At 41.2% G+C, this 72,089-nt stretch overlaps 1 protein-coding gene across 1 annotated transcript; it reads left to right on the top strand.

The window, feature by feature from the left end:
• Positions 1 to 25,974: 25,974 nt before the first annotated feature.
• slitrk2 (SLIT and NTRK-like family, member 2) lies at positions 25,975 to 30,691 on the top strand. The gene has a single exon (XM_082501609.1). The coding sequence runs from the start codon at positions 27,155 to 27,157 to the stop codon at positions 29,846 to 29,848; it is 2,694 nt and encodes an 897-aa protein (XP_082357735.1). The 5' UTR covers positions 25,975 to 27,154; the 3' UTR covers positions 29,849 to 30,691.
• Positions 30,692 to 72,089: the final 41,398 nt, after the last annotated feature.

The raw sequence follows: 72,089 nt of genomic DNA, 5'->3' as shown, positions 1-72,089 counted from the left end.
AGTGGACTCATCTCTGTGCTTGTCCTGCTAGACCTCAGTGCAGCATTCGATACTGTTGACCATAATATCCTATTAGAGCGATTAGAACATGCTGTAGGTATTACAGGTACTGTGCTGCAGTGGTTTGTATCATATCTATCTAATAGACTCCAATTTGTCCATGTAAATGGAGAGTCCTTTTCACACACTGAGGTTAATTACGGAGTTCCACAGGGTTCAGTGCTAGGACCAATTCTGTTTACATTATACATGCTTCCCCCAGGCAGCATCATTAGAAGACATAGCATACATTTTCACTGCTATGCAGATGACACCCAGCTCTATCTGTCCATGAAGCCAGATAACACACACCAATTAGTTAAACTGCAGGAATGTCTTAAAGACATAAAGACCTGGATGGCCGCTAACCTTCTGCTTCTTAATTCAGATAAAACTGAGGTTATTGTACTCGGCCCTGAAAAGCGTAGAAATATGGTATCTAACCAGATTCTTACTCTGGATGGCATTACCTTGGCCTCCAGTAACGCTGTGAGGAACCTTGGTGTGATTTTTGACCAGGATATGTCCTTCAACGCACATATTAAACAAATATGTAAGACTGCTTTCTTCCATTTGCGCAACATCTCTAAAGTTAGAAATATCCTGTCTCAGAGTGACACTGATGCTAGTTCATGCATTTATTACTTCCAGGCTGGACTACTGCAATTCATTATTATCAGGATGTCCAAAAAAACTCGCTGAAAAGCCTTCCGCTAATCCAAAATGCTGCAGCAAGAGTCCTGACAGGGACTAGAAAGAGAGAGCATATTTCTCCTGTTTTGGCTTCCCTTCATTGGCTTCCTGTAAAATCCAGAATTGAATTCAAAATCCTGCTCCTCACATACAAGGTCGTAAATAATCAGGCCCCATCTTATCTTAATGACCTTGTAGTACCATATCACCCTATTAGAGCACTTCGCTCTCGCACTGCAGGCTTAGTTGTTGTTCCTAGAGTATTTAAAAGTAGAATGGGAGGGAGAGCCTTCAGTTTTCAGGCCCCTCTTCTGTGGAACCAGCTTCCAGTTTGGATTCAGGATACAGATACTATCTCTACTTTCAAGATTAGGCATAAAACTTTCCTTTTTGCTAAAGCATATAGTAAGAGCTGGACCAGGTGACCCTGAATCCTCCCTTAGTTATGCTGCAATAGACGTAGGCTAGTGGGGATTCCCATGATGCATTGAGTTTTTCCTTTCCAGTCACCTTTCTCACTCACTATGTGTTAATAGACATCTCTGCATTGAATCATATCTGTTATTAACCTCTGTCTCTCTTCCACAGCATGTCTTTTATCCTGTCTTCCTTGTCTCACCCCAACCGGTCGCAGCAGATGGCCGCACCTCCCTGAGCCTGGTTCTGCCAGATGTTTCTTCCTGTTAAAAGGGAGTTTTTCCTTCCCACTGTCGCCAAAGTGCTTGCTCATAGGGTCATATGCACAGTGTTGGGAAGGTTACTTTTAAAATGTATTCCATTACAGAATACAGAATACATGCCCCAAAATGTATTCTGTAACGTATTCCGTTACGTTACTCAATGACAGTAACGTATTCTGAATACTTTGGATTACTTAATATATTATCATGCTTTTTACAACAACGTGAATGTACTATTGCTGTGATTTATTACTGTTACTGAAGGTCCGCGACTCCGAAATGTAGTAAAGGGACCTCTGACTAATACGGCGGGGTCCCTGTCGGCTCATAGCCGAAAAATAGCTTTACTTTGTTGTCTGGGTCAACTTTTCTTGCGAGACACAGACAGAGGCGTTGAAAGACTGCTCCAACGGAACTTATTGTTTTCGGAGGAAAACACGAACACGGTGTACAGTCGAGTCTTAATAGCTTACTTACAACTGGGCTCTCAGGCACTCTTCTTGGCTGAAGTGGTTATTATTATATTTACATGCTTCCAGCTCCCGTTTTTTCTCGATGACAACTCGTACCTTTCCACTCCCCTTTTTCTCCCTCCTCGCGCTCACAGACCCATAACGTGTATGGCAGTCCATTCTCCCTGCAGCACGAACTACACTGCCCATGATGCTACATTCTTTAGAGCTATGCTTGTAGCATTCTGCCTGTTAGCTTAGCACAACAACAACAACAACGAAAAGCCGCTCTCTCACCCAGGAAACACACAGTCGCAGAGAGAGAGAGCGAGCGTCGCCCTGTAACCATGGCAACCGTAACGCTGCCGCCTGGAACAACAGAACATAGCTGTCAAACAAAACCCAAACAGTCCTGACCCACGACAAAATGAAACAGGAAAGTACCGCAGTGTAATCCATTTATTTCAACAAAGTAACTGTATTCTGAATACCACCTTTTTAAACGGTAACTGTAACGGAATACAGTTACTCATATTTTGTATTTTAAATACGTAACGGCGGTACATGTATTCCGTTACTCCCCAACACTGCATATGCATAGCTGGACTGGCCATCGGGCATACTGGGCATTTTCCCGGTGGGCTGATGGTGATTTTTTGTTTTTATGGGCCGATGGGTTTTTCTTTTTTTTTTCTTTTTTATCCCATAACGGTATAAACACTGAGAGGTGGTGGATTGGCCAGATGCTGGGAGATGTGTAAAAATAACTCAGTTGTTTGGTGGTGGCTATTGCGGAGCTTCCACAGATTCAGTAACATTAGCAAGTGGTGGAGGCCAGCAGATGCAACACGCTGGCAGGTGGATGACGGAAAGGCAGGAGGAGCAGAGACCCGAGGCGGTGAGCTGAACTTCAGGTAAGAAGTTATGACCTGCAGTCTATCTGGGTCAGATATAAACCAAGTTTAGGTGGAGTTTATTTTCGTTGTGCTGACTTTTTACAGTCAGTTACAATAACTCGTACTGCGTACTAGCTAGCATGATGGAGTTTATATACTGCTGGGTGGGTGTAGGGTTGCCAACCGTCCCTTAAAATACGGAATCGTCCCGTATTTCGAAACAAAAGTACACGTCCCGTATTGAGCTAATAAGGGACGCACTTTGTCCCGTAATACAGTGAGAATCAAAAGTAGTCTATAAATGTTAATGGATTTAATGCTTTGTTTGAAAACATAATTCCCAGCCCCTCTCCTGCTTTGTGACCAATGAGCTGACAGCACCTTATGACAATTCGAGTATGACAATTCAGATTACCGCTCATCTCATTGGTCGAGGAAAGGTCGCTTGCGGAGAAAATACCGGAAGACAACAGATGACCACAACAAGAAGTATGGCCAACAGGGAAACAAACGCCGACACTGCGGTGCAAGTCTCGGATGACAGTAAACCTAATGCTGGGCAGACACTGTGCGATTTTTTCAGTCAGGTTATTCAGCTCCTGCTCAAACTGCACGATTGACTCACAGGGGTTAGAAGTTCGTAGGTCACGATGCAGGGTCTCACACTATACCGCCCGATGCTCTGATGCGACCTGAGTGCTCACACTGTGCCTCCATAAAATGAAGGTTATAACAGAAATTCTGTCGCTCGCTCTCTCTGTCTTTCACTCACACAGACACACCACCACCATCAACTTTGCTAAATTGCTAATGAAAAACACTGATCAGGCAGCTGTGATTGAGCAGCAATGTAAATCCAACTATTTTCACGGTTGTTGTGGTCATGATAATTTTGTGATGCCACATGGAAAAGGCTCGGATGAGCTTTCCAAAGTTCTACAAGTTGTGCCTCCATCGCTTGTGTCCAGATCACACGCTGCTCCGTCTTTTTCACCGACGTTTACGTGTTTGCGCGTGAGCAGTGTGAGCGCCTGTGGTGACACCCTCACGAGCGATTGATGATCGGGAGCTGGTCATGAGGTGTTAATCACTTCTCGTTACCCCACGTATACTACACGACGCACGATGAAGACCAAAATCGGTCCGATCACTCAAAAATCGGCTCAAAATGGGCCTAAAACCGCACAGTGTAAGCCCAGCATTAGAGCAGCAATGTTTGTTCCCCTCAGAGAAAGGGAAGAATGGGAAAAGGAAAACACCTGGCTGGAAAAAGTTAATATGGGCATGTGCAGTGAATATCAGTGCTATGTGGCCAGAAGTGTGATAATATAACTTATTTTGTGTAATAAACAACTGCAAGGATAGATGATTACAACAAATTGATGACTAATACATAAAAGTAATACATAGATGAATAATGATGATGAGTTATGATGCGTAATCATGGGAACAAGCGGGTTTTCAAACAGGAGCAGCTGATTAGCATTAGAAAAGCTGAAATAATACCTCAACTGAAGCCAATTGTACTAAATGCACTAAATGTGCACTGTTACAAGAATATTTTTCTTTCTATTGTTTTCTATTATTTTAAGTTAAGCAGGACAGAGTTCTTTTAAAGAAAGATTTACTTATATTCTCAAAAGTTAAGCATGACAGGCTTCTGTTTAAGAAAGAGACCTGTTTTACTGTGTTAATGTTGTCATTTTGAGCTAAAAATAAATGGCTAAATGATCATTTTTTTCACATGTGTTCATATCACAAAGAATAGAATATGCATCTACTTAAATCAACTTCAAGTCAAATGGTTAAAAAAATAATTTCACACACAAAAAAAGAGCTAGAAAATTCACCACACTGGGAAGGGTGAAGACAACTGGGTCGCTCGGCCCTGGCCACGAGGTGTCCCTTATTTATTTTTCAGGGAGTTGGCAACCCTAGGTGGGTGCCATGATATTATTGATGTTGAACTTGTTTTATCTTATTTTATTTGTGAGGTTAGTTATTAGAGTTTCCAACCGTCCCGTAAAAAAAGGAATCGTCTGGTATTCAGAGAAAATATTGCGCGTTTCGTATTGAAGTGAAAAGGAACACAGTTTGTCCCGTACTTCAGCTAGAATGAAAAAGACACAAAGCTGGAGTTATTCTGTGTCTTTGCTGCACAGCTGCCTCTTCTTCTCTCATTCTCCCCCCTCCCTCTCCTGTTTCTTACTTCAATCATGAAACTGATCAATGATCAGCTGATTGGCTTTTCTCTATTGTTTGTTTATCGCCCACTTTGCGCCAGAAAGAAGAAACCGCCGGATGTCGCGTTAAACAACAGCAGCACGTTTAAGCTTGATCAGCTCTTGTTAGAAGATTATTTAATATTAATTTCTAGTATCAGCTGATGTTTGCTGGAGCCACAGCTGTAAAGCTGCTGGTCATGATATCGGTTTGGTTATCTGGTGAGAGGGAAACATGAAGATGAAATCAGGAGATGTCCTTACTGAATCATCAGAGCTGAACAGGTGATGGAGAAACAGGTTTACCTTTTAGGTGACATGAATGAGGTGAAGGGAAGTTATGAACTGTTTCTGAGAGACAAATAACACCAGGATCCTTTTCTAAATAGCTGACAGCTGGTAACTGTGCAAAGTTTTGCCAGGGGGCCAGGTTGGGCATTAACACGGAAAGGGGGGCACAAAGAAATACTTTTCTTTCTTATTCTCATTTAAAATGTCTAGCTTTTAACAAATAATTATCTGAATCTTACAACAAATGTTTTCATCTGATGTAAAATGTATAGAAATCCATTATTGTACATAGTAATTTTTTCGAGGGTCCCAACATAATTTCTTCAGAAGTAAGTACTGTATAAGATGCCAGTATTTTCCCACATTTTCTAGATAATTGACTTTTTGATGGCATTTTACACACAGTACTGGTACAGTGTGTAAAATGCCATCAAAAAGTCAATTAAGTTTTATTCTTTCTCACCTTTCTTTCTCTCCTTTCACTTTTTAAAGGTTGCCATGTTAGAAAAAAATATTTTGCCCTGCCGTGCTGTTTATTGATGTGGCAAATGAATGGTTTATGAAAATATATCTAAATCTGTCATCAGTAATCAGTAATGATCATGTCTGACCTCTAGTCTTCTCCGTCTTAATTTCAGGTTTTCACCATGTGTTCTAGATAGTTCAGGAGGTTAACTCGACCAAGCAGTCTACTTTCGGGTACTGTTTAGAATACCAGAATAGGGAGGATGGTGTAGGTTTAAGTTTATTAGATTGATACATATATACCAACAAGACAGTGTACATCACTGTGACAACAGCGTTTGTTTTCATTCAAAGGCTTTATGGTTTTTCCTATAATACCTGGTGGGCTGATCTCTAGTCAAAATGCCCAGGCTGATTTTTTGTCCCAGTCCAGCCCCGGTCATCTGATTGTTGGGTTTTTCTCTGTATCTATGAAGCGCTTTGAGGTGACTTTTGTTGTGATTTGGCGCTATATAAATAAAATTGAATTGAATTGAAAGAGAAAAAAGAGCAATTGATTCAAATATAGGACAAAAAAGAGGAAGTGAAATCCACTCAGACCCAGAATGCGCAGTGTGAGTGCAGGCTTTTACAGCATTGATGTAAAGTATTATTTGGTGCTCAGACTCTGACCTCATCTCTCCAACCTCACTACAGCAGGGAATGGTGGATGGGGCCTCTTCCTACCCACTGTTTATGTCACGGTTCTGGGTCCGTTGGACCCAGTATTTTGAGTTCATTATGTTTTGGTACTTTTGCATCATGGATTTTCCTTTATGTTTCTCTGGTACTTGGTGTTTCAGTTATCTTGGTGTTTTTCTATATTATGATTTATGATCTGATACTGTTGTGATTATGATTATCATTTAGTAGCCTTTGGTCAGTGTCAAGTCTGTCTCTGTCTAGTCTGTGTCTTAGTAAAGTGTGTTTTGTTTCCTGTTTTACTTTGAAGGTTCTTGTTCCTGTCTGATGTTAGTATGTGCAGCTTTGTTCCCCCTGTCTCGTTAGCCCTGATCTCTCCCAGCTGTATCTCCCTCCTGTTGCCGATTTCCCCGTTACTACCCTGTGTATATAAGCCCTGTGTTTTCCCATGCTCAGTGTCGCATCGTACCATCAGTTTATGCCTGTGTGTTCTTGGTCTCAGTGTTCCGTCCTCACTTTATGTTTGTTTTCCTGCCAGCAATAAAGCTGAGGTTTTTTGAGTTACATTCCATTTTCCGAGTCCTGCATTTGGATCCTCATCTTTGCCTGCCTGCACACAGAGCCTTGACAGTTTATAATGTACATTTTCAAGTGCTCACCAACAGCATGTTCACCTGGGGTCATTGCATGCTATTTTACATTTTTTTCAGTTTTCCATAGCATTCATTTTTCAATCGCATTGTGTTTCAATTTAAAGTGTATGTCTATATATATTAAGTCAAAAATGAGAATAAGTTGAAAATGAACCTATTATTCCGTCCTATATACGTTTGAGTACATATTTTAATATGGCCAAAGTTTCTAATAATCAGGTCAGCATTTGTGCAAGCAATGTATGTGAGCCAAAAGCTCAGGCATCTCATTTCCACATTTTGCTCTGTATGTAATAGTGGGTATCATTAAGATCAGCTAAAGATACAGGAGAGGTGGAGGAAGATCTCAGCCTGGGCGTTTACTGTCTTATGTAGTCTGGAAGATGAGTGAATGGTGGGGTGGGTGCAGTTTTCTCTGTGGTGGGGTTGGGTGGACTGTCCCGGGCTGTGTGGGGCTGGGAGGCGCTGCTGCACTGGGCCCCGGTCTGGATGGGCCTGGGCCCCCTTTCCCTGGCGGGTCGCGGAGTGTGGGAGTGCCTACTGGGGTCAGCGGGGGAGCTGGCCCCAGGGAGGGGTTACCTGCCCCTCCCTTCCTTCCCTCCCCATCTCCAGCTGCCTCTCTCTTCCCGCTCCACCACAACCACCCACACATGCAGGGCCTTGGAGTAGGGGTATGTCACCAGGGTGCAGAGGAGGCTACCCCCCCCTCTGTCCCCTTCTGGCTGCCTCTGCCTCAATTTTATCCCACAACTTAGACATTCACATTATTCACACTCTCATTACACATACATATAGGATCTTGGGGGTGGGCACAATCACGGAGTCCAAATTACCATCAGGGTGTACACCTCACCCCTGGCGTCGTTGCCCACCTCTCAATTTTAAATACACTTAGACATTGAGGGCTATCAGGAGGGACTATGCGCTTACCTGCTGCTCCTTGGCAGGTAGCTCCATGCCCTCCTGGGTTTTAATTGCACCTTAGAACACACATGCATCAACACTACAATGAGCGGGTGGAGGGAGGTTTGGAGTCTTCTCCCACCCCCATTCTCTGCGGCCTGCTGGAGCGGGAGGGCTAGGTGGAGTTGGCCGTCCGACTGCGGTCTGGAGTGTGGGGCCTCCCTGCTGCTACGGAGTCGGGGTGGTCTGCCTCTCCCCACCGCAGGGAAAAGGGTAACACCACCTGGGTCTGGGTGCAGTTCCCCCCTCCAGGGGCAAGGATACCTAGACCCGGTTTGTAGAGTACGCTTGGGGAGTGTGATCGTGTGTACAGCGTCTCTTTATGTCTGTCTCCACGTTGGTTGAGTGTGGAGTGAGTGCATATGAGAGCATGAGGGGGGGAATGGATGTTTGTGTCTGTGTGTGCCTGTATGTCTGTGTCTATATGTCAGGTTGGGTATCAGACGCCACCTCTCTGGGGACACCTCAGGCCCTCCAAGGTTTGGAGGCCTATCTCCACCTACCACCACTTCCCCTGCCGGTGGCGGACTCCCTCAGGTGTCGGTGCGTTGGTGGTTCTTTGTGTCTGGGGGTGGGCGTCCAGGTACACACCGGCTCACTCCTTGGCGGCTGCTTATCGGGGCCTGGAGCCTGGGGCTCGCTCGGGCCCCTTCGGGGGTGGGGTGCCCCCGGCCTCTCGGCCTGGGGCTCGGTCACTCAGGCACAGCTGGCGGCCGGCGGAGCTCACGGGCGCGTCACTGCAACTCCCCCTGGCTTCTGCTCCGCGGCTGCTGAGTGAACCCTCATCTGGGACTCTCCTCAGCTCTTACTGGAACAGTGGCGCGGCTGCCCCTCTGTTGGTCTTCCATGGTTTCTTGTGTTCTGGGGGCCTCTGGATGTCTGGAGTTTTGATCTCCTCCATACCTGCTTCACACCCTGGAGGACGGGGCTGTGGCCCCCCCACACTCCCTAGCAGATTGTTACATTTAGAAACCTTTGGAATACAAGTGCGCTGATCCACACAGGTATGCACACGGGTGTTCACTGCTCGTAGACCCAAATTACACCTTTCTTGGCTGCTACTTCGAAGCACATCTGTCCTGCGTGCTGCACAACAACATTGAATATTTAGTATTTACTGCTGTTTACACTTAGCTAGATTAATGCGATGGTGTTGTGTTTAGTATGTTGCTTTGTTTCTTTTTTTTTTTGTCTTTTTTTGCTTGTTTTCTATTCTTCTCTCAACAGGTGATCCAGGAGATTTTTATTTTTTTTCTCCCCCCCTTTCTCACTGTCCCTCTCCCCTTCTGTTTTTCCTTTCCTTCCTCTTTCTTTCTCCCTTTCCTATCTCTCACTCATGTCTGTCCCGTCTGTAACATCTGGAAATAAAATATAATAAATAATGAAAAACAAAGATCGACCAAATGGACCAATACGGCAATGCCACGATGATCCATTTGGCAAAGTAAATCCATCGGGTATCCTTGTTGGTCTTCAGACAACAATTCTGATGGCTAAAGAACCAAATGGGACAGGCGCAAAAAAAAAAAAAAAAAGATCAGCTAAACCATTTTGGCTCGTTGCGCAGAAGTCCCATCCACCTGCTGACCAAAGCTTCTGTTTTTAGAGACCAGCCAATGATAAGAGAGTGGAAAAGGGAGAAGGGGCCTAAAGCAGCTTATTTTAAACTCTAGCTACTCTAGAGTCCAGGAACAAAAATACAGAGCTGAAAATTAACATAACAGGTCCACTTTATAACTAGGGCTGGGTATCGATTTTGATTTCTGTAACCGATTCAGTTATGATTGACAAGGTCCCGATTCGATTCAATTGTGACTCCAACAATCAAAAATATCATATTCTGATCATTTATCAGTACGTATCCATATTTCTATATATCTATGTATAACAACAAAGCTGACACTCGTGAGACTTCATCAGAGGTGTAAGTATTACAGCAGATGCCTTTGTGTCAAAGTAACTATGGATAAAATCTCTGGCCTGGCTTTTTATAGCAGATAACTGCCTTAAAAATATTCTGCAGTATCAAACCATGAACCAACATATGAACATTACCTGATGCTGCTGAAGTGAAGCAGAGCAAAGTTACAGAGGTTTGATTAGAGACACGGTGTTTTGCAATTTGGCGTCATTTAAAAAGTTTAAAATTTCTTGAAGAATGAGACTTTCTCATCGGAGGTCATTAAAAAGAGATGGGAAACTCTTCTTGAAGTACACTGAGAGTGAGAGCTGCGCAGGAAGTGTGATTTTATCGTGGTGGAAGCAAAATGGCAAACCTGTCCATGTACGTGCCGACGAGTGAACGATTTGCGCTTTGTGTTTACATCTTTGCGCAGAATCCATTTACCTGCTCTCATTTACTGTTTTAACTGTTTGGTGGTTGTTGAAATAGCTTTGTGAGCTTTAACCTGACACTCTGACTTTTCGGGCAAAATATATTGTATCAGGATATAATGAATCGATATCGCTTTATTCAAGCTAAAATCCATTTTAATTGGAAAATTGATTTTTTAAGTTGACCCCATTTATTTATTTACCCCTATTTATTTACCCCTATTTATTTATTACCAATATTCTGCATCAGCGGTCCATCAAAACTAAAATTTCCCAAGTAAAGTCAAGAATGTGTAACTATTTCAATTGGACAACGTTCTTAACGCTTTAGACGTTAGTTGCATGTTGTCTTACTTTATAGCTTTATAGGCTCGACAGCCTACTACCAATTAAGCATATTAGGTGATGTGCATCTCTGTAATGAGAAGGGGTGTGGTCTAATGACATCAACACCCTATATCAGGTGTGCATAATTATTAGGCAACGTTCTTTCCTTTGGCAAAATGGGTCAAAAGAAGGACTTGACAGGCTCAGAAAAGTCAAAAATAGTGAGATATCTTGCAGAGGGATGCAGCAGTCTCAAAATTGCAAAGTTTCTGAAGCGTGATCATCGAACAATCAAGCGTTTCATTCAAAATAGTCAACAGGGTCGCAAGAAGCATGTGGAAAAACCAAGGCACCAAATAACTGCCAATGAACTGAGAAAAGTCAAGCGTTCAGACCACCACTGAACAAGACACACAAGCTGAAACGTCAAGACTGGGCCAAGAAATATCTCAAGACTGGCTTTTCTAAGGTTTTATGGACTGATGAAATGAGTGTGAGTCTTGATGGGCCAGATGGATGGGCCCGTGGCTGGATTGGTAAAGGGCAGAGAGCTCCAGTCCGACTCAGAAGCCAGCAAGGTGGAGGTGGAGTACTGGTTTGGGCTGGTATCATCAAAGATGAGCTTGTGGGGCCTTTTCGGGTTGAGGATGGAGTCAAGCTCAACTCCCAGTCCTACTGCCAGTTTCTGGAAGACACCTTCAAGCAGTGGTACAGGAAGAAGTCTGCATCCTTCAAGAAAAACATGATTTTCATGCAGGACAATGCTCCATCACATGCGTCCAAGTACTCCACAGCATGGCTGGCAAGAAAGGGTATAAAAGAAGAAAAACTAATGACATGGCCACCTTGTTCACCTGATCTGAACCCCATTGAGAACCTGTGGTCCATCATCAAATGTGAGATTTACAAGGAGGGAAAATAGTACACCTCTCTGAACAGTGTCTGGGAGGCTGTGGTTGCTGCTGCACGCAATGTTGATGGTGAACAGATCAAAACACTAACAGAATCCATGGATGGCAGGCTTTTGAGTGTCCTTGCAAAGAAAGGTGGCTATATTGGTCGCTGATTTGTTTTTGTTTTGTTTTTGAATGTCAGAAATATATATTTGTGAATGTGGAGATGTTATATTGGTGTCACTGGTAAAAATAAATAATTGAAATGGGTATATATTTGTTTCTTGTTAAGTTGCCTAATAATTATGCACAGTAATAGTCACCTTCACACAGAGATATCCCCCTAAAATAGCTAAAACTAAAAACAAACTAAAAACTACTTCCAAAAACATTCAGCTTTGATATTAATGAGTTTTTTGGGTTCATTGAGAACATGGTTGTTGTTCAATAATAAAATTATTCCTCAAAAATACAACTTGCCTAATAATTCTAGCACTCCCTGTAGGTATGTTTACTCATAGGCAAACAGCAAAAACATGAAAACTCTCTACCTAGACTAAGGCAATGACGATTTAGGTATTTTTGTAGCCCTGTTGCACATAATCTGCATTAATCTTAAGGCCTGGCAGCAACACAAACTGTTCATGTTCATCTACGCAATCTATTTGGAACAGCAGCTATACAGACCGTGAATTAGCTCTGGTTTGAGTATCTCAGTGACCAGAAATCTGTTTTTGCCAGGTATGGAGAGAAATACGAGTGCATTCACTTAACCTGTGCTAAGATTTTATGAATTTAAAGTACAACACACTGCCTGGTTGAGAAAACTAAAATGAAACTATTGCTGCACAGTAGTTGCAGAAAAATAGACAGACAGGCATTGTGAGGTTGTTTATTTATTACCATTATGGAGGTACTTTATTTTCTCTGAAATGAGTGTAAATGTTATTTCAATAAAGAGAGACTGATAAATATGTAGTGTTATAGAGCTTAAGTAATATATTATTTCGTTTGTTAGTTTCCCCAATAATGGTCAGAGATTGGACCATTCTGGAGTAGATGGTAAACAAAGACTGTGAAAAGACTTTATGTGGATGAAATGGTCCTGGAAAGGTTATAAGAATTAGATACTAAAGGGGAGAAAGCCAAAAAAGCATTAAGTATTGAGGAACTAGTATCAGAGAGTATCAGATAAGGTGGCCAAGAAGAGAACTGAATCAAAATGATGATGGCAGAATGAGTGGCATCATGGGAAAGTAGAAGTGACAAAAAGATTGGAACAGAAGGAATAGCCTAAACATCCAGAACTGCAGGTCGATGAACACTGGTTCTCCTTACAAGTGCAAAGGGTCATTTTAATATCCTTTTGACCACCCACATACATGCAAGCAAAGCAGATTAGACCATCTTAGATATATGTCTGGAACCATGACTGCAATGTGCCTTAGAACGTTACAAAGCTTGCAGTCTGTTGAGTATGATCAGATGAATCTAAATGTTTCAGAAGTGGCAATTCAGCCTGATAAAACACCACTGATTGAAAGAATCCTGGAAAGCGTTCCCTTCCAATTACAGTGTGGTATAGAACATTTAATATTAGGGTTCAGTTGGAAATGGTCACTGTATACAGGATAATCCTTTAATTATAGTCTGCCTACCCCTCAGTTTTGACAGTCTCAGCTTTAAAGCAGCTATCTTGAGATGCTGACAGCTGTCATTCCTCAATCAGACAGTTGCTTTGTTAATAGTCCATTAAATGGGTATTGTCAGATGACATCAATCAAGTATGCTTCAGATTATGAAAAGTGACCCTACCAGTAGGGTCCTAATTGATAATGGGCAATAAGTAACCCGCATAGGTGTAGGTGTGTTTTGCAGTTTTTTAAATAAATTTATGTAGTATTACAAAAAAATAACATGATCCTTTTATAAGTATAGTAATAAAGTGCCTATAACTACGGTGGCTGGGCAGTGCAAATCGCAACAAATTAAAAAACCGCAACAAATTACAAAAACCCCACAACAAAATACAAAAACCCCACAACAAAATATAAAACCCCACAACAAATTACAAAAACCCCACAACAAAATACAAAAAGCCCACAACAAATTACAAAAAAAACACAACAAAATACAAAGACCCCACAACAAAATACAAAACCCCCACAACAAATTACAAAAACCCCACAACAAAATACAAAAACCCCACAACAAATTAAAAATCCTTGAAGGAAAGGGATTGTCTGAAATACCGGAAGTGACACAACGATTAGCCTAATAGGGCTTTGGAGTGTGATGTCACGAGAGGGGGCGTGGCCAGGATTTTTGGTTGAGGCACCATGTTTCTGGGCCGAACAAAGCGCTAGCGAAAGAGGGAAAGTACACGGATAACACCAGCTATGGTTTGTACTTGCTGTGCGGTCGGTTGTAAAGTTAGATCGCACGACCGGCAAGGGAATAAGGTTAAAAAGGGTTTATCTTTTCATTCTTTCCCCACCTGGAAGCAACATGAGGAAGCTCATGTATCGGATGTTACCAAAAGAATGCGTCTAGTCTGGATAGCAGCTGTGAGACGAGCTGATATCCAGTTCTCTTCCATCTCCAAATATCTGTTGGTGTGCTCCAGACATTTTCATTCCCGTAAGTTATAGATATGTTCATATCAATCTTTATCTGGTCTTTAAGTCTGACGTCACTAGCCGTGTCTGGGCTCAAATTCCGCTGCACATCCATAAATCACAGGATCACTGTGGCATCACTGAGAGTTGAAAAAACTATCTAAAGTCTTTCATCTGTAATAAAATGATCAGCGTTCTGCTCTACCATGTGTAACAATTGAGTTTATCATTCAGGCAACCATGAAAACGAAACGGAATACATGACATTTAATAGAGTCAGAAAGCAGGAAGTTAGCTCGCTAGCTTCCATCTAAATGAGGGATTTTGGAAACAAATTCAAACCTACAGCTCTGCTATCACTTCCAACATAAATGAAGACAGAAAACTAAACAGCAGTGACGTTTGTAGGGTACTGTGAGTAAAATGCGTTTGATTTTCTCCCGAACATTCAAATTAGTGCAATCATAAATTCATTCATGAGGTGCAAATTAGAGTGAGAACATGTGGAGGCTCTGGCTACGTTCACACTGCACGCGAAAGCGCATCAAATCCGACTTTTTTGACCGTATGCAACCCATATCCAATCATGGTATGACGGTGTAAAAACAGCACAAATCCGATATTTTCAAATCCGATCTGGGTCACTTTCGTATGTGGTACTTAATCCGATACATATCTGATGTTTTAGAAAGCGACTGCTGTTTGAACGGTCATGTCGCATTAAATCCGTCTTTTATTTCACTGACACAAAACATACGCCAATTATCAAGGTTCAAGGTTCAAGGTTCTTTATTTGTCACATGCATAGTTATACAAGTATAACATACAGTGAAATGTAGCCTGACACGCTCCTCGACATGTGCAAAAATGGGGGGGGCTGTAGAGGAAGAACATTATATATATATATATATATACACACATTGGGTGAATGTGCAGTAGTAGCAGCAAGCAGGTGAATTCTGTACATTAATAAGAATAGACATTTGACTATTTTACAGGATGGACAATATAAACATATTTAAAATTAAAGGAATTTGAAATGTACATTGTTCCTTGGTTTAGTGTCTCCCAAACCACGATGTCATGTTCTGTGTGAGGATGCTCTCCACAGCGCCTGTATAGAAAATCCTGAGGATCTTTGGCGAGACCCTGAACTTCCTCAGTTGTCGTAGGTGATACAGGCACTGCCTAGCCTTTTTGGTCTGGGCCTGAATGTGGGCAGCGCATGTCAGGTCTGAGGACATGTGAACACCAAGATACTTGAAGCACTGCACCCTCTCCACTGGAGCTCCATTGATGATAATGGGCTTGTAGTCTCTGTGCTGACTCCTTCTGAAGTCCACCACCAGCTCCTTGGTCTTGCCGACATTCAGCTGGAGATGGTTGTCCTGACACCATGATGCCAGATTCTTCACTTCATCCATGTAGGCCGCCTCATCGTTGTTGGAGATGGCACCCAACACCACTGTGTCGTCAGCACACTTCACAATGGTGTTGGAGCCATGGGTGGCCACACAGTCTGAAGTGTAGAGGGAGTAGAGCAGTGGCGAGAGGACACATCCCTGAGGTGCTCCTGTGTTGATGGTGATGCTGTTGGAGAAGCACCTGCCCACCCTCACCACCTGAGTTCTGCCAATGAGGAAGTCCAACACCCATGCACACAGACGGCTGTTAAGTCCCAGATCCCTGAGCTTTGTGAACAGTCTGCAGGGCACTATTGTGTTAAACGCTGAACTGTAATCAACAAACAGCATTCGCACATAGTTACCCTGTTTCTTGTCCACGTGGCTGAGAGTGGTGTGTTTGACTTGGGCGATGGCATCCTCTGTGGATCTGTAGGCTAGAGAAGACATTGAGAACACATGAGTGCTTCGTGTGCATCCCGTGCAGATGTTAGTGAAACTGTTGGGAAGACAACGTGAACATTTTATTTATACTGTATAATAGGGCTGCTCGATCACGATTATTTTCACTGAAATTGAGATCGCGATTATTTGACGATATTTATTTAACCCTTTAAGACCTACTATAGAACCAAGTCCGCCAGAGCTTATATTATTTTTTTACATGTTGTAGTGCCATTTGTGGGAGCATTTCAAGTTGCTAAATAACTGTTATAGCCCATATTTTAATAATATGTATGCATTAAGTCCATAGTAACTACATTAATTGCAAAAAGTGCAATAAACTACAAAAGAATTTATATCGTTTTTGTTTTGTTTTTTTACATATATTTCTACTTGGAGAAATTTAAGAAGTTTATCCCTCAAAACTTTAAATACAAAAAAGTTGCAAAAAATAGTTTACAACAACAGGAAATTTATTTTGAGTGTCTTCATAGTTTTATTTTGGAGATACACCAATTTTTATATACTGCAGGAAAAACAAAAAAACAATCCTATGATGCAAATTTGCAAAGAAAACAGCAGGTGCATCAAAATAAACTATTTCCAGCAGTGCAATTTGAGTTCTAAGCATCCCAGAAACTATTCAGAAAAGTCAAACATGACCAGTAGAGGTTTTTAAGGCCTACAAGTAAAAAACTACATTTCCGCGAAAATGATGTCACTTCCGGTTTCGGCCAGGAAATGGCGGACATGCGACAGTTCGCGCTGACATCTGTTTCACTGTGGGAAGTGTTACGAACAGCTGATCGGATCGGCAAAGCGTGTTTCTGGAATATTATGTTTTTGTTCCTGCAAGCGCTTTTTATGCAATTTTTGCAAAGCTATATGTGGAAGGAAACCGTGACCGAGGACAAGCTGACGGCATAAGATGTAAGTACAACTCCTCCGGTTTCATATGCAAAACAAATTATTGCGCTAGCTTACGTGGTTCAGGTTCTACAGGGATTTAAAAATAGTTACACAAAACGGAGCATGCTGCTCTGACTGGATTTAAAGGGTTAACAAGGACTTTAAAAAATAATATAAAATAGTGTGCAACACCACTGAAGTTTTTTTTTTTTTTTTTAACCTCTCTTTTCAACCAACAGCAGTCACTCTCCTCTCCAAATAACTTCTGCTTAGCTTTCCGAGCTTCCCTCGGGTCCTCTTAATCAGCGGTCTCCAACCTTTTTTGCGCCACGGACCGGTTTATGCCCGACAATATTTTCACGGACCGGCCTTTAAGGTGTCGCGGATAAATGAGGGAGGGGCTAATAATTGGCTCAGTCATTTTTAATGATCGTTGAAAGCCCAGATCGTAATCGTGATTAAAATTATATATCTTGCTTCCATGTTTGTGTTCTGTGTCACAAAAATTTTTTTTTTTACTATAATACATTGATTAATGACCTGCAGAATCTCCTTATCATATTACGTGTCCATAATTGTCACCTAAAGTCAAACTTTATGCTTTCTCCATCTTGAAAGTGATCACATCCTTGCATTACATACTTTAGGTTCATTTTCTGAAGGCAGGTTTCTGAAAGAGAACAGGCAGATTTGGAATATAACATGCAGCGTTCTATAGATGGATACATAAAAAAATGAAAAATTACATGTATGTGCTAACTTTCTAAATACTTTGTTACATTTATGATAAAATGGATTTGAAAGTAGATAAAACACATTTATGTCGGCCTTGGCTCATTAGAGTCCTTGTCTTTAAATTAACTTTGTATGTTTCAGGTACTGCACTCTCAAAGACTGAATGAAGCAGCATTGCAGCCATGGGTCATTGTGAGCATCACAGGGAAGGTTGAAGCCGCCCACTGCACCTGTATGGCCGGAGTCGCAGAGACCTGCACCCGTGTCGCTGCTCTTCTGTTTAATGTAGAAGCAACAGTGCAGATCTGTGGCACAAGGACTGTTACAGATGCATACTGGGTTTTGCTGGGTAATATGACCAAGCTACAGCCAGAGGTTGGCCATAAGATAGACTTCTCCTCTTCAACTGCCCAAAAACGGCTCTGGATCAAAACATAAACAGACCATCCGTATTGAAAGGTAAAAGGAGCCGTCCCCAAAAACGAAAAATCCCAGCTGCTAATGTGGAGGAGTTGTCACTGCTATTGGAATCTTTGCTGGAGCACAGTAAACCTGTGGGTTGTGGGAATGACCCATAATGTTTTATCTAGGGGTCTAGATTTATGCCTGAAGTGCACTGCCATGTAAATAATTTGCATTTACTGAATATGTACTGACTGAGTACCACTGTTCAAAAGTTGAATAAAGAAACAAACTAAATTTTGCTCTTTTTTAATTTTTTTATTAAAACCACTTTATAGACAAAATGTTTACACAAAATCATGACAGCATTTACACGATATCACCCACTACTAACCTTACTTTATTTACTATCAATTACTTCAATTTATCTTTTGAAAAATTACCACTATTTATACAGCACAAGACTTAAGAATATTTAACAGGAGCAGGTTTCATTTTTCCCTGGTTTTATTATCACACTGTTCACCAAAACGGCAGCAAACCTTCACTATCTTATCCAGAAGGGTCACCTCTTCACCCTCACATGGAAGAAGTAATCTGATTGGCATGGTGGTATGTTTGAAGCAGGTCCCTTGTGTAGCGCTGGAACCCAGTCACGATGTCATCCTTGTCATAGGCTGGTTTGCCAGCAATAATGCCAAATAATTAGCAAGTCTATAAATAGAAGGTAGTTCTGCAAAATCACTCAGTAGGATGTTTTTTTCTAATTTGCTATGACCTCAGAGTGCATCGAAAATAAAACTAATAGGCTATAAAGAGTGATATGAACATATTTAGAACTTACCGGAATGAAAATGTCTGGAGCACCAACAGATATTTGGAGATGGAAGAGAACAGGATATCAGCTCGTCTCACAGCTGTTATCCAGGCTAGACGCCTTCATTTGGTAACATCGATACACAAGCTGCCTCATGTCGCTTCCAGGTTGGGAAAGAATGAAAAGACAAACCCTTTTCAAGCTTATTCTCTTGCCGGTCGTGCGATCGAACATTGCAGCGGACCACACAGCAAGAACGAACTATGACTATGCTTTCGCTCCTTTTTAACTTAGACCCCCAAAATGGTGGATCGGGCCAAAATCCTTTCCACGCCCACCCCCGTGACATCACACTCCAAAGCCCTATTAGGCTAATCGTTGTGTCACTTCCAGGATTTCAGACAATCCCTTTCCGTCAAGGATTTTTAATTTGTTGTGGGGGTTTTGTATTTTGTTGTGGGGGTTTTGTAATTTGTTGTGGGGTTTTTGTAATTGGTTGTGGGCTTTTTGTATTTTGTTGTGGGGGTTTTGTAATTTGTTGTGGGCTTTTTGTATTTTGTTGTGGGGTTTTTGTAATTGGTTGTGGGCTTTTTGTATTTTGTTGTGGGGGTTTTGTAATTTGTTGTGGGCTTTTTGTATTTTGTTGTGGGCTTTTTGTATTTTGTTGTGGGCTTTTTGTAATTGGTTGTGGGCTTTTTGTATTTTGTTGTGGGCTTTTTGTATTTTGTTGTGGGCTTTTTGTAATTTGTTGTGGGGTTTTGTTATTTGTTGTGGGTTTTTTTTAATTTGTTGCGATTTGCACTTCCCAGCCACCGTATATAACTAACCACACACCAACTGAAAATAAAACTCAAAAAAACTCCAAAGTTCCACACCGTGCATCAGCCCTAGACTCCTGGGTAAATGTTCAGAAGATGATTTATGGAACCAGTCATCCCAATGTCCAGTGCTAACTATTGTTTCTCTTTTTTTTATGGAGAGCACACAAATATGAATGCTTTTTTTCACAACCACTATTTAATAAAGTGATTGTTGTCTACTGAGTTGCTACTGGAGGAGTCCCCTATTTTACATGTGGGGTTCCTGACCCCCTATTGACAACATTTTGGGTGGTGCATCACATCCATGCAACCTTACTGAACTTCATTCACCTTCAGCTTCATTGTGACCAATGTGCAAGGGGATACAAGTATACCCAATGCCTTTCCTCCAGGTCAGCTCCAGTTTTTGCCCCTCACCAGAAGATTGGTTTCAGATCTCAAGCTCTGCATTGCGATTTCGACTATATTTAGCCAGGATCTCTCAAACTCGCACCCTAAAGGCAACCTTGACAGTTAGCAATTGGATCACCAGGGTCTGTGTCTACTGGCACCCAACCCCTATAGCACTGGGTGGTGGGCCCAAGTTATTAATTCAAGCTGCTGGGGCCCATGTACTAATGTCTGGCCGCCTGGTTTTCCCCTTGAGTCCCCCTCTCAGCAGGATAACTTTATCCCTTGTTTGCTTTCTGTTCATGGGTGCTTTCCAAAATGCTATCTGTCTGACATCTCAAACAGGTCAGACAAATAGCAGGGAGACCCTATCAAGTCCAAATTGCCCCTGATAATACAGCTCCTTGGATCATAAGGGCACACAAACCCCGCCATCATGGTAAGGTGGCGATTAAGGCAGAAGAAATTACATCCTGATGTAAGAACTGCTTCGATATTGTTTAGCTTTTTATTGATGGGCATACTGGGTTAAAAACAATTTAATTGCTCTTTAAGTCTCACCTGATTAAATTAATTGCAGTGATTTCATCAAATTAATTCTACAATTTGAAATGCTGATGAAATTAGACCCATAATATTCCTATTTAGGTTTATTATTTGCCCATTCACAAAGATTTCTGCAGGCTCTCTAGTGTTACCATAGTTTACCCTGCTTTGCCCTTTGCTTTCGTTTTCTCTCTCCAACACACCCACACATTCACGCTTCGGGTACAGTTGTCTTCAGTGGCCTGTGATTGAGTTGACAAATGTGCTGTGGAGAAGCACTGACAATATATACCCACCTGGTCTCATGGTGAAACCTGCAGGCTTTTCTACCCAGCACTCCCTTCACCCCATCAATCATAGCCAAAATGTGAGGTGGCTATCATTCTCAGTAAAAAAATAAACAAAGAAAAGGCTGGCTCACAGTCATCATTATGTGCATCACTCTCTATCATCATTTTCCTCACTGATGCTATTAGGTGATATATTTAGATTGCAGGTGGGTCTCAGTGAGGATTAACTTTAAAAATATACTTGTGAAATAGCCTACCGCTTCTACAGCAGCTGTCTTTACAGCCGATGCTCTTTTTTTTTCCAATTCATGGAACATAACCAGAGCTGGACCAGTCCTGTCAGACTCAGACATGGAGAAAATCATCCTCACCTTTGTGTCTTCACGCCTGGCCTGCTGTCACAGTCCTCAGGCAGGCTGCAGTAAGGCCACTGCACCAGCTGAGAATGCTGCCTGCAGGCTTCACCACAGCTCCCACATCACTCCCTTCCTGACTCTACTTTCACAGGAATGAGTTAGATAACCCTTCACAAATCGCATATCAGTCATGCCATGGTGTTGCTCCAAGTTCTATACAGGAGTACCAATTATGCACCTTTAACCTGAGGTCATCTAAAGATGGCCTTCTCTATTTAGGTTCAAATCAAAAGAAGATTTAATTTCTTTGTGTGAAAGAAAGAAAATTTTAAGCAAAAAAAAAAAAAACTGACTGGGTTTGATCTAATGTTAACTATCCTGTCCACCTAATATTTTCAATCTTTCAGATGAACTGCATATGAAAGATGGACATAGCTTCAAAGTCTACCTTGTGACTGACATATTGCTATTCTATGATGGTGACATGTTTGTCGGGTTCTTAGACAGATCCACCCTTTGGTTTCAAAACACAAAGACAATGACATCAAAAGCCATCAGCTCGAGCTGCTTGGACCTCAGGTTGACTAGTGCTAAAAAAGTATATTTGCATAAAATCCATAACTTGTACCTAATTTTGCATCTTTCTTTAAAAGGCAAATTATTTTCTCAGTGGTGGACTGTTGCCCGATAGCAAAAATCTCAGCTGGGCCTTTGTGTGTAGAGTTTGCATGTTCTTCTTGTGCGTGCCAAACATATGCATGTTAGCTTAACTGATCATTCTACTTTAACCACAGATGTGAAGTAAATAAAGTGCTCTATGAATGTATGCTAAGAATATGTCTTGTAGTCTGAAGCGCTGTATAAATGAAAGTACATAACACTGAAGTAAAGATTTCTCACCAGAAGTTCCAGACTGATCTCCATTAAGGAACAAACCACAGGAGTACAAATAAGTACACTCTGCAAACGGTACAATGCTGGTACGTCAGAGCGTAAAGCTCCAGTGAAAAGCCATTTTAGCCTGAAAGGCATAAGCTAGTTTTTCTAACATGAAAGTGCTTGAAGGATTTGGGGAAGCAAGTTTTATGTTACTGTACTTCACAACTACTTGATGAATGAAAAGAATAGAGCAACATATGGGTGCATATAATGTACTATTACACTGTTTAGCATAATTAAAGGAACACTTTGAAAACACATCAGATCTCAATGGGGAAAAATCCTACTGGAATCTATACTGATGTGACTTTGTAATGTGTTAGGAACAAAAGGATGTCACATCATTATGTAGAAATAAAACTAAGTAGTTTGTATGGCCCCAACATGCTTCTGTGCATGCCTGACAACAGTGCATGATCCGAATAAGCCAACAGATGGTGAGATTTCCTTCCAGATCTGGAACAAGGCATCACAGTCTGGACAGTCTGAGGTACAACCTGGCGACATTGGATAGACGGAAACATAATGTCCCAGGGGTGTTCTGATGGATTTAAGTCAGTTGAGCATGGGTGCCAATTAGTTCTATCAACTCCTACATCCTCCAGGAATTGTCTGAATACTCTTGTCACATGAATCCCGAAATTGGTGCGCGTCAGCAAGAACCCAGAACTCACTGCACCAGCAATGGTCTGACAGTGAGTCCAAGGATTTCATCCTGATACCTATTAACAATCAGGATGCTGTTACCTACACTGTCCCAAAAAATAGTAATGTCAAATGATTTTACTGTGTATTTTACAGATGTGTACTGTTTTTCTGGAATAGCATTACATTTACATAAGTAGACTGTGATCTGACACGTCAAATGTAAAATAACATAACATCACTGTAAATGTAATAAAACACAATTTACTTGTTTGTTAAATATATTTTGTTGTACATATGCATATTTAGATCGTAAAAATACATCCAGAAATGTCTCCCATCATGCCTTGGGGCATGTGTTGCTGTTTAGATGTTCTTGTTTTATTGTTTATGGTTACGTTACGTTTAACTGTTATCTTGAATGTTGTGTTTACGCCGTGGTGCAGCGTCACTGACAGTTGTTGTTTTGTAGAGAGAGTGCTGTACCATGAGTGACTTCTGTTGTGCTGTTGTTGAACCTTGAGGCATATTGTAGCACCACAAGTGTTTTAATAAAGAGCTCCCCCTACCAGCTTGGGGTTAAATAACAAGCTCAATCTCTCTCTGTGAGCTTCTTTGTTAAGATTTCTCTGCATGCCACAATGTAAAACATTGCTCGGACACGCTGTGCTAATTACATAATTTGAAAAAGAAATGTAGAGGTAGGAATTGCAATTAATATAAATAACATGACGCTACGCATCGGCCAATGAATGTGAACTAACAACAAGGTCGCGGGTATGGCTGCGACCGTAGGAAAAAACCCTAATATGAAGGTATTTTACTGTGCATTTCACAGTAATGTTCTGTTCTTCTAGAATATCATTAAAGTTACGTAAATAGACTTTGACTTCACATTTTGAATGTAAATTAACGTTAAATCACTGTAATGTAATCAATGTAATACAACATAATTGTCATGATTATTAAATGTATCTGTCTGTACATATGCATATTTAGATTGTTAAAATACATTCACAAATGTATCATGATTTCACAAATATCTGTCCGTTATTTGAAAGATTGAACTGTTGAATTCAAATGTAATGCTATGGAAAAGTATATAACATGATCCCTATAAGCTTGTGTTACATCACATAAGTATTATTGTCGCTGCTAGTTAGGCCGTTCGTGGCTCATGAGTTGGCATTTTGCCTTGTGATCAGAAGATTGCCGGTTCGCGCCCTGGCTCCGACACTCTCCGTCGTTGTGTCCATGGTCAAGACTCTTCACCTACCGCCTACTAGTGATAGCCAAAGGGGCCGATGGTGCGATATGGCAGCCTCGTCTCTGTCAGTCTGTCCCAGGGCATGCAATCAATTATTACGTAAACCAACTGTTAACTGTATATTCTGTACATTTACGTATTATGATTCATATTTCCACATTCAGTGACCTTGTTTATAGGTAATTTCATTGTTTGATCGCGTAAAAATGTTCCTAATTTAATGTCTAAAAGCACTTGGAAAAGGCAGAATCCCATGTCAAATTAGCGCAACAAACTCTGTTTTCATTACTGAAAATACCGTATTTTTATGGGACAGTTATTTTCTGTTATTTTACAGTCGTATTTTTGGCGCCCCAGCTGGCGGAATATTACCGTTTTTTTAAGATGTTTTTTTTTCCTATTTATAGGTGGTTTCATTGTTTAATCACATTAACATGTTCCCGATTTAATGTTTAGCGGCACTTGAAAAAGGCGAGATCCCATGTCAAATTAGTGCAACTAATTGTATTTTCATTACTGGAAATAACCGTATTTTTATGGGACAGTTATTTTCTGTTATTTCACGGTCGTATTTTGGCGCCCCAGTTGCCGGAATATTACCGTTGTTTTAAGATGGTTTTTTTTAACAGTGTACAGAGGTCTGTGCATCCCTTCATGGATATGCCTCCCCAGACCATCCCTGACCAACCACGAAACCAGACATGGTGCATGATATTAAAGGCAGCATAACCTTCTCCATGGCTTTTCGAAAACATTTCACATCTATCACATGTGCTCAGGGTAAACCTGCTCTCATGTATGAAAAGCACAGGACTCCAGTGGTGGACTTGCCAATTCAGGTATTCTATGGCAAATGCCAGTCAGACTCCACAATGCCAGGCAGTGAGTACAGGGCCCACTGGGAGACCTAGGGCTCTTGGGAAGTCTGTGCCAACAGGAACAGGATGAATAAAAATGAAACAAAGGAGCAGACAAAGGTCCTGCTGATGGGTTAAGGACATTCTATGGCCATGTTCAGCACTCCCAGAGTTAAAAAAAAAACTGTCAGAAAAGAAGGGGAATAAAGAACGGCAGTGGTCGCCACCTGTAAAAGCATTCCTGTTTTGGCAGTTGTTCGTTAAGTTTATTTTATGTTAATTGGTGTTAATTTCATTAACACCAAAGCAACTGAAACTGATTAATAGTCCCTCTATGATATAACTGAACAGATCAATATCCCAGAAGTTTCACTTGCTTGACGCTGTACTCTGATTAAAAATTGTTCCTTTAAATGTTTTATATTAATCTCTAATGGGCTCTGTTAATTTGAATAATTTCAATTTTTATCTGAGTTTACTTCTTCCTGACATTAATAGCATCTCTGTACAGTAAAGGGGTGTGTGAACATGAAAGCGACATACGACAAAAGAAAAGTAACAGTGAGAAAATCATGAGACACATGGAGATTGTAAAGAGGCCTTTCCTGCCTCCTAGTGGTGTCATGGGTAACATATACATATCTTCAAAAAAGAAAGCTACAAACGAATCTTCTCGCGATAGACAAAATGATTTCTGTAATTCAGTTTCTGTATTACTCCATTTACACTTTTTGCACGTTTTGCACCTGCAAAACGTGCAAAAAGTGTACACCGTATTACACCGTGTATTACAAATGCAATACACCATCATTGCATTTGTATTTTCTGCAGTATGGGTAAGAATGTGCTGAATGCACTTTAAATTGTTACAATTGTGGCTTTTAAGTGATATTGTGTAACAGCTTCCAGTTTGAACTTACTTTGAAAAGTAATCTTAAGCTTTAGAGAGCAGACCCCCCCAACTTCCATTTCTAAAACCACACACACACTGATAAACTTATAGCATCCCTTATTTCTAGCTAAAATTTTCTCCTTGTTTGCAGAGACAGGAGTAGAATTCGCATTCACTTTGGGAAAAGATAAGTTTGCTATGCGGTCGGAGTCAATAAAAAAGACGTATCGTTTTGCGGGCTGCTGGTTTCCTTCTCAGCCCGTGTGTGTGTGTGTTGACTGTGTAGGTGACGTAACGGCCCCATGGGTTCCTTCCTCTCTCTCTCAAACACACACGAACGCAGTCGGGCAGCAGCAGCAGCAGACGCTCAGTGCTGCTCTCAGTGTGCGGAGCGGAGGAGGAGGACAGCACAGGCTGTAGTTATGTCTCAGCTCCGGGAATATTTCTCTCCTGTACTTCTCTTTCAATCACAGCGCTGCTTTTTCTCCTGTTTTCTTTCTGCGAACTCACTTTTGCCCTCCTCTTTTCTTTAAAAGGGAAAACGAAGAAAAAGAAAGAAGGTTATAAGGACGGCCAGTAGTGCGTCATGGTGCATCTTTGCGCAATTTTTATGGATCTTTTTTTTTAAGTGCTTTTTCCTGCCTGGACTATAATGGAGCGCCTCTTCTGCGTGGAGTGGAAACGAGGCAGCGTTTCGCGGCCACTGTCTCCCTGTGAATATTTGGCTGCAGCTGCTGCTGATCTGCGTGAAACTGCTGAATAAATCGGAGCTCTCTTGAAGGAAAAAGAGGGTTGCAGTAAGCGGCTTTTTTTTCTCTGCCTCTGACAATGTGCCAAGTTCATCCAACAAGCAGGATCCCGGCGATTTGCGGTGGTTTGTATCTTTTGCTTGTCAAGGATAGATTACATTTGTGAGGGATTTAAAACAGTTTTTGGAAATCATTGTGAAGGTCAATGGAAAGATTTGCGCATCCCCTGTGCGTCACGGTCCCATTTTTTATACCAAATAACGGCGGTGCGCCTTTTCCCCCCGCGCGCCTCTGAGCTTGTATGAGCGCCTGTTTGTGTCCGTGTGAGCGCCTCTACCTCCTTTTTTCTCCCCTCTCTCCCTACAGTGAGGACTCACTCCCAGTTTTTTTTCTTTTTTTTCCCACCCCCATATCTTCCATCCCAGGCTCGTGCAGCAAACTTAAATGCTGGATCTATATTTCAGCGACCTTTCCTGGCTGTAAAAATGCTGAGCGGCGTCCTCTTGCTGAGCGTCCTCACGGTCACCAGCCTGTCACCGTCCGAAACGGAGAGCCGCAAAACTTCAGCCTCCAAAGATATCTGCAAGACGCGCTGCGTCTGCGAAGAGCGAGAGAACATCCTGAACATCAACTGCGAGAATAAAGGATTTACCACCGTCAGCCAGTTTCAGGCGCCTCCCAATAAAATCTCCCAGCTTTTTCTGAACGGAAACTTCCTGTCACGGCTCAGCGCAAATGAGTTCGTCAATTACGGCAATGTCACCTCGCTGCATCTTGGAAATAATGGCTTGCAGGAGATCCGACCGGGTGCTTTTAACGGGCTCCGCTTCCTGAAGCGGCTCCACTTGAACAACAATAACTTGGAGGTGATTAAAGAGGACACGTTTACAGGATTGGAGAGTTTGGAGTATTTACAGGCAGATTATAATTATATCAGTGCCATCGAGCCTGGCGCTTTCAGTAAACTGAACAAGCTCAAAGTGTTGATCCTCAACGACAACCTGCTGTTGTCTCTGCCTCCTAATATCTTCCGCTTTGTGCTCCTCACGCATTTGGATTTACGTGGTAACCGACTGAAGATGCTGCCCTTTGCAGGGGTCCTGGAGCACATAGGTGGCATCATGGAGATTCAGCTAGAGGAGAACCCGTGGAACTGCACCTGTGATCTAATCCCCCTCAAATCCTGGCTGGACACCATCTCTGTGTTTGTGGGGGACATAGTGTGTGAGACGCCATTCAGGCTGCACGGCAAAGACATCACACAGCTCATAAAGCAGGATCTGTGCCCCCGCAGGAACGCAGGGGAGCGTGTTCACCCTGCCTCCGACTCTCATTTTCCAGGGGCCCTGGCCCCGACCTACCACCCTGGTATTAACACCCCCACCCGAGCCCCAAAAGCTTCTCGCCCTCCCAAAATGCGCTACAGACCCACCCCTCGCCTCTCAAAGGACAAACACGTCTTTGGGCCCATAATGGTTTACCAAACACGCTCCCCTGTGCCCATGCTGTGTCCCAGTGTGTGCGTTTGCACGTCACAAAATCCAGAGAGTGGACTGAACATCAATTGCCAAGAGCGGAAGTTACACAACATTACTGAGCTTCACCCCAAGCCCTCCTACCCAAAGAAACTCCACCTCACTGGTAACTATTTACAAATGATTTACAGAACTGATCTGACTGAGTACAGCTCGCTGGAGCTGCTGCATTTAGGGAATAACAGGATAGCAGTGATTCAAGAAGGAGCTTTTGAGAATCTCACAAACCTCAGACGGTTATATCTGAATGGGAATTATATTGAATCACTCTCTCAGTCTCTCTTTGCTGGTCTGCAGTCTCTCCAGTATCTCTATTTGGAATATAACATCATCAAGGAAATTTTACCACAAACATTTAACTCACTTCACAACCTTCAGCTGCTGTTTCTCAACAACAACCTGCTGCGATCCCTCCCTGACAATGTGTTCGGGGGCACCATGCTAACAAGACTCAACCTGCGGAATAATCATTTCTCCTACCTTCCAGTTCGCGGTGTTCTAGACCAGCTGTCTGCATTCATTCAGATCGACCTGCAGGAGAACCCCTGGGACTGCACCTGTGACATCGTCGCCCTCAAAAACTGGATGGAGCTGTCCAGTACCAGCGTGGTGGTTAATGAAATAACCTGTGATTCCCCCTCGAAGCATGCGGGGCGCCTACTGCGCTCCCTTCGCAATGAGGCCATCTGCCCTGAGCCCAGCGAGGTGCCCCCACTGCAGCAGGCACCCCCTACGAAAGCTCCCACATTAAGCAGCCCTCACACTGAAGCCCCCACCCCCTCTTCCTCTTCTTCTTCTCCCACTTCTTCCCCGTCTTCTTCTTTCAGCTCAGTCAGCCCCACTGAATCCCGCCTCCACACCCCTGAGTTACACCCCGAGGTCCCCCTTTCAGTCCTCATACTTGGGCTCCTTGTGGTTTTCATCTTGTCGGTCTGCTTTGGCGCTGGCCTCTTTGTTTTTGTTCTAAAACGGCGCAAAGGGGTTGAACACATCCCCACAGGTGCTAACAACTTAGATCTCAACTCTTTCCAAGTGCAGTATGGCTCCTACGCTCCTGAACCAACCCAAGACAAAAGCTCTGAAAGCCACGTTTATAACTACATTCCCCCACCCGTGGGCTCCATGTGCCAAAACCCCATTTACATGCAGAAGGATGGTGAACAGGTGGCTTATTACCGCAACCTGAAGGAGCTCAGCTTTGGGCCACTGGACACAAAGAAGGACGACATCCTTCACCGCAGCCCAGGGGCCTACACCATCAGCACAGTGGATTTTATGGATAAATCTCCAACGTCATGTGGCTTGGTCACCCCGGAGCCTCCTGAGATGTTGTATCAGAACTTAGGGGAAAGGCCCAACAAAGAACTCCCCACAACGGCAGGCATCCCTCCATTCACCTACAACTTTTGCACTCTGCCTAAGAGACCTTGCATCGTGCCCCCTTATGAGGCTGCCACAGCACGGAGGCACATCAGCAACCAGGACAGGGTGAACAAAACTGTGTTGTATGGCACCCCGAGGAAATACTTTGGGCCCGAACACCCTTCTAAAAATGAGCACCCACTCCTGCTCCCTGGAAAGCTAAAAGCAGAGCCCGACTACCTGGAGGTTCTGGAGAAACAGACTGCCATGAGCCAACTGTAAGATAGTGACAACGGCCGCATTCGTAATAATCACGCTGTTACTGTAATAATAGCCCTCTCTATATATCTATCTTATCTATCTGTGTTCAATCCTACATGACAGACTGGAAGTGAACTGAAGCCTCTGATGATCTTTTTTTCTCTCTCTCTTGCTTTTCTTCTCTCTCTTTTTTCTTTCCAAGATGTATAAAAGAAATATAAGAAGTATATTATTATGCAGGTCTATTTTTTTCTTCTGGAAGGTATAAATTATTTCTTCATTTTTGGAAAAAGGAAATTCTAAAAAAAAAAAGAAAAAGACTTTGATGACAGCAGGTATCCAAAATGGGCAGGACTGTGTACAAAAACTGTATTTTATTTTCCCAGTGACAAAGACAAAAAGAGTTATTCTTTGTAGAAGAGGACTGACATTCCTGTATATATTTTTTAGCCTACACAGATAAATGGTGAGTGTTAAAACCATCAAAGAAAACCTTTTCAACACCCGACAAATGGCGAAATCATACAATACTTATCCCAGAAAGTGCCTTTGCACTCAACTATTTTAGCAACGATGCTCTCTGCAAACTGGAAATGTCTTTTTTTCTTTTTCAAAGTGCTGTATTTTAAAGAAATCTTTATGTAAAATAGAAGATTTATTTGTCCGTTTCAAAAGAAAAAAAAGGAAAAAAATGAACTCGAGACCGGGTGTGAAGTTATATGTTGGTTCCTGCCAGGGAAGACCATATTATTTTGCTATGTGTCTTTGGAGCTGTACAACTTCTAGACAACATTGTATGCTATAGGTGAGCAATACAGTGCGGCAAAGCAGCGCAATTAAATTTTCACTGAAGCACTTTGTCAAGATCCTGAGCTGGGAGTGAATTTTGTTTCCACTGTGCATGATTATTTTTGGATGTGGTGTTACGCTGTGCCGACTGCTGTGTGTGTGTGTGTGTGTTTGTGTGTGTGTGTGTGTGGTTACAGCCAGAGAAAATGAAAATAGAGCCTGCCTGCAGCTCCTCCTCCTCCTCTCGCACTCACTCTGTCTGTAATGAAATGTGATGGGCCCTCTAATGATTGACGAGATTTCTTTTTTCTTTTTTTTCCTTTTCTCCTGCAGCTGAAAGATATTTGCTGCATTCCTACCAAGCAGCAGATGTCAGTAAATGTCGGCTTCTGCTCAGTCATCATTTGCTTGTCCAGGGAGTTTACAGAGGTGTTGGCGAGTCATGTCCAAGACATTTTTTTATTTTTATTTTCTTGACTGTCTGACCAGATTTAGCCCAAATATCTACATGTGTTTCTTAGTGCTCTGGGTCTGGGTTCGGGTTTGCTGGCTGTCTTGCAGATGTACTGAAGTGGAAAAATGGCTAATCATGTCTAAGGCTGTCAGACTATAATCCTGCCTGAAAGAGTCAGGATTATAACCTTGATATCAGAGGGCTGAAGAACTGAATATGGTTGAAAAGTGAAATGAGAAAAGTTGTCATTGTAAAACAAAGCTTGGATCAATTCTTTCAACCTTGAATTGTGTCTATGGGGAAGTTTTCTGTAGATTAAAGCTTGAAAAAGAAATAGTGGATAGTCAAATTAGCCATGTACTGCACACCAGGCAGATTTTAGAGCAGGGGAAAACTGGGTTAAATTTTCTACAGACATGATGGTTTAGACTTTTAGATCATACCTAGCTATATTTTCTGTGTTTGTAGAGCAAACAAATGCAGCATTTGATCAACCTTTGTTTGTCTTTGAGATGGCAATCATCATACAGCTACTCATCATGTACAAACCAGTACTAATGGTGCTTTAAAAAATAGAATATTGTTATATATATATCTACATATAAATGATTCTTTCTATTTCATGGTAAAATTTGCTTGAGACTGTCTCACTCAATATATATATTAATGATGTTAGTTTGGAGACGCATGCTCGTATTTTTGAAACACCAACATGTGATGCACGTATCTCTCAGACTTTAAGTTTTGAACCAACTTTAGCCTTTATTTAATTCTTTCTAATGTGCAGAAAAGATTTTCAACCAAATTTAGACATAAAGGAATGCTTCTTTAGAGGTCACGACTAGATTTATCCCTAAAATCAACATCTATGCACTTCGAGGGCTTGGTGGACAGGATTTGTAGCAATGTGGCAGAAGAAGGCGACCTCTATTTTCCCTTTGTGACTCAATATACTTGATGACTTCTTTTTCTAAACATCTTTTCACTTTATAGCCTCATAACATCACCTGGTGGCTGGCAAATCACAGGGGTAGAGTTAGGGTTGGACTGCATTCTTGGCAGTTTAGAAGACATTATCTTCTGATTCTCTTACATACATTTTGACCTTATACATCTTGTGTCAGGAAATTTCTTTTTGGGTATTGCAAATAGGTGAAACTTGCACATAAAGAAGTCAATGTAAACCAGCTCCAGGTCTCAACAGGTCACCAGCAATCATGTGGATGTTAAGAGTTTAACCAGATGTCAGTGTTTTGTAGTTGTCTAGCAAAGCTGCCTTTTTAAGTTATTTTTAAGAACCTTTTGCAAGGTGGGACCTCCTTTGTGGCTAACTTAGCCATTCAACACTTCCTTGAAAATCCATCCCCAGTGTGGGTCACGACAAGGTTCAGTTTTTTCTTCAGCAGGGTCAAGGGTTTGTCCAAATATCTCTTAAGTGCTGCTTGTACTGTCAGAAAAGAAACCAGCTGGACTTGAGGGAGGTATGTAAATAGAGAATGTGGCTTTTTCTTTTAACAACTGCTCCTTCTTAAGCATTTTAATCTTGCAGGAGAGAAGAACTGTCATTAATGTTGCAATTAGAAGTAGTAGGTAGCCCCTTGTGAGTAAGCAGTAAAAGGAAACTTGAAATAGAGGGCAGGCTGCAGTATGCAGAGAGCTGACAACATTTCTCCACATGTAATGCCAGCTATTTGGGTTCTACTTGGCTACTTTGTGAACTTTGCATTGAGTAGAATTGTTCTCATGGTGGGGGTACCATTTCGAGGAGCGGTAAAAGAAAATGTGCTGCACAGCATTAAGAGGTCTGATTTTCCATGACAGCAAGCTGCTGTTGGAAAATGACTGCTGTTTGTGTCATCCCCCCTCTACACTTTTTGGCCTGTCCTCCTCTCGTTCCCAGGCGTGCGACATGGATGAACTCTGCAGGCCACTCTAATGCTAATTCTGTTTTCTGCTCTTCAAGTCCTACCCAAGTTGACATTGGCTCTTTGTATTCTGTGTGAATGGCCTTCCAGCAGCCGAATTCTTCTCTTCCCCCACTTCTTCCTTTTTTATGTCCCTGGCTTGCTGCCCTCCTTCACCTCCTCCTCTGTCTTTTGTCCTTGTTTTCCTGCCTCTGCTGGATAACTCCAGGCTATTGTGTTGCTGTCCAGGGTGCTGAAATGTTGTCGGTAACAGGGCCTCGTTCCAATCTGATGGCTAGGACCTGCAGAGAGTCTCACGCCAAGGAGATGAGTACGTTTATACTCCATTTCATTGAAACGGTTGTATTTTCCAGTGTTCTTTTTTTTTGTCTGTTTTAATTCAGTTAGAAATCCTTGCTCTAAAATAGGTCTGCTTAAGCTTAAAGGCATTGGGCGAGCCGTGCATATTGCATATGTACGGCTACATGTGCTGCTTTGAACTTTTGTGGTTTGCTACAAGATGATCTGGTTGCACTGAATCATATGAGAAACTATAGTTTAGAAAAAAACACCTTTCAAATGGAAAGCAGATTTTCAGATCTTTTTACCACATCTCCCAGTCGTTCAATGACAGAACTATGGACTTTCTTTTTTTGCTAATCTTGTATGCTTGATGTCTTCATTTTTATGGTGAACCTATGTCACTTTCTTTTTTGTTCACCAATCAGTTGTTGGCCCTCGTATGGCACCAGTTCGACAGGTCTGTGCTGTTGACTTTTGAATGCTGTAAGGCGTCTTTATAACCTGTGCATAGGATGAATTCTTACAACAATTCTATTTGTAGCTACACAAATGGACTCAAACATGTGACCATGAATCAAATATCAGCTGGCTGCAGCTTTCAACAGTAGTTTTGTCAGAACATTAGTGCTCTGCTCAGACGCACACAGACCTGCAGGTTCGGCCCTCCTGGTCCTCTCCTGAACCTCCAGAGCATAACCGTGATGTTCACCATCAACATAAGCTGGTGGAGTTTGAGTTCATCCAGATGCAGAAAAAGAGACTGATTGGAGAAACAGCTGCATAAAATCTAGGACTACCAAAACAGCAATCTGGTCAATAAACCTGCCAGTTGGGAAAATGACAAGAAAGTCCTGGGTTGGCTTGTTACCAGTGACTGAACTTTCAAAATAATGATACCAAAACCAAAACCAAAAATGGTCATTTACTATATGAGTTAATATACCTGGGCTAAAGAACAAGATCATCATAGTTCAACATTTATCCCAGCAAAAGTAAATGAACTGGTACATAAATAGTGCTTTTCTACTTTATTTGAGCGCTCAAAGCACTTTCTTATTTCAAGCCTCATTCACACAAGTGCTTTTTACCCAACATTCACACACTCACACACGAGAATTACATCAACTGGCCATAATTATCTATTTGTCCAATGAGAGTTGAGCTACTTACATCACTGGACCATTGGAATGCAAAGTTTCCGTATTAGTTTTGTAAACTAATATTAGCAGGCAGGAGCCTGACTTTCTCTCAGTAGGCAGTGTTTTGAAATAATATGGTTTGCAGCCAGTTCCTGAGCAAGCACACTGCAACCCTGAACAGGTAATAATAATAAAACAAAGCTCTCTCTTTTTAATGTTGTTCTGCTATTCCCACTGAAACACCTCATTTACTCCAAATCCTCACATTTTCTCTACCCGTTCCCCTGTCTTTCTTCTTCCTCCCTCTCTCGCTCATGGCCCCTTAACTTTTCTTTTTTGAGACAGCGTATCGAGTTGCTTTCATCCACGGTTTCTGGTGCAAAGGCGCACGGCGTGCGAGAGGGTAGGGGAATGCTGCGGTAAGCAAAGCTGTGAATGCTGTCATGCGGGCTTCCTTTTTAACAAGCTTCACCATTTCAGCTGCCGCGTGAATGGGAGGGGAGAAGCAAGAGAGAGGGAGAGAGAGGGAGAGAGAGGGAGTGCTGTTCATTCCTCTCCTTTTCTGAAAATGGAGTGATTTTCCTTCCTTGGGCACAATAGGTCCTCTGTGTCTTTTTAGTAGCTGTGAAGGAAAGAGAGGGAATGCTAGCACGCGGACATGAACACACACACACACGCAAATACACACACACACACACACACACACACACACACACACACACACACACACACACACACACACACACACACACACACACACACACACACACAGAGGGGATAGAAAGGAGGGTTGGAACATGTGCAGCCTTGCACACCAATGAGGAAGCTTTTTCCCCAGAACACTCTCCTCTCTTATCTTGCAGCTCTGGGACTACTGTGTGTGTGTGTGTGTGTGTGTGTGTGTGTGTGTGTGTGTGTGTGTGTGTGTGTGAGACAGAGAGAGAGAGTGTATTCATATATTCATATATGCCAGGAGTGAACATCAGTAATTTTTTTTATGTTTCTGTGCAATTCAAATGTATAAACAGGTATTTGAAATTCTCACTCTCACTCTCCCTGCCTCTCACTCTCTGTCTGCCTGCCTCTCTCGCCCCTCATCTCACTCTGCCCCCTTGTCTCTTTCAGTGATATGATAGAAGACTATAAATTGGTATTCCTATAGTGCGGCTCAATGAGTGGATAAGCGATTCAGAGATGACTTTGAAGCATAAGGGCTGCTGCTTTGAGTTGATTTATAATAGGCATTTCAGTGGGACTTTTCTGTATCTGTGTGTGCACACGTGTGTGTGTGTTTACTTTTTTTTCCTTTTCTCAACTTTTGTGCATGACTTCTGCTTTCACATACAGTATATGTATGTAAATGCAATCCATTTGGTTTTCCTACTCTGTGTGTGTGTGTGTGTGTGTGTGTGTAGCCCTTCTCCATCAGTCTGTTTAGCCATTCCACTTTACTTGTACTCAATAGTGTTCACGTTATCCTCTGCTGTCATTTGTCATTCACAGATTTGTGCCTTAATTTGAGTTACAGTACCATCGTTTCACTTCTTGTTTTTTTTTTAATGTCGCCCTCCCCAATGCCTCGAGCTCTGAAGTTACCGGGGAGTCATATTTAGGTGAGGTGGATAGTGGGGAGGTGATTTATTTAATCTCTTCCATTTTAAAATGTGTAAAAGAGCGACATTAGTGCTGAGCCTGAAGCATTTGTAGCTGAAGTATAGATCCAGCTCTGCTCAGAGGTGCCTCAGTTGGGACTACAGATGAGACACAGATAGCAGGAAGATTGCTGTGCCATTTTTCTGCTGCTTCTCATGGACTTATGTGAAATCAGGGCATTTTTGTGATTTGCTTGTGAGCGCATTACACAGGGTTTGTTTCTGTTTTACACTTTAATACTTTTCTACCTGTTGAGGTACAAAGGCTTGCCACTGGTCTTGCACCTTCTGAGGTACACTTAATGAACCCCACAAACAGGGGGTACACATTTGTAGCTTATGGAGTTTGTAACATCAGGTGAGAATTTTGTAGCTTAATGTAGCAATAGAAAAAAGATTCCTTGCCATGCAGGGGATGCATTAAGCTGCTTCATATACAGTGGGGCAAAAAAGTATTTAGTCAGCCACCGATTGTGGAAGTTCCCCCACTTAAAATGATGACAGAGGTCAGTAATTTGCACCAGAGGTACACTTCAACTGTGAGAGACAGAATGTGAAAAAAAAATCCATGAATTCACATGGTAGGATTTGTAAAGAATTTATTCGTAAATCAGGGTGGAAAATAAGTATTTGGTCACCTCAAACAAGGAAAATCTCTGGCTCTCACAGACCTGTAATGTCTTCTGTAAGAAGCTTTTCTGTCCCCCACTCGTTACCTGTATGAATGGACCCTGTTTGAACTCATCATCTGTATAAAAGACACCTGTCCACAGCCTCAAACAGTCAGACTCCAAACTCCGCCATGGCCAGGACCAAAGAGCTTTCGAAGGACACCAGGAAAAGTATTGTAGACCTGCACCAGACTGGGAAGAGTGAATCTACAATAGGCAAGCAGCTCGGTGTGAAAAAATCAACTGTGGGAGCAATCATCAGAAAATGGAAGACATACAAGACCACTGATAATCTCCCTCGATCTGGGGCTCCACGCAAGATCTCATCCCGTGGGGTCAAAATGATCATGAGAACGGTGAGCAAAGATCCCAGAACCACACGGAGGGACCTGGTGAATGACCTGCAGAGAGCTGGGACCAAAGTAACAAAGGTCACCATCAGTAACACACTACAACGGCAGGGAATCAAATCCCGCAGTGCCAGACGTGTTCCGCTGCTGAAGCCAGTGCATGTCCAGGCCCGTCTGAAGTTTGCCAGAGAGCACATGGATGATACAGCAGAGGATTGGGACAATGTCATGTGGTCAGATGAAACCAAAGTAGAACTTTTTGGTATAAACTCAACTCGTCGTGTTTGGAGGAAGAAGAATACTGAGTTGCATCCCAAGAACACCATACCTACTGTGAAGCATGGGGGTGGAAACATCATGCTATGGGGCTGTTTTTCTGCCAAGGGGACAGGACGACTGATCCGTGTTAAGGACAGAATGAATGGGGCCATGTATCGTGAGATTTTGAGCCAAAACCTCCTTCCATCAGTGAGAACTTTGAAGATGAAACGAGGCTGGGTCTTCAAACATGACAATGATCCAAAACACACCGCCCGGGCAACAAAGGAGTGGCTCCGTAAGAAGCATTTGAAAGTCCTGGAGTGGCCTAGCCAGTCTCCAGACCTCAACCCCATAGAAAATCTGTGGCGGGAGTTGAAAGTCCGTGTTGCTCGGCGACAGCCCCAAAACATCACTGCTCTCGAGAAGATCTGCATGGAGGAATGGGCCAAAAAAACCACCTACTGTGTGTGCAAACCTGGTAAAGACCTATAGTAAACGTTTGACCTCTGTTATTGCCAACAAAGGTTATGTTACAAAGTATTGAGTTGTATTTTTGTTATTGACCAAATACTTATTTTCCACCCTGATTTACGAATAAATTCTTTACAAATCCTACCATGTGGATTCATGGATTTTTTTTTCACATTCTGTCTCTCACAGTTGAAGTGTACCTCTGGTGCAAATTACTGACCTCTGTCATCATTTTAGGTGGGGGAACTTGCACAATCGGTGGCTGACTAAATACTTTTTTGCCCCACTGTATTTGATAGTGTTTTTCTGGTCATATTGATCTGTGCTAACATGCATGTGTCAAACTTGTCAAATTGTATTAATAGATTTCCATTTATCTTAAATAAATTTGAAACAATAACCTTATGAGATCTAATTACTCCTAAATCAAACTGCGTGTTATCAGATTATAACATTTGTGGGTTTTTAAAAAAAAAAATGTTCTCCTAAGAATTTACAATCAGGGGACAGAAGAGGCCAAAATCATCACTGGTATTGACCCAAACCATACCATATTTTTCTGTTGTAGAGGAAGGTGAAAAGGGATCTCTGGTAAAAAAAAAAAATGTGAATAGTTTTTGAGGTGTGTCAGTTTGTGAAAACTTTGGAGGACAATTTAATAAAAATAAGTTCATAAGTTGCATCTTTCAATTGCAGTGTTAGAGTAAGTCATTGATGACTTACCCCAACTGCAGTTTTGCCCAAGTAAAACATAACATAAGTGTTATTATTCCACGTGTTTTGTATCATATTCCTAAAAATATTCAGCAAAGGTAATCCTTTAACTCCCAGTAACCTAAGTACAAAGTGTGGTCAGCAGAGATGGGCAGTAACGCGTTACTTGTAACGCGTTGCCTGTAATCTGATTACTTTTTTCGAGTAACGAGTAAAGTAAGGGATTACTATTGCAAAAACGGTAATTAGATTACCGTTACTTTCCCGTAGGAACGCTGCGTTACTGCGTTACTAAAACCGTGATTTTTTGCGAGAATGTCTCACGACAGTGACGTAAGCGAGTGCGCCGTTCGTGACAACAGCTGTGTGCAGATCAACAATGGATCACATATCGATTGTGGGAGAGAGTATGAGCATGCAGCGTGGAAGTACTGACCTTACTTTGAGTTTGATTCCATAAAAAGTGACAAAAACATTAGCGTCCGTTGTGCGTGGGAAGAAAACTTCTTTTTACAGCGAAAAAACCCCCTAAACTTCCAAGCAAGCACCGAGAGCGCAATGACGTAATGGGAAACTCACAGAGACACTGCCGTATCCTTCCACTGACCGCTGCACACCTGCACCAGGGTAAACCTCCGCCTACCGCAGTCCTGCTTTACAGGTGAAAATAGAGCAACAGGACCGCTTAGTCTTTGACTTTATTTATGTTCTGCTGTGTTTTACTTGCATCTATTTGAAAGAGTGAGTGTAAACAAAAAAAATATTTTATGTGCTGGAATGTGCAGAAAATAGGTTTAAATGTTAAACTAATTTATTCAACTCAGAGAATGTTGCATATAATTAAATTTTTGCTTGATGCATAAAGTTAAAAGATTAAAACTAATAAAACAAGTTTTAAAAAGAGACTTTTCCATTTGATTACATTTTGTATGATGGATTATGTAGAAAAAGTAGAATTGGGCTGAAAGATATATCGCTTTATCACCTCTTCAGGTTGTAAATCGTGTTTTTAAAAAGTAACTAAGTAACTAAGTAATTAATTACTTTTGAAAATAAGTAATCAGTAAAGTAACGGGATTACTTTTTTGGAGAAGTAATCAGTACTTAGTTACTGATTACTTTTTCAAGTAACTTGACCAACACTGGTGGTCAGACAGGAAGACTTGTCTGAACACATACAGGAAGCACTTTTTTAAAAAACATTTTCTGTTATCTACTGTCAATATGATATTTTTACTTTGAGTCCAATGGAAAAAAAACTAAAATGGGATGGATGTTAAGAATTATCAATCAAGTAAATGCCATTGACACAGTGAGCAATAGAAGATCTGTTAGTTCAGCTTGATAAACTGAGTCAGCATGTTGAAGTCGGGTAAAAATGCAGCCACTTCATATCTGGCCTCAGGTCTCATTTAACATTTCAAACAGGTTCAATCAGCTCAGATCTGAAAGGCACACTATTGTTGCGGTTCAAGTCTCGGTCTTAGAAAACACTTCCATGAAAGCCACTAAAATGTTGCTCTGTCTTAACTCAGGGGGTCTCAGTCTTTGCTTCATTTTTTCTCAGTTACTTTGTTTTTAAGTGAGTAGATTCACATGTAATCCAGTCATCTGGGAATGTCAGCAACAGATTTAAAATGCTCTAACACTCTGTTAACTGGAAGACTAAATTACCTTTATCAACCTAAAATAAGTTCTTATTCAGTGGAAGGACCTGTCTGACTTTTTTAATGACTGTCATCTGGTGTGTGTATGTAGTGAATGTGAACAGTTTTGAAAAAGAACTTCTTCAAGCAAGCAATGTGACATGTGTGCTCAAGACTAACTACTTTAGAAAGCATTAACATTGCTCAGTCTTAGCAACTTAAACAGGCACTTGTATATTCAATGTTAGCAGACTCGAGCCTGCTTTTGTAATTTCTAGAGGGAGCTGCAGTGTGCTGAGCATTCTTCAGTAAAACAGCCAAGAGCAGAGGCATCGCAGTTAACCAAGCAGGAGGGAGACATGCTCTGAATGCAAGGCACAGCCCACTGAGGTGGTTACATGTTATCAAAGTGTAATTACCTTGTTCACATGTAATTACAGAGCCTGATTAAATCCTAATGGAGCCATGATTGCCCTTGATTAGATTATTGATTTGCAGTGTTTTAAAGGCAGTGAGTACACAGCCATGTTAACAGCTGTCTGGCTTAGAGTGTTTTAATGGTTACTGATCATCTTAAGTTGGTTTTAATACTAACAGTAGTTTATATGTAATGAGAATGATATAACATGCCTTGTTTGTTGGGGGTGTAAACTTTATATATTGGACTTTAATAAAAATCTCAAAGAGGTTGAAGTCACTGAGGATTTTCAGATTTATACAATAGATCCATCTACTAGGCGACTGAGGGGCAGCACTGGTAGTACCAAATGTTTTTCTTTTGTTTGTTTGCTTTGTTTTATTTTATTCTTTATTGTAAATTTAGTAACTGCCTGGCTGTTGCTGAGGAGGTAGAGCAGGTCATCTACTAATCGGAAAGCTGGTGGTTCAATCCCTGGCTGCTCCGGTGTGCATGCCAAATATCCTTGGGCATCAATTGCAGTGTGAATGCTAGACAGTAAGCACAGAAAAAAGTGTTTGCAAGAATGGGTGAATGAGGCATGTTGTATAAAGTGCTTTGAGTGCTAAGAATCAGTCCATTTACCAAAACCCCTTGTGACAAAGTCACTACAATTTTACACCTAAGAAGGTTAAGACAGTAGAGCAAGCTACAAAAAAGGCACATGGCCATGCAACTGTTGTATGTGTAAACAAGTAACTCTGTAAATGTAGAATTTGTCAGGGGAGCTGTTTGACCCTTTTTCTGACCCTGCAGTAACAAATCGCTGTATTTATGGACCTGTGTGTCCAAATTTAGACACACAGGTCCATTGTTTTTGCTTTTTTTTGACTTTATCGCACGATTTTAAATGACATTCAGAGCTACCTGGAGAGCTTGTTTACACTAAAATGATATTTCTGTTGTTTAAGGACTTTATACTGTACCTACCCTGGATATATTCGTGGTAGGTATATGGTTTCTCGTGTGTTGTGCTAAACGACACAAAAAAACACTCCCTCACCTAGTCAGAGGGGTATGACAGAGTTGTATTCGACAGTGGGTTTTATCAGCTGCTCTTTGTTCTGAGTGTCTTCAGGCAGTGATGTTGTGTATATGACACTGACTGCAGCAGCTGATTTCTAGATTGATAAAAAAAATGTTGAGCTTGTCTGTGTAAAGGGTTGAATGTCAGAAGTGTTTGAAGCAGTGAGGCAGATTGTGTTCCTCTGCAGTCTCAGGTCTCTGTTTGTCTGTGGTGTGTTAGCTGATTGTATTCTAACAGGATCCTGTGGGGAAAAAAATCATTCTTAAAATTCACATTTGACTTTAGAGGTGACAGTAAGAGTTCAGTGGACAGGATGATGTGTTAAAAAAGATACATAGAAACATATGGAAAGATACCAGTGACTAAATAACGGACACTGGTATACTGGATGCTGCTTTTCTGGAGATGAAAAGGTTGTGGCAGGAGATAGGAGACTCATTTGGTTTCGAGTCATTCTAGCTCCTACATGCTGCATTACTCTAATCAAGGTTCTTGTACTTTCCCCTATCAGTCTACAGGATTGGATATCAGAGGTGCTGAACCTGGTTGTATCTTTTTCAGGGATGGAAACGATACTGCTTTGATCCAAAATGCTTTGGTATTAGATGTCAGAAGTTGTTTGACAAGTTATATTGGATCGTGCCTGCACTGTGAGAGTAAAAAAAAAGAAAAAGAAAAAACACCAGATTTTAACTCATAAATGACCCTATGAAAAAATGGGTTGATTGTTTTTCTTTTCCAGTTAAATTTTTTACTGTTTTGAAAAGAACAGTTTATTAGTTGTTTTTGAGGAAAGACAACTCAAGGTAATTCAGTAACAACAAAGGAAGCAATGACATTTCACCAGTAGGAGGAAGCAGTGAACCAAACTGTGTTGAGTCTGCCAAATAGAAAAAGGATAGATGTTTGTGTTTGAGCAAGGTTCAAGGTTACTTTATTTATACCCACAGGTAAATTAGCTTTGCAGAAAAATTATAGCATTTGGCATCCCTTCATAAAACACACACCTATTGAAACCGGACAGGCACATATTTGGTAATTAGATAAGATGAATCAAATATGTGCCTCTTCAGTAAACCTAGTAGCTTTCAAAGGAAAGGTTTTGCACTCTAATGGAGGGATATTTTCGCAGGCTGTTCTTTTTTTAATGACCTGCATAAAACAGCAGGGTTAGAACGAAGAAGAAGAAAGAAGTAAGATGTGCATTTTGTAGTCCATCTTCTGCACATTGTAATTTCAACAAAGTGGACGTCCGGCGTAACATCGTTTAACCCTCTGGGGTCCAGGGTATAATTGGCCGTTTTTGACTACTTTTGATTTTACCTCTATATTTTACCTTTAAAAACTGTTTATCTTGCCTTGTTTGGTATCATTACTTTCAGCACAACCTAAAATATCTGAATTTTTTTCATTTTGGCATACTATATTAGCACAATTGATCTATATTCAGATAAAAAATTCAAAATCCGAGTAGAAAAAAGTTATATTTTTTTACTGTAAAACCCACAAACCTGTTTAACGAATCATTTTCATAACTTGAAATGCAAATACAAAAGTTATATGGTACTATTTACCTAAAAATGCAGCCAAGGCCTCAGGCGTTTTTTATATAATAATAATTTAATAATAAATTAAATCTATATACAGAACAATCAGGTGTTCTGCATCAAATAAGAAGGCACACAAATTATTTGTGCCAGTCCAAAAAATAGTTTGTGTTCAGTATAAGACAGAGGAGAACAGCACAGGCCTAAACCCTGCAGGTCTGACAACAGGAGGTGCATCAATCCAGTTTTCCATGTGGGAACAGCGTTTACACTGGAATCTGCCTTTGATGGCTTTTTTGGAGCAAATGTGACATTCAGCAGTATAACTGACACACAAGACAATAACTACACAACACACTAACTATAGCCTGCAAACACACTAAACGTCACTAATGTCTCACATATGAAAACTCGCTCTCTCTCTTTCTCTTTCTTTCGCTCGCCCGCTTTCCTTCCCTGGTGTCACTCCTAAAACTTCCCCTTCTCCCTAAACAACCAAGTGCCACATGTTGCCATATCATTTTTTTGATTGGCTGACATGGTAAATTTTAACACCAATAGGGAAGGGGTGCTTTTTCTTTTTTTCACTCACAAGCAGAGAGTGTTTGCTAGCACTGTAAACACAGTTTTTACTGTTCTTCCTGTTGTAAACACCACTGTTTTGTTCAGAAAAAAACATAGCGTGTATTTTTTTATCATAACTCTGGTTTTACGTGGCCCATCGACACAATTCAAAAACTGGTATATAGTTTGAAGTCCACACTTTCTACCCAAGTTAAAATGGAGACTCTGAGTCTGCATCTTGTAGCTGTGTCGTCTTAAATTGGTCATGTGATTTTGATGCACTGGCACATCCCTCGACCCCAGAGGGTTAAGAATACTAGTATACGTTTGTTTCAGTTCTCAGCGCACAGCTCCTCTCGTCTCCTCCTTGTGCGGAGGTACATTTGAAAAGCACTCAGTATTCTCTGGTCATGTCCGAAGATTGTGTCAGTCAGTGCAGCATACAGAGTAAAGACAAACAGAGTGCTTGGATTTTGAACATTTTTGGAGACTGAATGTTTTTTTTTAAAGAACAATAAGGTAAGTTATCAAACTTGTATTAAATGTTTACATTTGTACCTCACTGCTCCTGACATTACCTAAAGTTCGTTAAAGTTAGCTCACTAATGCTAACTGACTTAGCTAATTGTTGCTACAATTTTGCCTCAGTCAGAAATATTATAATTCAGATCAGTACATTTACATATTTTTGTATCTATAAAAAGGAAGCTGACACTGTTGAGGCTTTATCAAAGGTGTAAGCATCACAGCAGATGCCTTTGTGTCAAAGTAGCTGAAGATAAAACACAGAAAAACATGAAGGTGATTTTCCTGGACTGGGATTTTATAAAAATATTCTACAGTACATCAAAAACGAAAGAAAACCATTAACCACCATATGAACATTACCTCTGAAGTTACAGCGGTTTTATTAGAGACACAGCTAAGCGTTTAGCATTTTGCATAATTTTAAAAAGTTTAAATTTGTTCAGAAGCCTATTGAACAGCAGAAATTAGGCTTTCTTTTCAGAAGTAAGTAAAAGGAAAAAAAAAACATCAGCCGACAGCGCTGTAAATAATGGTAGTCTTGTGCGTAACAACCAAGCAAATAATGCAGAAAACAGATTTCGGGGATAGACGGGAAACTGTTCTTGAAGTATACAGAGAGAGAGAAAGAGAGAGAGAGAGCTGTGCATGAAGTGTGATTTTATTGTGGTGGAAGCAAAACAGCAAAAGCAAGAGGGAATTCATAACGATGTTTATGTGAAGCTTAGTTTGTATCTTCTTTTGCTGCTGGTTCGGTCAATATTGTTTGGAGAGAGATCAAACTAACAGCTTTAGAATCAGCGCAAAAAGGGCATAAACACAAAGCGCGGACCCGCCGAAACATCATAATCAGTGAGATGTCGCCTTTCTCACCCCGACTGTGTCCGTGCCGTCGGGTGAGAAAGGCGACGTCTCACTGATTCTGATCCGTTGGTGGGTCCGCACTTTGTGTTTACGTCTTTGTGCAGAATCCGTGTACCTGCTCTCATTTACTGTTTTAGCTGTTTGGTGGTTGTCAAAATTTTGTGACGTTTCACCTGAGATTCTGGAATTTCGGGCAAAATACATTTATATAAAAAAATCGATTCAGGATTTTAATGAATCGATATCACGTTATCCAAGCCAGAGTCGATTTTAATCGATGAATCGATTATTAAAACCCACCCCTAGATTTAACCATCAGAAATAACGCTATAGATAGATGTAAAACTTACATTTTTTTTCTAAAAATGTAAGGTATATTTTGTAGAATAAATTTTAAAAGCTAAAACACAAATATTCAGATAACATAAGTTTAGTATAAAGGATTAAGAGGGTTAAGCAATGAGTGGTTTCATCCGGATGGAGTAGTCTCACTGGAAGTAATACATGCTTTTCCTGGATTTTTAGTTTGGCTTCTTAAGTTGTTTTTGGGATTAGGTTTCCTTTCAATCTTGAGTTTCCATCACGGTCAAAAAGAACCTAGACAGACAGATATTTCCTGTGACAGGAGGATGTGAAGAGGTGAATCAATTACGCTCAGACAGCAACATGCTGGGGAGAATATAGATTGGTTAAGACATAGAGAGGCTAGAAAAAAACAGCACGGAGCAGAGTGGTGGAGGCCCGGAATAAGGAGGAGTAAAAGGAAATGCAGAGGAGAGAATCAATACACTTGGTTCAATAGGGCGATTGGACTGGGTTTTGCTAAAAAGGAGACTTATTAATGTGTGTGTAGGAATGAATGTGTGTACTATAGTGTGTTTAGACTCATGGTTCTGGGTAGTTGGGTGGATTATACAGGGTGGGCCATTTATATGGATACACCGTAATAACATGGGAATAGTTGGTGATATTAAAGTCCTGTTTGTGGCACATTAGTATATGTGAGGATCAGTGTTGGGGAGTAACGGAATACATGTACCGCCGTTACGTATTTAAAATACAAAATATGAGTAACTGTATTCCGTTACGGTTACCGTTTAAAAAGGTGGTATTCAGAATACAGTTACTTTGTTGAAATAAATGGATTACACTGCGGTACTTTCCTGTTTCATATTGTCGCGGGTCAGGACTGTTTGGGTTTTGTTTGACAGCTACGTTCTGTTGTTCCAGGCGGCAGCGTTATGGTTGCCATGGTTACAGGGCGACGCTCTCTCTGCGACTGTGTGTTTCCTGGGTGAGAGAGCGCCTTTTTGTTGTTGTTGTTGTTGTGCTAAGCTAACAGGCAGAATGCTACAAGCATAGCCCTAAATAATGTAGCATCATGGGCAGTGTAGTCCGTGTTGCAGGGAGAATGGACTGCCATACCCGTTATGTGTCTGTGAGCGCGAGGAGGGAGAAAAAGGATAGTAGAAAGGTACGAGTTGTCATCGAGCAAAAACGGGAGCTGGAAGCATGTAAATATAATAATAACCACTTCAGCCAAGAAGAGTGCCTGACGAGCCCAGTTGTAAGTAAGCTATTAAGACTCGACTGTACACCGTGTTTGTGTTTTCCTCCAAAAACAATAAGTTCCGTTGGAGCAGTCTTTCAACGCCTCTCTGTCTCTGGCAAGAAAAGTTGACCCACACAACAAAGTAAAGCTATTTTTCGGCTACGAGCAGACAGAGGTCCCTTTACTACAGTTCGGAGTCGCGGACCTTCAGTAATAGTAATAAATCACACAGCAATAGTACATTCACGTAGTTGTAAAAAGCATGATAATATATTAAGTAATCCAAAGTATTCAGAATACGTTACTGTCATTGAGTAACGTAACGGAATACGTTACAGAATACATTTTGGGGCATGTATTCTGTAATGGAATGCATTTTAAAAGTAACCTTCCCAACACTGGTGAGGATGCAAACTCCTCAAGTTGGGTGGTGACCATGGTGGCCATTTAGAAGTCGGCCAACTTGGATACAACTTTTGTTTCTTCAATAGGAAGAGGGCCATGTGACACATCAAACTTATCGGTAATGTCACAAGAAAAACAAAGGTGTGCTTGGTTGCAACGTAACTTTATTCTTTCATGAGTTATTTACAAGTTTCTGACCGCTTATAAAATGTGTTCAATGTGCTGCCCATTGTGTTGGATTGTCAATGCAACCCTCTTCTCCCACTCTTCACACACTGATAGCAGCACCGAAGGAGAAATGCCAGCACAGGCATCCAGTATCCGTAGTTTCAGGTGCTGCACATCTCGTATCTTCACACCATAGACAATTGCCTTCAGATGACTCCAAAGATAAAAAAAAAAAAAGTCTAAGGGGGTCAGATCGGGAGACCTTGGGGCCCATTTAACTGGCACGACGACCAATCCACTTTCCAGGAAACTGTTCATCTAGGAATGCTCGGACCTGGCACCCATAATGTGGTGGTGCACCATCTTGCTGGAAAAACTCAGGAAACGTGCCAGCTTCAGTGCATAAAGAGGGAAACACATCATCATGTAGCAATTTCAAATATTCAGTGGCCTTGAGGTTTCCAAGGCAGCACGGTGGCACGGTGGTTAGCACTGTTGCCGCACAGCAAGAAGGTCCTGAGTTCAATTCCAACATCAGGTCTTTCTGTGTGGAGTTTGCATGTTCTCCCCGTGTTTGCGTGGGTTCTCTCCGGGTACTCTGGCTTCCGACATTAAAGAAACTGATGGACATTATGGACAATGCCAGGCATCCTCTGCACACGGCCATTAACAACCAGAAGAGTCTGTTCAGTGACAGGTTGCTTCTCCCAAAGACAAGAACTAACAGACTTAAAAACTCCTTTGTCCCACACGCCATCAGACTGTTTAACTCCTCTCTGGAGGGGAAACAGGAGGACAAAGGAGGGAACAACTAAGCTGTAGTGCCTCTTCACCTCACTGTGCAATACCTTTTGTGCAATACTTTTGTAAATAGTCAACGGTGCAATAGACTCAATACTTGAAATGTGCGTTCACTTGTATTTTTATTTTTATTCCTATTTATTCTATTTATCCCCTTCGTATATTTTATTTATATTGTCTCTGTATTTATATATATGTGTGTGTGTATAACTCTGTAACTTCTGTCGGTGCTGTGCTTTTTTGGAAATCGAATTTCCCAGAGGAACCCACCCGAGGGATTAATAAAGTTCTATCTTATCTCTTATCTTATCTTATCTTCCTCCCACCGTCCAAAGACATGCAACTTGTGGGGATAGGTTAATTGGATAATCCAAATTGCCACTAGGTGTGAATGTGAGTGTGAATGGTTGTCTGTCCCTATGTGTTAGCCCTGCGACAGACTGGCGACCTGTCCAGGGTGTACCCTACCTCTCGCCCTATGACAGCTGGGATAGGCTCCAGCGCCCCCCGCGACCCTGAAAAGGATAAGCGGAAGCGAATGGATGGATGGATGGATGGATTGAGGTTTCCATTGATGAAGAATGGACCCACTATCGTTGTACCCCATTTACCACACAAAACTATCACTTTTGTTGTTCCAACAGTCTTGGAGGGATCCATCCAATGTGGATTAGTGTCAGACCAATAGCGGTGGTTTTGTTTGTTAACTTCACCATTCACATAAAAGTTTGCCTCATCACTGAAAAAAATCTTCTGCGTGAACTGAGGGTCCCATTCCAATTTTTGTTTTGCCCATTCTGCAAAGTCTGTGCGCCGATCTGGGTCATCCTTGTTGAGATGCTGCAGTAGCTGGAGTTTGTAAGGGTGCCATTTGTGAGTAGCTAATATCTGCCGAATGGATGTTCGACTAATGCCACTCTCCAGTGACATGCGGCGAGTGCTACGCTGTGGGCTCTTGCTTAATGAAGCTAGGACAGCCAGTGATGTTTCTTCATTAGTGACAGTTTTCTTGCGTCGACATTTTGGCAAATCTAACTCTGAACCAGTTTCACGAAACTTAGCAAGCAGTTTGCTAACTGTAGCATGGGAGGTGGGTGGTCTTGTAGCATTGAAATCTGCTGCAATGAACCGGTTACTGCGTTTACCAGATATCAACACAATTTCGATCCGCTCCTCACGTGTTAACCTCCTCGACATGTCAATGGCTGTGAACAAAGAGAATCTTGTAAATAACTCATGAAAGAATAAAGTTACGTTGAAACCAAGCACACCATTGTGTTTCTTGTGACATTACCAATAAGTTTGATGTGTCACATGGGCCTCTTCCTACAGATTGAAAGAGAAGAAAGGGGAGGTGGGCAGGGTAAGTTTAAAAAACAAATCATTCAATAGCAACAGAGAGATAGGAAGGGACAACAAATAAAGCCCACCCCGAGGCCGATTCAGTCATTCAGAATTTATTTTCTCTAATTGAGTCACATCTTTTTATTTAATATGAATCACTTTAGATCTGCTCTTACTCTTGTTGTTGGCTGTTTGTTGGAACTGTGTTTACATGGCAATGAAAAAATTCGTATCTGACCTTTTCTTATTGTAATGATGTAAATTAACCCAACTTTCTTTGCACTGAACTTGACTGAACCCATTTGCCTAACAAGTAACCCACGAGTGACTCCTAATCACTTGTGTTTATACACTGCTGTACATCCATCAGATACAGTGCAGGAAACAGATTGTCAGTAGCCGTGTTCTGTAATTTATGTGTAGATAGTGCTAGGGGATTGCACTCCATCCTGCAGTCTTTCTTTTTTTCCCCTGTTCTTCTGCAATTTTTAATCTGGAAGTCTGGTGGAGAACCCCTTTTAACCTCTTAACATCCAACAGTGGACCACTTCAGGGTAATGGCAGGGTTAGGCTGCATTGTAGCCACCTATAAAACATGCATAGTTTGAGAAGCTCGGCCATATCTTTCTAGTCAAATTTGAAATGCATTTTGACCTTTATTCTGCTTAACAATTCCTCTACTTTAAATATTTTCTATGGGCGTTTCAAATAAGCAAAAAATAACCCCAAAATCATATGTTGGATTAGATCAGTGTTTCCTAACCACTGTGCCGTGGAAGATTATTTGGTTTCTTTTTTTTTTTGGTTTTGGTGTAATGTATTGGAGGTAATAACTTTGAGTATACAGGATACATGGATGATGGTTAGGGTGCAGTTGCTTTTACACCTGTGGTTCATGAATGGAAATTAATCTGACCTGCAAATTTGGATTCATCAACACTAGGGCACAAAGGTTTTAAGGATTTGCTTGGCAGTTCATTCAACCAAGAAATATTCTCTTATTTGATAATGCTGGTCCATTAAATAAACAACAGATTATTTGGTTTCATCTGATTGGTACTCTAAGCCAGCGATCCCCAACACCCGGGCCGGTAACGGTCATTTGAGGCTCGGGTGAGAAATTCATGGTTTTCAGGGTTTTTAGCGTTACTTTTTTAATTGCTTTTAACTCTGTTTCCCTGGGTCTTTTCCCGTGTGTTATGAATAAATCATCTTCTTTTTGGTACCAGTTCTGGTTTTATTTTGTTGTATTTATCCGTGACACCTTAAAGGCCGTGAAAATATTGTTGGACATAAAATCATCTTCTTTTTGGTACCAGTACTGGTTTTATTTTGTTGTATTTATCCATGACACCTTAAAGGCCGTGAAAATATTGTTGGACGTAAAACGGTCCGTGACGCAAAAAAGGATGTGGACCGCTACTCTAAGCGACCAGCGTGAGTAACGGGCAGAACAATTACATTCCCTTCCACTAGAGGGCAGTACAACTTCTTTCTCCAGTTAAATGGGTTGCCAGCTGCCAGTAAATTGGAAGAAGAAGAAGAAATTACATAGCCATGCTGCGAGTGAGACAATGCAGCACATAATATCGATAGGTAAATATTTGGGGGGAAAAAATAGTCAGTCTCACCTGATGTGTTTTTTGTGTAATTATTGTAATGGGAAATATGTGCCTTGGCTCCAAAAGGTTGGGAAACACTGGATTAGATGTAAGGCTAATCCTTAAGGCTAAATAAATAGGTCACTACCAGCAGATCGTTGGAAAAAGGTTAAGCCCCTTACAACTTGTCATGATCCTGGGTCTTTTGACCCAGCGTTTTAAGTTTGAGTTTATTTTGTTCATTAGGTTATCTAAGTTCATTTGGTTATTAGACTCCTTGTGTTTTCTTCCCCTGTATTTAAGTTTCCCCTCACCCTTCGTGTTTCATGCTGCGTGTCTTATGTTATCAAGTTTGTATTATCATGTCTGTCTCATGTTTCCTGTTTTATTTTGAAGGAGTTGTGTGTTCTTTGTTCATTGTATTTAGTTTCGCTTCCCTTGTCCTGTCATTAGGCTCATGTCAGTCAGCTGTTTCTCCATGTGTTCCCACTTCCCCTAATCACCTCCTGTGTATTTAAGTCCTCTGTTTTCAGTGTGTGATTGTCAGGTCGTCTGTTGTCCACGCCATGTTTCCGAGTTCCTTGTCTAGGTTTTTCTTATTGTTTGTTTAGATTTCCCAGTTTAGGTTTGTGTTAATTTTGCTTCAGTTTGCCTTGCCCTTTGTTTGTACCTTTTTTACCAGCCATATTAAACGGCTCGCTTTTGGTTAACATTCAAGTTTTGTTCCCTGTTCCTTGGAGTCTGCATTTTGGGTCCTTTTTTCAATTCATACAGTCTGCCCTCGCCAGACTGTGACACTACTGGTACTTTAGTTTTGTATATTTTCATATGTAATTAACCCGATTAGGTATAAGCCATCATTTATTAACCCAAGCCCAAGTTTTGAAGGAAAAAGGTGCTTTTCTACACTGAGGATTTGGGAGAGAAATTTTCAAAAGCCAAATATTACATAGTCTGATAGTTTTAGGCTTCTCAGGATTAATGGCTGTGGCGGAGGTGTGGTCCCGGGCGTGGCTGCAGGGGAGGAGTGGTGCAGTGGGCTCAACGGGGCGGTGCTGGAGATGCCGGCAAGAACAGCTGATGGCGATTTGGACTGATAATGATTTCCTTCCGTTTTTATAGTAAGACGGAGAGGAGCGGAGGGAGAGGGAAATCAGCTGGGACCGACAGCTGTCAGACTGTGTTTATATCATAACCTGGGAAAACTATAAATAAATGTGGAAGCTGGTGATAAAGACCTGTGTGTGTGTGTGTGTGTGTGTGTGTGTGTGTGTGTGTGTGTGTGTGTGTGTACCTGTGTATAGTGCATTTCACTATGGCATATATTTCAAAATAGTTTAACCACTGAGTCTGTGAAGGTTCTCAGTCATCCAGGTCATCGTAGTCTAAGGAGCTTGGAAAGAAAAGCATCTGGACTTCTTTAAGTTGCTTGAAAACGTTTCACCTCTAATCTGAGAAGCTTCTTCAATTCTAAGGTCAAATGGTGGAGAGTGCCAGATTTAAAATGCATGTAGGTCACAATCATCCAAGGTTTGAACTCATTGTGGAACCTAGCCCCACCCTATCATGTGATTTCCAAATGGCCCAGGATGTGACGTGGTGTTAAGGCATCTTGGAAGGGATCTCAAAACTGGATTATACATGGCAGACAGTTGGTGTCGTAAGCCACAGAAATCTGAAACATGCCTCTAAAACATATAAAATGCAATGGATTGTTATCCATACAGATTACAAATAGCTTCTTAATCAATTCCCAAGACTATCAACCAGAGGACTCATGCCTTAATGAGATCTAGGCAACAAAACTATGGTGGGCAAAGAAAGGACCTTCAAAATCCTCCAGGTCACCTCCAGCTCTACCAGAGGATTCAGGTAGGGGTTCTATTTTAGCCACATGCTAAAGAAATTTGGCATTTACTTTATAGCTTTTCATATAATTTCCACCTTGTTTGGAACACCCAGATAAACAAACTTTTAACAGAAACTGTAGTGTGCAGCATCACAGTATATCCTCTGCAGACCAGGGTTTTAATAGTTTTGCAATTTTCATTAGTTTTTATTTAGTTTTGACTTCAATTTTATATCAGTTTTAATTAGTTTTTACCAATTGTTTGCTAGTTTAGTTTTTTATTTTTTTTTTAATATCCTTAGTTTCAGTTTAGTTTTAGTTGTTTTTGCAATAATTAAGTGTAACAAAATCCCAGTTTTATCATATCAGTCATGCTCTTCTGCTTATCCTTGGGTATGTTGCTATTCCAGCTACTGCACCCCTGGACAGGTCACCTGTCTGTCGCAAGGCTAACACACAGAGACAGACAACTCACATTCCCACCTATGGGTTCTTTAAATAAATAAATAAATAAATTGGGGCAGATGAACAACCATTGATACCAGGCAACTATAAATGGTATATCTTGGCCCCAATGAGACTATTAACTCTTGCAGCACCGGGTGTTCGTAATTTTGGTTCAAGTGAATTGATAAACTTTTTGAAGGCAATTGACTCACACAGTTGTGTAGATATCCCAGTCCTGTTGTTTCACGATGCATCACGCTGCCTTGCCTGGGTTTAGCTTCTGTTTCTGGGGATGAGGGTTGAGTGTGCTCCCTTACCTTCTCAAGATAAGCTAGGTTAGCCTTCTTGTGTGATCTTTTCAAGTGCACTTTAAGGTTTGTGGGATTTTTTTCCCTTTAGAAATGTCCCTCATAATTTGTCTCTTTCCACTACAATAATAATGGATTGGGTTTATATAGCGCTTTTCAAGGTACCCAAAGCGCTTTACAATGCCACTATTCATTCACTCTCATATTCACACACTGGTGGAGGCAAGCTACGGTTGTAGCTAAGACTAATAGTAGTGATTTGCGACATGAAGAGAACACAGACGATGCAAAATAAGAAGTGACAGTAGGGAGACAGAGGAATGAAATGGTAATTAATCTTATTAAAGAAAAATGAAGGACAACAACGGGTACCATAGTCCTTAAAAAAATAACAGCAAGGAAAAAGAGAGCAAGATAGAGAAGAAAACAAAGAAAAAGTGAGAGATGAAATTAGTGAATCAGTTAACGGTTAAGAAGAAATGATGAAGGAAAGAAACAGATGATCAGTAGAGGGATGCGTCACAGGATTCATTAACACTGGCACTTCATCCTGAGGATTGGGTTACAGTTAAATCAGCAGGATTTAAAGAGTCAAATAAAAATTGAAAAAGAAACATTTGAAACATTATATAATTTCCTTATCACTGCTAAACCGATTTTCATAAGGAACATCTTTAATAGAATTATTACTGAGGCTGACAAGGACCACTGGCAAATACATTTCAGATTAATTATGCGTTTGTAATGAACACATGGAAGGAAGAGAAGGAGGAAGGTCAGCAGGAAGCATAGTTAAAAAAAGAAGAAAAGGGGTTTTAACTTTCCTTCTCCGATAACTTATAGCCATGTATGCTTCTCAAATGAAGTTTGGAGCCCAGATTTACAATGAAAACACATTTAAAACTCACAATAAACCAATAAAAGCCTATTACATTGAAACCAAAGTAAAATGCTAAACTAATTTCCTCTACATGAACCTCCAGCTGCATAGAACTGCATCATTTTATAAAGAACAGAGCAGTCGATAGCTATTTTATTATTATGGGCTGTATGGATAGCAAATGGATGAAAGTATGAATGCATATCCCCCCTAACCCTACTTAACAGTCATTTTTTCCCCCTTCTTATGATAACTTCTAGGAAGCAGCAAGTTACTATAATCCACTGACTGATTCATTCACTTGTTTAGACCATTGCATAATGTTCCTGTTCCTGATTCATGTAGAGTCATTCTTCTCCCTGCATCTTCTATGACTGAATTTTTGCTTTATTTTTAGTACTTTTTTGCAAGATCCAATCCATGTATATACATTTGGTGCATAAGACTATAACAAGATCTATGGAATCTCCTGGTATTCCTGCAAAAAGACACGAAATATTGTTGCACCAAGCTATCAAACTGTAGACTTTGATTAGCAAGGGATGTGTTTGTCTTATGAAATTGTGATTATGACTGTGATATAATAGACATCTTGTTATAGGTCATATAAGGAAGTGGACTGTGAACACATATTGACCTATCATCCCCAAGCCCCCAAGACAGAACTTGAGTAAAGCAGTTTTGCTTCACTGGTTATAGTTTGTGCATTTATCACATGAGAAACACAATAACAGTGAGATGAGCCGTGTGGAAAATAAAGGAGGATCCAAACTCAGGCACTTGTAAAGGTGTGATGGTGGTTTATTAAACACAAAATAAAAATGGACAAAAGGTGAACCGAACAAGGACTAAACTAGACTGGGAACAAACTGACTACAGAACACGAACCTGAACATGAATGAAAGCGAGCAGAAACACTTGGTGGTTGACAGCAGGGAAACACACAGATGACGCAGGGTGGAATACACAGACGGACCAGCAACTACAATGACAGAGGACACGACTTAAATACACACAGAGAAACACAGGGGAATTACACACAGGTGGTGGACACAGCTGGGAATAATCAACAAGACGAGACAGAGGTAAAACTGAACACACTCACATGAGACGCAGACCTTCACAATAAAACAGGAAACGAGAACACTACACCAAAATGCAGACCTGACACTGAGACAGACAGAATGACACATGGAACCTGAACTAAACTAAACATGAGATACAACCGAGAACAAATCCTTAAACATGAATAAACAGAAACATAGAAGTCTAATAATAATACTCAAAGCGCCCAAAACCACAAAAAACATTCAAAAATAAACTAATCAATCAAAACTCAAAATACTGGGTCGAAACTGACCCAGAACCGTGACAATAACTGGAGAAGGAATGACTGCACTGTACATTCTAATTACCTTAAAAAGAAAGTATGTAAACAAGTACAGTGGAATAGGAACTTATTTTGTACTAGCAATCAATGTTTATAGTACATTTTACTTGCACTTAAGTTTTTAGTTACATTATGAAAACTGTACCGAATACTTTAATATTGCACTCTGAAAATAGTAACGACTACTCAGAATGACTACTTTTTATCAACTTACGTGGAAATTTCTGCAACCAGTGCTGTTCCGACAGGTCAAGCAAGACAGGCAATTCAGTTCAATTCCATTTTATTTATGATTTAAAATCATTTTAAGAGCATCTGGAAACATTTATTTAGCTATGTTTAAACGTTTGATTTTGTAGAAGTCTGTTATTTTCTACCCCAGGCAGAGCATCAATCACTGAATAAATGTGTCTTTCATGACATTAGGGTTGTCCAAGTAAAGAAAGCATTAACAGTCCAGATGTACTGTAGCTTAATCAGTGACAGCAACACTAAAACAACAGCAACACTAGAAAAGTGCTATATGAGAACCAGTCCATTTACCATTTACCATCTCTGCAGTCAGTGCAGTCATTATTTGCATGGAGTCAACTGCTGTAACACCTGGAGGACCGAACTGCATTCACTTTGTCAACTTCAGCTAAACATTAAAATTTATTGGAGTTAATATAATGTTTTTGGCCACTCAAGGGGCCGGGAAAGGGTAGTTATATTCATCCATAGATGAATGTGACGTTAATAGTCTTGCTGTACAGCAGCTATTAGTTATTACTTTGTGCAAATCCAGGGGCACCTCCAGAATGTTTTCATAGGGGTGGCCATATGGGGGCCACTAAAAATATTGGGGTGGCACATCAAAAACAGAATTTCTAGATTTATTATGCTGTTGTCAAATATAGGTTACTTGGAAAAATAAGGCCAGTGCACCATCATCAATGACATCTCAGATCTTAAATACTTCTAAAGAACAGTGGAGCAAAGAGCCAAGAAGCTTACCAAGGCCTTATAATTGAAACACATCATGGTGGGAAAAAAACTCTACATATAAGAATACTTTTTGCATTCATCAATTGTTCCATTTATTTCCGATTGACCAGTTGCATGCTGAGTAATTGTATGCGTGTAAATTTTGACTGTTTTGCTCATCTTAAAGTGATGACAACACACAGATCAAATTTGATCTGATTTAACATCACTTTAAAATGTCATGAAGCAAGAATGCCTCCATTGTTAAATGCCTTTTGCCTTGACACTCTCCCTTTGTGTCTCATCCTTACATCCTCAATTTGTCTCTCTCGGGTGAGGTTCCTAGGTGCAAAGAGAGGAATTAGAGCTGTGTTAATATTAATGTGTGGTGGGGAATATAGTCAATACTGTAAAGTGATTTGAGTATAGATAAATAATAATATATTAATGCTTTCAGTTCACTCAATTATAAATCCAAGGATTAGATTTCTGGAAGTGAAAGAACATATGCAAGTAGATCATTTCTTTACCTACTTGACAAACAAGCTTTGAGGATTTGCTTAAAATACCAATGCAACCCACAAACTGCAGATCGTCAATACAAGAAATTCCGGTCAGGCCATGCTGGGTTATTGTGTGGAACAAACCTAAAATGCTATGCAACTCGAGTGTCGCTGTAATTAAACTAAAATTGCACAAACACAAAAATGCTTTAAGAAGTGTTTATTTTTCATGTTGAACTTTTTACTTCAAACTGTACTTGTAAGTTCCTTTAAAGTACACAATACAGATTTGCACAGTTTCTTCTACAGTTTATGGTGGGCTAGCTGTATCCCTCATATGCATTTCTAAATGTGTCCCTTGACAAAACTCAGGCCAAAGGTAACGGGAGCTAATAAGAAGGTGAGTGCTGAGAGAGGCTGAGATCAGGACCATGGGAAACTGCAACAAAAGAGAAAACAATTACTTAACTGTGAGGAAGCAGTGGTGAGAAATGAGACAGAACTACACTCAACAAAAATATAAACGCAACACCTTTGTTACTGCTCCCATTCCCCATGGGATGGACGTAGAGACCTAAAATTCATTCCAGATACACAATATAACCATCCATCCCAAACAGTGGTCACAAATCAGTCCAAATGTGTGGTAGTGGGCACATCTGCTATATTGAGATAATCCATCCCACCTCACAGGTGTGCCACATCAGGCATGTCATGATCTGACATCATGAGTAGTGCACAGGTGTACCTCAGACTGCCCACAACAAAAGGCCACCCTGGAATGTGCAGTTTTTTGCGCTATTGGGGGTCTGGGGACCCAGAACCGGTCAGTATCTGGTGTGACCACCATTTGCCTCATGCAGTGCAACACATCGTCGCATGGAGTCTATCAGATTGTCAATTGTGGCCTGTGGAATGTTGGTCCACTCCACTTCAATGGCTGTGCGAGGTTGTTGGATATTCGTGGGAACTGGTACACGCTGTCGTATACGCCGGTCAAGCACATCCCGAACATGCTCAATGGGAGACAGGTCAGGCTAGGTAGCGAGGAAAAAAAAAACCATCGAAATATGTAACACAGAAGGATAATACAGGAATACACAGACATCAACACACCATAGCACAATAAACACAGACAGCAACATGGGAAAGAGTTCCAGTGTGTACATCTGATCTGGGACCGCTGCAATCTTTCGACTGCGCCTCCAACTGACCCGATGTCCACATCAGAGGGGAGGTAAAAGCGTTGGAGGTGGTGTTGGATCCGGGGTAGGGAGGGTGATGCGTCAGTGAGTGCTTATCAGTATCAGTATATGTATGTGTGTGCGTGTCCATAGTTCAGCTGAGACAGTGTCCTACGCCCTGCCAGGCTAAGTAAACAGTCTTCCAGCCAACCCAGGTGGCCTTGCATGGAATGGGAAGGAACAGACTAAACACAGTCGTTATCAGGGTGTTTTGTTCAGCTCCGGCCTTGCAGCTGGCACCAAAGGGATAAGTGATGGTATTTTTTACTTTAGTGCGAACAGCTCATATGAATTTCAAAGCAGTTCTACAGTCCAACACTGGTCTCTCAATCTCCCGTTGGAGAGCCGCGAGCTTCGCCATACTTGCGTTCTGTGATGTTGTCATTTCTTGTGCTCAAGGAGCCAATTTCTGAGAACTCACAGCAGTGTGCCTCCCCGAGATGTCATCCAATTTGCTCCCAGAGATGTTATTCCGGGCTAGCCCTTCCGAGATGTATCCAGTCTGCAGTCAGAGATCTTATTCTGAGTATTCACAGCAGCCGTAGCCTCTCCAAGATCTTATCCGTGCTGACTCAATGAGCCCATTTTGAGAAACTCACGCCTCTCCCATCGTTCAAATCCCAGCAGGCAGCCTTGTGGGGGTTTGAAGAGCCGGTTCCGCTTTCTTAATTCGTCGATAAGTCAGGGCCAAGCCAGCTCCGATCAGCCAGAACCCTGTTACCATGGTTCCGAATAGGTAGATATCTTCAGCACTCAGGCTCACCCAAGCCCAAACTTCTTGTTGAGAAAGGGGTGTCAATTGCATTTAGGGACCAGTTGATCCAATCCATAATTCCTCTTTTAGGTTTTAGAGAACAGACTGTGAGAGAATGTTCCAGGGAAAATACAAAAAAACCCACGAGACTAGACAAGGACATAAGCAGGGAAGATAAGGGAGAGGAGAAAAAGTGCGTCCGCCTCCTCCGAGAGCCAAAGAAGAATTTTTTTTTTCTTTCTAGGCACCTCCACTGGCATCCAGTCCTTAGATGGCATTGTTATTGGCCAATAACAATTTATCAACAACAGAAATACATTTCACTGCAAATCATGAAGCATGAAAAGTGTCTCACGTGGTGTGTTAGCTAAAACTTCACATGTTTTAGCTAACACAATGCTAGCATACTTTCCACAGGCTAACATAGCTAAGGGATCGTTAGCAGGTTCTACGACAAACATCACATTTCCGACAAACATAGTATCCTGACTGGTTTTATACTCAGAAACTGGACTGTGAATCACAAAGTAATCTGCAACTGTGAGACTCACCAGGATATTCTTCAAAGAAAACATTAATTCCGCAGCGCAACGAGTTACAGGACTGAATCTCCACACAGCTTTGCGCATCTAGCTCCGTGCAGGCGGATGCAGTGAAAGAAAGTCACCACGCACAAAACAAACAAAACTCAACACTAAACAAAACAGTAACACTTAGAATTAGAATAAAAATAGAATACAATTGGCAATAAAATAACCATGGGTTACATATGCACCTTCCTCTAACCTTCTATGTTCCTCCTTCCTAAAGTACAACACAGTCATTTTTATTCTTTTTGCAAATCCCACCATCATTTGTCCTTCTGCATTTCTCTCTTTCACACCATACCTAGCCAAGACCTCATCATTACCTCTGTTCCCTTCACCTGCATGTCCACTGAAGTCTGCTCCAATCGCCCATCTCTCTACCTTGGGGACAGTCTACCACTTTATCCAGCTGACTCCAGAATTCCTGTTTGTCTTGTAACTGACATACAGCTTGTTGTCATTATTGCTATATATACAATATTTCAGAGTCCAAAAGTCTGTTTTGTAACGTAGCACCTCAAGTATAAACATTAAACTCTACATGCAGTTTCTCTTGTTTCAGTCTCACCTACCCTCCACTATTCCACAGGCATCTGATTAGTCTGCAGTTTACTTTATCTCAATTTACATAGACTTCACATTGCTGTAAATTGGACTGAATTCATCTGCAGTGATATTTTACAGGCAGACCTTCTATTCATTTCTAGCCTATTTACACTAAGATTAGGTGTTTTCGCTCCGTTTGGAAACTATCCCATCACCCAGGATGTGCACTGATTGTGATGAGTTTGGGGGAGAGGAAGGGTAATGATGACAAATAGCAAAAAGAGCTGAGAACAGAGTTTCTGAGTCTGTGTTTGCCACACACACCTCAGCTGAGCTCCATTTACAGTTCATCAAAGCATACCTCCATCTTATTTGCTCCTAATAAGCAGCCATGTTTCAAGACTTTTCATGTTTTTTTTCCCCAAATGTTCAATATGATCCTGCCTACATTAAGCTCAGGTTTGGGGGGAGAGAGAACAAGGAAGTGCTTCATGAACTCTTCTACTTCCTATTTTCTATTCTGTGCCACTCAGCTGAACTCTATTTGGATTGTATCATTGGATCTCCATCTAATTTCCCTCCTAATTAGTTGCCTTTTAGTTGCAGAGAATGTGCTGTCTTTTGCCCAGTGAAGCTGCTGGAGTCTGCTGACATGCCAGCACTGGAGTGTGAGCAAGAGAGAGAAAGAGTGAGTGTGTGTGCATGTGTGTGTATGCTGTTTGTGAGAGGCTAAATCAATAGCCAATATCAGATAGGGATGTTTAAGGGTCTTTCTCTCCAAGGAGGGAACAGTTAAGGCCTCTTGGAAAAAACGCTCAGGGCGAGGTTCATGTTACACACACAGACACACAAATACAGGCGGGTGTTGTACTAGTGTGTTGGCAGTGCTTGGACAGCTACGGACTGCCTGTCTACCTGCAGAGAGTGGCTGTGTCCGAATTAACAACAACAACAACAATCTTTATTTATAGAGCACATTAAAAGCCAGGGGCATGCCAAAGTGCTTCACATAAAACAATAAAACAATAAAATGATTTACACTAAAACATCGGAGTCATATAAGTGTGGGATTATGTTCACAGGTAAAAACCACTAATAGGAATAATCTATAGCACACAGCTATAGCAAAGTAGAACTGTACCATCATACACAGTGATAGAGAACATGGACAACACAACAATAAAATAATAAAATAATAAGCACTATAACGTCAGAGTCATATAAGTGTGAGATTATGTTCACAGGTAAAGACCACTAATAAGAATAAACTATAGCACACAGCTATAGCAGAGTAAAACTGTACCATCAAACACAGTGATAGAAAACATTGACAGCGCAGGACAACGCAAAACAACCAGACACATTAATAGAATAACTCACAAGAAGCGAGGCGAGAATTTAACTAGTAGAAAAAGCAAGTTCAAACAAATATGTTTTAAGCCGTGATTTAAAAGATTGAATAGAATCAGACGCCCGGATGCCAATCGGGAGATTGTTCCACAGCTCAGGTGCAGCTAGAGCAAACGCTCGATCACCTCTAGACTTCAAGCGAGATCTGGGCTGAACCAACAATGACTGTGAGGAAGATCTTAAGGCCCTCGTAGGAAGATATGAATTTAAGAGTTCCTTAAGATAACTTGGCCCTGTGTTATTAGTAATTTTAAAAGTAAACAACAGAATTTTGAATTGAATACGAAATTTCACAGGCAACCAGTGCAGATCAGCAAGGACGGGAGTGATGTGAGCAAACTTCTTAGTTTTAGTTAGAATGCGTAAAGCGGCATTCTGGACTGTCTGTAATCTATGTAAAAGGGTAGAGTGGAGACCATAATAAAGTGAATTACAGTAATCTAGTCTTGACGTTACAAAGGCATGGATAAACTTTTCCAAGTCATTGTGCGGGATGTAGTGTTTGGCCTTGGAAATAAGGCGAAGTTGGTAGAAACTAGATCTGACGACAGCAGATACTTGTTTATCAAGTTTAAATGAGCTGTCAAGTAGCACACCCAAATTCCTAACAGTGTCAGGGAAAGAACTAGTGAGAAAACCAAAAGCATCATGAAGTTTGGCACGAAGAGCGTCACTGCCAAAGATCATAATTTCAGTTTTCTTATCGTTAAGGATAAGAAAATTTGCCAGAAGCCATTGCTTGACCTCACACATGCACTCTCGAAAGTTACTCACGGACATAGCTAGATCATCATTCAGCTCAAAATAGATCTGGATGTCATCGGCATAATAGTGAAAGGCAATGTGGTATTTCTCAAAAATGACACTTAAAGGAAGTATATACAGTGAGAACAGGGTAGGGCCTAACACAGATCCCTGGGGGACACCACAGCAAACAGGTACAGCGGAGGAGGAGGAGGTGGCCAAGTGAACCGAAGAGAGCTGATCGGAGAGGTAAGATTTAAACCAATCCAAGGCAGCGCCCTTGATGCCTACAGTGTGCTCTAGTCTCGCCAATAGTATGTTATGGTCAACCATGTCAAATGCCGATGAAAGATCCAATAGCACTAGGACAGAGGGGCGTCCATTGTCAGCCATTAGTAAAAGGTCATTAAAAACTCGGAGCAGTGCTGATTCAGTGCTGTGGTGTTGTTTAAAGGCCGATTGATATTTATCATTAATGTTATTCTCATCCAGGTAGGTCTGAAGTTGAAGCAGAACTACCTTCTCAAGAATTTTAGCCACGAAGGGAAGTTTGGAAATCGGCCTATAATTGGCATAATCATTTTGATCAAGGTTACTTTTTTTAAGAACAGGTTGGATTATAGCATGTTTAAGAGCTGATGGTACAGTGGGGCAAAAAAGTATTTAGTCAGCCACCGATTGTGCAAGTTCCCCCACCTAAAATGATGACAGAGGTCAGTAATTTGCACCAGAGGTACACTGCAACTGTGAGAGACAGAATGTGAAAAAAAAATCGATGAATTCACATGGTAGGATTTGTAAAGAATTTATTCGTAAATCAGGGTGGAAAATAAGTATTTGGTCAATAACAAAAATACAACTCAATACTTTGTAACATAACCTTTGTTGGCAATGACAGAGGTCAAACGTTTACTATAGGTCTTTACCAGGTTTGCACACACAGTAGCTGGTATTTTGGCCCATTCCTCCATGCAGATCTTCTCGAGAGCAGTGATGTTTTGGGGCTGTCGCCGAGCAACACGGACTTTCAACTCCCGCCACAGATTTTCTATGGGGTTGAGGTCTGGAGACTGGCTAGGCCACTCCAGGACTTTTAAATGCTTCTTACGGAGCCACTCCTTTGTTGCCCGGGCGGTGTGTTTTGGATCATTGTCATGTTTGAAGACCCAGCCTCGTTTCATCTTCAAAGTTCTCACTGATGGAAGGAGGTTTTGGCTCAAAATCTCACGATACATGGCCCCATTCATTCTGTCCTTAACACGGATCAGTCGTCCTGTCCCCTTGGCAGAAAAACAGCCCCATAGCATGATGTTTCCACCCCCATGCTTCACAGTAGGTATGGTGTTCTTGGGATGCAACTCAGTATTCTTCTTCCTCCAAACACGACGAGTTGAGTTTATACCAAAAAGTTCTACTTTGGTTTCATCTGACCACATGACATTGTCCCAATCCTCTGCTGTATCATCCATGTGCTCTCTGGCAAACTTCAGACGGGCCTGGACATGCACTGGCTTCAGCAGCGGAACACGTCTGGCACTGCGGGATTTGATTCCCTGCCGTTGTAGTGTGTTACTGATGGTGACCTTTGTTACTTTGGTCCCAGCTCTCTGCAGGTCATTCACCAGGTCCCTCCGTGTGGTTCTGGGATCTTTGCTCACCGTTCTCATGATCATTTTGACCCCACGGGATGAGATCTTGCGTGGAGCCCCAGATCGAGGGAGATTATCAGTGGTCTTGTATGTCTTCCATTTTCTGATGATTGCTCCCACAGTTGATTTTTTCACACCAAGCTGCTTGCCTATTGTAGATTCACTCTTCCCACTCTGGTGCAGGTCTACAATACTTTTCCTGGTGTCCTTCGAAAGCTCTTTGGTCTTGGCCATGGCGGAGTTTGGAGTCTGACTGTTTGAGGCTGTGGACAGGTGTCTTTTATACAGATGATGGGTTCAAACAGGTGCCATTCATACAGGTAACGGGTGGGGGACAGAAAAGCTTCTTACAGAAGACGTTACAGGTCTGTGAGAGCCAGAGATTTTCCTTGTTTGAGGTGACCAAATACTTATTTTCCACCCTAATTTACGAATAAATTCTTTACAAATCCTACCATGTGAATTCATGGATTTTTTTTTCACATTCTGTCTCTCACAGTTGAAGTGTACCTCTGGTGCAAATTACTGACCTCTGTCATCATTTTAGGTGGGGGAACTTGCACAATCGGTGGCTGACTAAATACTTTTTTGCCCCACTGTATATAGCCGGACAGCAAGGAGGAGTTCAATATGGAACTAAGGGGAAGGATGCTCATAAGGACACTACCTACCTACGTCACAAGGTAGTGTCCTTAGACGGACGGGTAGTCAGGAAGTGAGCGGCTGTGGACAGCCCCCTTTTTTTCTCCATAGAAACTTTATTTAACAAACAATGAGTATCCAACATAACAGATGGGCTGTGGACAGCCTCCTAGTCTTCAACTCCGCCCTTGCGTGTTTTTCCGGTCACTAGCGCCACAGCGCGAAAACTTTAAAATGGACCCAGAAATGTCGCTCCGTTGTGTGGACAATTTTATTTCTCGAGGAGCTAGAAAAACCTTATCGTCGTCGCCCGCACGTTTTGTACCTTAGGCTCATCAGAGACAATCATATCCAGGAAAAATAATTTCCTTTAATGTACTTAGCTAATTACACGGATAATTGAATTATTGCCAGCGTTGTGCCAAAAGTGTTCGCCTGCCGAAACTGATTTCCGTGTGCAATATGTGTAATATCTTTGTTTGTTGGTAAATAGACTTCGGTGAACATGGTTTACAAAGGGGTTTTCTATATACAATAATTACCTGTTGTTCAAGTATCTTTATATATAAGTTATAAGTTATAATGTAGGTACACTTGATATATTTGTTGCGCTGTCTGCTGTCCTCTTGACCAGATTACTCTTAAAAAATAAATTTCTAATGTCAACAAGATTGTTTGTGAACTGGATAAATAAAGGATACATAAAAGTCACTGCCAAAAACTAATTGCAGCTTCTACCTTGTTACAGGAATGTTGCTGGTGGCTCAAGGCGACTTGATATCATTAATGAGGGAAACATTTGATATATGTTTCACGCATTATAGACCAACAAGTTATTTATAGCAGGTTAAATATGAGCAATCAGTTTAGGGCAAAAACCGGAAATCAGTTTTTGGCAGACGATCGTTTTTTTGGCACAACATCGGTCATTCTTACACATGTACTGTATCATATAAAATATATAAACTAAATATATTTGAAACGTATAGAATCTAATCTTTATCAAACTGTTGTCTGCTACAGAGTTACAAGTATTATACTAATAATATAGCATCCACCATCTCCTGCTTGCATATTTCTGAAATAAGTTGTAAAAGAAACCGTCCAGGAACAGGTCATTCAGGTTAATCCTGTGTGAACAACTGTAAAAATTGTTTTTTTCATTTTTTCATACTGTGTATTTGAAATATTCTTGTTTAATTGTTATTGTTATTTACTTTATTGCTATCAAATAAATATCCAAGTAATATTGTTCAAAGTTAGCGTTATCTTCGTACATGTTAAAAATGCCTGAAAATCAAATTGAGTTCAGTGACAATTACTGTTTGTTTGAATCAATTTATTAATAACATAAAAACTTTAAACTAATGCAACACATATAACAATGTAACAAATATATTCAAATAAATAAATTTCTCAATACATAACTCATTTTGGAACTAATCTTTCTAGAAGTGAAAACAGTCTGTCGATCCTCTCCCTGCTCTCCTCTCCTCAGCCTCTCTTTGCTGCCTCATGTCCTCTGTGATGAGGTCTGGCAGCTCATCATCCCTGTCTCTTTATTTATAGTTTTCAGGGGTTTTATCGTAAACTCTGTTTCCCTGGGTCTTTCCCTTGTTGTAGCTGTGTGTCTTATTTTGAAAGAAATATTTACACGTTACCATAGCGACCAGAGAGCATTAAGCGGCAGAGAGGAGGATGTTACTGTAAATGTTGGCGCATTTTCAGGAGGATGCTGCTAATAAAGTTACACAATTACACAGTACATTCACGTTTATTATTATATTTGCAAAATACCACAGTTTTTGTCTTGGTCGGATCATTTTATGTGGTTGTATTCATCCGCGATACCTTAAAGGCTCCGTGTCCGACATAAACCGGTCTGTGGCGCAAAAAAGGTTGGGGACCGCTGCTGTACAGCATGACGGTTAATAGGACCGTACTTATATGCATATGATGTGTACATTGATTTATTCTTGTACATCCACGCCGTAGCGGCCCAATTCTTCACCCCAGTGAAGAGGTGATCGTTTTCTCCTCGTTTTAATAAATTAAGCCGTTTGGTCTTTGTTCCCCACACATATCACCAATTCGAAAAAATCAAAATTAGCTGTATGTAAGCGGCAATACATGAAAAACCGCGGGACCCGCGATACAAGCTGGTTTACGGTTATTTTAAATAAAAGAAACATGTCTATGCAGATGCCCAAAGCTTAACAACACGACCGCTATAACAGTTTAACTTTTGTACAACCAGATTTTCATATACTTACATTTGAAAGTGTTTTCCTCTCCTGCTTGGACCACCATCGTTATCAGAAACAAATCTCCTCTATAACCCGCAATGAATCCTGGGATATAGTATATATATAAATATATATATAGTAGGACACGAAGGATACATCAGACCCATCCTAGAATTCAGGGCAAAGTAGGACGCATTTGTCGCCACATTTTGAGCACTCTTTGAATTTGGACAGCCTTCATCGCGTTGCCGTGACGTCATTGCTTCCAAATATGGCATTAGCGCATCCTTCCCCTGAATTCGGACACGACTAACCCTCAAATTCGCAGAGAGGTAAGATGCATTTGTCACCACATTTTGAGTGCTCTTTGAATTCGGACAGCCTTCTTCGCGTCGCTGTGACTTCATTGCATCCAAATATGCCATTTTAAGCATCCTTCCCCTGAATTCAGACACAGCCATAGTCTGCTGTCAGATGGAGGCAGTGCAAAAAATATGCTGTACAACCAAGTCTGTGGGCTACTCTTGCTTGTCCTGTTGTTCTATGAGCCAACCACAGAGAAGAGCTAGTGTCAAAAACAATGACAAGTATCCAAGGTGTCTGCATTTTGCTGTATTTTTTTTTAATTTATTTATTTATTTTATAGCACCATCCATGTCAAGTAATGTACATTTGGGATTTTAGGGGACTGCACAGGATGGTGTTGGTAGGCTATTACATAATTTAAAAAACATAAATTAAACAAACAGGCTCGGTACAATTTATGGATACTGAAATGTAGCTAGGATCCCTGAGAGGTTCTAGAGGGCTGTGTTGTTCATAGCTGTATGTCTCTTTTGCATTAATGAGTGCATGTATGTATGTGTGTGTGTGTAGGCATTAGTCTGACTATTCAGCTGAATGAGCGCACCTGTAAGCAGTGCTATTCCTGTCCATGTGTCTGACTGTGAGTGTATTCGACATTGCAAACCTGTATGTGTGTGTGTGTGTGCGTGAGTAGGTGTGTGTGTGTGTGTACCACATCTGTGTTCGTGCACTTGTGTGGGCAGCTGAAGTGTGTGACATTTAATACTTTTGACAAGGAGTCAGTGCAGCCAGGACCAGTGGGAATATTACAAGTCAATATTTCAATACAACACCCACAATCCCCCTCAGCCAAAGAGAGGAAGTGTAAACAGGAGGCGTAATAAGCAAGGGATTTTGTCAAACCAAGGTGATATATGGAGGTTAACAATGTGCTTGACTCTGTATAAAATGATTTTCTATTAATTTCTCCAATTCCTTCATTTTTATCTGTATGTGTACTTGCTGCTGGTGATGCAGCTAGGCCTTCATGCTGATGAATTTTAGCGGGCTGCGATGTATAGGCTCTAATGCACTGTGACTCTTCTAAATTACTAACATCCTCTCCATACTATAGTAACAACTTCGATTTTCTATTTCAAAATTCATTAAACATAGCATTTCCTGAGATTTCACAATTAATCCTCTGGGGTCCAGGGTATGATTGGTTAATTATATGCAACTATTTACCTAAAAATGCAGCCAATGCATCAGGTGTTTTTTATATAACCATTTCAAACTATTTACAGACCAATCAGGTCTTCCGCATAAAATAACTATAAAATCCAAACATCACAAATCTCTCATCTCAAAAACTCGCTCTCTCTCTTACTTTGGCTTGCTCGCTCTCTCTTGCTGCCGTCACTCGCAAAACTTCCCCATCTTCCTAAACAACAGAATGACATATAATTTTTTTGACTGATCAACATTTTTCCACCAAAATGAAAGGTGTGCTTTTTCCCTCTTTTTTTTAGCACCTTGTCTCTTTTAGGTACACTGGCCCATGCATATTCTCTATTCAGTATTCACGGATTCACCTTTGAGGATTTTTCTGCAGAAATTATTTCCAAATGATAAAAAAAAGTTATAAATTTGGAGATTTTTTTCATAGAGGACATTAAAATATTTGCTAATTTTTTTTTGTTTTCATTTTATTTTATGAGCAGTGTTGGGTAGTACATGTACTGGGGTTACGTATTTAAAATACAAAATCTGAGTAACTCTATTCCGTTACAGTTACCATTTAAAAAGGTGATATTCAGAATACAGTTACTTTGTTGAAATAAATGGATTACATGGCGGTATTTTCCTGTTTCATATAGAGATGGACCGATCCGATATTACGTATCGGTATCGGTCCAATACTGACCTAAATTACTGGATCGGATATAGGAGAGAAATAAAAAATGTAATCTGATCCGAAGTACCACAAAATCACCTCACAAAATGCGCTACTTGGCGTAACCCAGATCGGCGCATCAGAGCAGTATGTGTCACGTGATAGAGCGGCTGTTGTTTGCGAGACCTGTCGGTGGTCTGTTGGAGCGTTTGGAGCCTCGCTACATGCTTCCTAACCGTGGCATTTCATCTCGGCGAAAACTATCCCAGAGAAGTAAAGTAAGTGTGTAAGTTCATCCCTGAATGTTTGCGTAGTATTTCCACATTAAGCTTAACAACTGATATGTTGAGCCACAGCTGGACTGGCCATCGGAGTTCCATATTGTGGTGAAAAGGAAGCAATTTGTCCCGTACTTCATCAAGAATTAAAAAATAGACACAAAGCTGGAGTTATTCTGTCTTTGCTGCGCAGTTGCATCTACTTCTCTCATTCGCTCCCCCTCCCTCTCCTGTTATTACTTCAAACATGAAACTGATCAATGATCAGCTGATCGGCTTTTCTGCCGCAAGTCCCGTCTTTCTTGTTTGTTTATCGCCCATTTTGCGCTAGAAAGAGGAGACCAGTGGATAAACAGCAGCAGCACGTTTAAGCGTGATAAGCTGTTGTTAGAATGTATTTAATATTACTTTCTAGTATCAGCTGATGGTTGCTGGTCATGATATCGGTTTGGATATGTGGTGAGAGGGAAACATGAAGATGAAACCAGGAGATGTCCTTACTGAATCATCAGAGCTGAGCAGGTGATGGAGAAACAGGTTTACCTTTTAGGTGACATGAATGAGTTGAAGGGAAGTTATGAACTGTTTCTGAGAGACAAATAAAACCAGGATCCTTTTCTAAGTAGCTGACAGCTGGTAACTGTGCAGGGGTGGGTCTAGCAAAGTTTTGCCAGGTTGGGCATTAACAGGGAAAGAAGGGGGGGGGAAGAAATATTTTTCTTTGTTATATCATTTAAAAACTTTGAAGAAATAATTATCTGAATCTTACAACAAAAGTGGTCACCTGATTAAATGTATAGAAATCCATTATTGTATATATTAACTAATAAGTCTAATATACCCTAGTAAGCTATAGTACTTTTTCCTTTGGGAAGGTACCATTTGTGCAGTCTGCAATTCTGTTGAAGAAAGATGTTGAATCTATTTAAATATTGTAGAAAAATAATTGATTTCTGTGCATTTGTTTTACATTGCATTAAATTAAAGTTGATTACATCAATTAAGGGCGGGGGGTGGTTCCCTAATTTTTGCTGGGAGTTGGCAACCCTGTTAGTTAAGTTGCTTAATATTTCCACTAAGTACTCTTTAAAATACCAGATTAGGGAGGATGGTGTAGGTTTAAATTTATTAAATTGATCAGTGTTGCTGAACTATAAAATGTTTTGGGTGGAGTGTATTTTTTGCATACAGGTATAACAGAATAGCTCTCTCTTGAGCACTTGAGTAAGAAATTATACAAAATGTAGCAAGATATTTATAAAAAACAGTTCTATTGATTACAAAATACGCTGTATCAGATTCATATCGGTATCGGCAAATATCCAAATTTATGATATCGGAATCGTATCGGACATTCAAAAGTGGTATCGTGCCATCTTTAGTTTAATATATTAAGTCTCTCTGTTTTTAGTAATTCCATGCCAGTGGAAACCCAAACAAAACACACATTAAGAGGCTCTAATGCCTGCGTCTCAATCTCGCAGCCCTTGTCACCCCTACTTGCAGCTTGCATCTTTTTTTCTTTTTTTTTCGCTTGTCCCGTTTGGCTCTTTTGCCATCAGAATTATTGTCTAAAGGCGAAGAAAGATGCCCAACGGATTTACTTTACCAAATGGACCATCCCAGCCTTGCCGTAATGGTCTATTTGATTCACCTTTTATTGTTTATTTTATTTTATTTTTACTTGTTAAAGACGGGACAGACTTGACTGATCTGCTAGAGGGTGTGGGGGGGCCACAGCCCCGTCCTCCAGGGCATGAAGCAGGTATGGAGGAGATCAAAACTCCAGACATCCAGAGGCCCCCAGAACACAAGAGACCAAGGAAGACTAACAGAGGGGCAGCCGCGCCACAGTCCCAGAAAGAGCTGAGGAGAGTCCCAGATGAGGGCTCACTCAGCAGCCGTGGAGCAGAAGCCAGGGGGAGTTGCAGTGACGCGCCCGTGAGCTCCGCCGGCAGCCAGCTGTGCCTGAGTGACCGAGCCCCAGGCCGAGAGGCCGGGGGCACCCCACCTCCGAAGTGGCCCGAGCGAGCCCCAGGCTCTAGGCCCCGATAAGCGGCCGCCAAGGAGTGAGCCGGTGTGTACCTGGACGCCCATCCCCAGACATAAAGAACCACCAACGCACCGATGTCTGAGGGAGTCCGCCACTGGCAGGGGAAGTGGTGGTGGGGGGAGATAGGCCTCCAAACCTTGGAGGGCCTGAGATGTCCCCAGAGAGGTGGCGTCTGATACCCAACCTGACATATAGACACAGACATTCAGGCACACACAGATACAAACATCCATTCCCACCCTCATACTCTACACTCAACCAACGTGGAGACAGACATAAAGAGACGCTGTACACACGATCACACTCCCCAAGCGTACTCTACAAACCGAGTCTAGGTACCCTTGCCCCTGGAGGGGGGAACTGTACCCAGACCCA

The sequence above is a fragment of the Aulonocara stuartgranti genome, assembly GCF_965226115.1.
Source record: "Aulonocara stuartgranti genome assembly, chromosome: 2".
NCBI lineage: Eukaryota > Metazoa > Chordata > Actinopteri > Cichliformes > Cichlidae > Aulonocara > Aulonocara stuartgranti.
Note: the sequence above shows the minus strand (reverse complement) of the source record. Positions and strands in the feature narration are given on the sequence as shown.

Excerpts from the sequence above, each read along its gene's own strand:
- slitrk2 (XM_082501609.1), top strand. The coding sequence starts at position 27,155 with ATGCTGAGCGGCGTCCTCTTGCTGAGCGTCCTCACGGTCACCAGCCTG.